The sequence below is a fragment of the Dreissena polymorpha genome, chromosome 4 (assembly GCF_020536995.1).
Source record: "Dreissena polymorpha isolate Duluth1 chromosome 4, UMN_Dpol_1.0, whole genome shotgun sequence".
NCBI lineage: Eukaryota > Metazoa > Mollusca > Bivalvia > Myida > Dreissenidae > Dreissena > Dreissena polymorpha.
Window position 1 is genome coordinate 112,113,890 of NC_068358.1, and position 72,089 is coordinate 112,185,978.

Here is a 72,089-nt window from a genome sequence, read left to right on the forward strand (position 1 = left end):
AACGACAACAACACAACTCTCCAAAATATTAAATCGTTTCGCGTTGGAACGCTTTATTATTGTTATGTTTTTATTTAAATCGTCAAAAGATTCATATAACGGATATTTTCGAGCATTGTAAATGTTTTCAATTTCTGTTTCCTCACAATTATCATAACAACAGCGAAAATTTGCGAATCTTAAACAACTTTTTTTTTATTTTGTCAATCAACCAAAACATGAAAAGGCCCCTTTAAACAGAGTGTAGACAATACATCTTAATACATATATTTGTCAATCGAATAGGTATAATGCCCCCAAGGTTTTGATATATTTTTTAATATTTTATTTAATATTTGTAATACAATGTTGACCCTGTAATGACACAATTAGTCATACAGTATTTATTCGACTTTAGTATTGGATGTATTCGATTCCGGTAGAACCGGTAGTTCTGTTTTGTGTTATTTGTTGGTATTTGAGATTCCTAATTTTAGAATTATTTAAGTATTCAGATATAAAGCTAAAATAATGATGTGATTACATTTTGTAAATGTCATAATAAGTCGAAAAGCTATATATGTGTCAAAGCTTAACTTGCAATAGATTTAGGACTCTTCTCCTCATTTTATATGTATTGTGAATATGAATTTATTTTCAAGATGCATACACAATTGATTTTTGTGGTTTGCTAAATTAACATACTGATTTAATTCATTTATTATGCGAAATGGAAAAGTAGAACACAATTTTGAAATATGTATATATCATATATTTTACCCAATTGTCATTTTCCAGTAACTCTTTAATCATGCAAATTTCCATTCACATGCCATCAAATATCGGAAGCAGTCGTGTGGATATCACGATTTATTTGATTTTTACGTTCAGCCAAGTTACCCGGATACGACTGCATAAGATGGAATCAAATTATCGTATTTAAAACCATATTGTAAGAGTCTATCCCCAGACTAGACTCAATATATCGCGAAGGAAGTCGTGTGAACACAATGATTTACGGATTCGACAGCATGGTAGCCAATTGAATATCCGTGCTTAATCCATATAAAACCCGTCATGTACAATATGGATGAGGACAAGTGCAAATATAAAAGGATGCTTACATACTTATTTTGAGCAACTAAACTCGATTTGAAACACTTATGAAAACAATTTTGACAACTAAATTTTACTGCGTTATAAAGAAGAACATAAAAGTATTCAAAAGCTTGAACTACATAATAGTGTTACTAAAATGAAAAGTTGAACAAAGTCGGTATATTTCACATATTATTAGAAATTCATTTTCCGCAACATAATGATACAAAGTTTATGCTTAAGGTTTCTTTCTCAATGTTGTCGGAAAGAGAAAGTACATTCTTCAACACTAATACAAATAGCAGGCCGTTTCTCAGTTCTATTAATTAATAATCTATGTCTGCGTGCGATTTAAGTGAGATTATACGCACAATTTAAATACACCGTTCAAAAGTACCCATGGACGCAACGGCCTGATAAATCTGCTTGCTAAAGCCGATGCCCAACGCGCACAGGACGCATGCAATGCCCACCCACCACGCAATATGCGAAAAGTGCACAAAGTAAAGCAGCTGCGATATTTGTAAGATTTATCTACCACCACCAGTGAAGAGAAGTACACATGGCTTCATGTAAACCCCCGTAAATAATCAGTAGTAATGAACGATAAACGTTTAACCGCGAGCTGGATACGCAACCCTTACTGCTCATTTTCCTTTTTCCAATTTCTTTAAATGGCAGGGGGGGGGGGGGATTTAGGACACGTGGTTCATGACCAGTGTTTAGGTTACTTCATCACCTCCTGAAACCTCTGATTATAGAGAAATATTCTAATAAGCTGATATTATTATTTTATTATTATATAGTAAACATTTAGTTTTATTTTAGCAAACGATGCAAAACAAAAGGATTATCACATTCATTTAGCAAATTAACGCAAGAAACACACACAAAAAGCACCCCGAATTCAGCAAAAATACAAACGAAAACCAACAAATCACAGCCTCATCAAACCCATACACCAAAACTGCGTACTTAAACCACAACTATTCGAATATTATATAAATCGTTACTATTATATGTTTTCGGACACTTACACATAATTAATTGTGTTCGTGTCAGGACACTTAGACACAAAAAAATATTTTATAAAAAATCCTTGTATGCGACAATTTTGAGATTTATTTTAGAGACACTCAAAATATTTCATTTACGATTAGGTACGTGTATAAACTTGTGTAGTGTCAACAAATAATAGCATGTGCTGTAAAATGCAACGCCGTTTAGTATAAATTTCTTTCATTTATATTTCACGTTAATTTACTGGGTCAAACAATTGTCTATTACCGGTATACATAGTTATTTACCGAATTACGCAAATGTAATTGTCCATCGCCTTATGACATTCGCCTGCCAGATTTTATGACCTTAATACGGTTGTAAAAACGCATGATCGAAGTGCTTTCAATAAGCGAAACCGGGCAAAATTCCAGTAAAATAGCGTTATAAAATAAACTGTCCGAACATTAAGAGTAATTTAATATGGACGAAAATACGTTTATTCGAAAATTAAGAGTCTTGAAAAATATTTTGGGGGGCAAAAAACGAGGGTGTCTGAAAACTTAGAATTATAACGGTATGCATTTGACGGAATTTTGCAAAAGCTGCATTAAACCGATACCAATATCTAATCACAACAAAACTAACAGTTATCGTCTTTTCATTTAACTAAGAATAACTTGTTACTTTAAACATTCAGTACATACCACAACAAAAAGGATAACACTTGAACAATTTTACTGTTACGGAAACATTTTAAAATTTAGATCAATATGGACTTAATAAATATAATTATCCCTAGGAATTGAGATTCTGAAAATGAATAAAACTCGCATTAAGAGCACAATATGAAGCGAAGGATTCAACTAAATAATCAAGAAAACTTTGCGGACAAAAATTAAAAATTCACTCATTTAACTTTAACAGAGAGAGAGAGTAATCACGTGATAGGCAAGATGGCGACGTCCATGCCGAGACAGTATTTTTCGCCGTTTGTTACCCTTTATCCCTTTTGTTTAATTTTTAAATGACAATAACTTTCCAACCATATAAGTAAAAAGGAGATTAGCGTTTATTTCATATTAAAATTCGCTTTAAATCTCGACTTTACTTCCCGCAAATTTACTTAATGGAGCGTAATCAGGTCAGCCCGCTAAGAAATTTCGCAGCGAGTGAAGTTGAGAGATATAACGCGAATATTAAAACGAAAGATATGCTAATACTTTTAAACCCTATAATAATGTTATTTATAACTTATGCCAATTATAATAAACCAATTTACAAACTTAAAACACATTGCTCTTATTTGAAGCTTTGTATGTATTAATGCATACTTTTAAAAGACAAATTAATGAACCAAACAATAACGAGCCTTTAACCTCAAGGCTAGGAAAATTATCTCTCGAGCTGACTGAGATTTTGTTCGGTCAATGAAGATCAGATGCATGCGTGATTCCAATTGTTAGATGTCGAAACGCCTCGAGACGTCATTTCTACCCATACGAAAACTAGACAGCTCAACCAATTAAACATCGACATCACTTCTTAAATGTACGTACGGGAACGACACTTTCCGACTAAACATGATTGTCGGTAAAGAGGAACTTCCTTGAAACTAAAAATACCATAAAAGCGGAAAGTGTCGTCTCTGATTCGCCTGTACGGACTGCACAGGCTAATATGGGACGACACTTCACGCACATGCATTATGCCCAGTTTACTCGAAACACGACTCAATTATTCATGATACATGCTTCAACTATTTTCGTTGATTTTCAGGAGTATTATCGTCATGTCCAATCATGAAAGGACTGACCGAAAGTAATGGATTTTCTCACGAACAATTCAAAATATACCTTGTGCGGGTTAAAGAGCTAGTTTCCAAATTCATTATATCATATTAACAAAAACAGTTTACATTTTTGTTTGAGAGATCAGGTTTTCTATTGTCCGTTTAAATTCTTTTTCAAAATAAGTATCTTTCAAAACTTAAGTCTGTGTATCTGGAATATTTGATGATGTTATTCGGTCGTTTCCATTTTTTCATTTATTTTTCAACAAATCTACGTTTATCTTCTGCAAGAAGTATATTAATTACGTAAGAAAATACCATATACACTTAAACACTTTTCTAACGCAACACTTTTTTAACTTGAATATATCAGTTATTAGTTACGATTTTGATTTAAAATTGTACGTGTAATCGTTTGACTTGTAACATTCTGAGCAAGCCCACGATAAAATAATTAATCCTTGACGATCGGATACTTAGCACGGTGGGTTTAATGGTTTAAAATGTCTGCACGTGAAAATGGTGAACCGCAATATTATTCTAACTTAATTCATGTTCGCTATTGACGGTGGGTTTTTACATCAAGATAACATAAAACTAATTTTAAAAATGAATGGCTCATATGAATATTTAATAGCGCGACCGCGCCTTTTTGCAAATTACAGGCTACCTGCAAGTGTATTGGAGACTTTTCATAAGCAACACTTTCAAACTTTGATGTATTTCTTATAAGCAAAGATTTATATTCAAAATTGAAGATGGCATCATTTGACAACATTTGGTGCAAGCTAACGATATAATCATTCATGCGTGACAGTAAGACGCTTTATCACGTGGGGTGGTTAGCATGCAATTTACCAAAATGCGCAGTTGCGCTTCTGAATACATTTTTGTATTCATATGAGCGATACCTTTCAAATAATATTATTATGTTTTCCCGGTATAAAAATCCACCTCAACTGATGAAATTGAAATAAATTTATAATAATATTTCGTTTCACAATTTCCGCGTGCAAAAAGACGAAACTATACAAACCCCACGTGCTAAATCGTCAACACGTCAAGTATGAATACTTGTATCGTGAGCTTGTCCATAATGTAGTCAAATGATCACATTAATTTTTTCAATCAATATCATAACTAATAACAGAGATATTCAAGTTTGAAAAGTGTTGCGTTAGAAAAGTCTAAAAGTTTGTACTGTCGCAAATTACATGTGTCGGTATATAATCAGGTATTTGTTTTCCATATTTCTAAGATAACATCATGTCTGAGAACTATAATAAGCTATACAATTGTAAATCGTATTAAATTTATGTGTAGCGTTGTTTTTTGTCTGAATAATCAAATTCGTCGAAAACGTTAAAGCGAGTTGATACGAGTTTTTTCATAAAAGATTTGACTTTGATATATAAAAACCTACAAAACAAAGTCAAAGAAGGGGTACCAGAAAATCAATTCGAAAAAGATGTACCATAAAAAAAAATCGAAGAGGGGGCATAAGAAAATCAAGTCGAAGAAGGGGCACCAGAAAATCAAGTCGAAGAGGGGGCACCAGATAATGAAGTAAAAGAAGGCGTACCAGAATATCAAAAAAGTAACTGTTGTATTCAATCGTAGAAAATGTTCTGCTGTACAGTCAAATACTCGTTTAATTAAACATCAAGTATTGGGCATCTCCACATTTCTGGGTAGATTTGTTAATTCTAAATATAGACACAGTTTTGGACATTGTTGGCATGAATGAAGTATGTTTTACTTGAAAAAACATTTTAGAAATTGAACCATTATAAGATAGATAACATAATGTATGTATCAGCCATCGCTCATGTATTGATATAAGATTAAGAAACAGTGGTTGCCAATAAAACGGATGCACTCGTTTCAACTGTCACGTAAATCAGGTGAAAACGCAAGATTTGTCCAGTTTTATCTACAGCAATCGGGATAATGTTAGATTAGGTAGTAAAAATGCTGAAACAAGAACAATTTCTATCAAGAGCTCACGAAGCACATAAAGGCCAATATTATTCACACATCATTAACAATCTTATATGTGGGCTTCTGGGCATCTATTATTCAAACATTATTTAACATCTAATATACGGACTCCACAGCCAAAGGCGGACTCGCTCGATACAATAAGGATTGCATTAGTATTTGGCGACCTTGTTGTATAATGCTGACGCTGTTTATAAACGAAATAGAGCATGGACAATTAGCAATAACGTTATCTTTAACATACCAAATATTATTTAATGTCATTACAATCGACTACTTGAGAAAATTCATAAATAGTTATGCATGGACTAACATGTTGAACACAATATTAATACCTTAATACTACGATATTGGGCGATTAAAATGTATGTTGCAATTCAATAAATGTAGTAGTTCTTTGTTCTATAAATAAATGTACATCATTTTGAGAAACAATACATAAAATGTACTTGCGAATATAAACTCTTTAATAATTGTTTTATGGAATTCATTTTTATACCATCAAATTGTCAAATTGACCCTTTGGAAAGCGTGCATCGTCTTCAAATTGTTATAAAGACTATGTAACTAATGTTTACATTGCCTTTCAAGGAAAGAGAACTGAAGAAATATAAATGACATTTTATTAAATGTGTCGCAATCTGAGAAAACTCGGCATAATGCATGAGCGTAAAGTGTCGCACCAAATTAGCCTCTGCAGTCCGCACAGGCTAATCAGGGACGACACTTTCCGCCTTTTATGACATATTTCGTTTAAATGAAGTCTCTTCTTAGCAAAAATCCAATTTAGGCGGAAAGTGTCGTCCCTAATCTGCGACGACACTGCGTTGAGCCCAGTTTTCTCAGATCGCGACTGAATATTGCCATAATTCAGTATTTCAACGTCAACTGCTATATACAAAGAGACAATAACACAACATATAATTTCTCGTATTAGGGTAACAGGTGCGCAAACATTTGATTTAAGAAAATCCATCAGATTTCGATTGTTATTGTTGTTGTTTTCTGACATATCAGCAGAACTACTACACTCACGAACACCACTGGCTGGTGACGCATTAGGTTATGGATGTACAAATCTGCAAACACCAATATTAAACTGCTGAGAAACGAACGATCAGATTTTAAGATACATTTCAAATACGATTTAACTTTTAACTACATACATACTTGTGTTTAATTGATATATGTTCTCAAATCAAGCAGGTATGTATATTAGACAAAACATACCTGAAACAAGGAACATGTTAAAAAATGAAAGGAAATAAAACTATGTATTGAAACCATCAACAAGTCATCAAATAATTCTAGGTCGTTGTGTAGCATTTATACTTTTCTACTTTAATTGCACAAACACAAAATGTGTGTGATGTAAAATAAGAAAAGTACCCCCATTTGGATCATTGGTTCTGAGTTATGGTAAAGTATTTAGGTTAGGCATAACTTTGATTGCATTTTCTATTCAAATCATAAGTTGCCATTATGAATACACGCGTTACAAAAGGGCAATATCTCTAGTGCCATGCTCATTAGATTTCCAGCTTTGGAAATGAATGCGTGACAAAGGTTACACGCTGTATCTGGTACATTAAAATATGTTTGTATATTTAGTCATGCCAATTATGAGTCAATTGACTCGATATATCTGTATGCATGTTTTGGATAAAATATTCTGAAAAAAATATGTTAATTTCAAACGAATATACTATTCGTCAAATACACAAATGACGATATCATGTCATTTGACATGTTTTAAATTGCAAATATTTAGTGTTACGTACAAACAGATGGGTCTCCCCAAATGCGCAGTAGGAATCAACACACCGTATCTGGTCAGGGATTTATTTGCATTCAACGATACTAATCCGGTTGTGTTTATTACAATCAATGATGTCCGGTTTAGTCAAATATTGAAGTGTTGCAAGACGTATATATTTGGGTGCGGAGAACAAACTTTTCATCATTTGGTCAGAAAAGCCAAAATGAAATACTTAGCAGTCGGTGGTCTTTGTGGCCTTTGCTGCTGTCGCTTCTGCGGAATATGGTAATGCTTTCTTTTACTTATTATGTATTTATGCTTTACTACAAAAAATCATTGTATGTGTGTTTTTTTTCAATCGTTGTCCTTATATTTGAAATAATAGTGTGATACAATATCATCGGAACAGAGTTTGGATGGCATATCAACATTCAACTGTAATGTTTTGTCTTATTGTTTTGAATTGTTGTTAATGTTAAGGTTGGTAAAAGTTTGAAATAATAGTCTGCAGCTGTCAATATTTGAAGAACGCTGTTGGCGCTTTATTAAAGAACAAGGATCATTTTACAAGTTGATATTAATCAGTCGGCCTTGTATCAGGTTCGATTGTAATATAATACATATCAAAGCGAAATGCTTTATCTAGCAGAGTGACACTCGTACATACAATGATGTTGAGACAATTTAAATGCACCTTACAAAAGCAAGCTGTATATTGAATTACAAAACGAATGAAGAAACTAAAAATCCATTATCTGTTAGTATGATTTGCTCTGGGCTTTCCACAGTTGTATTTGGTAAAGAAAATAATAGTTCAATAAATAACCCCAAAATCATACAGATCTTCTCTTAAAGTGGTAAGAATGTGTATTCTATACGCACAAATAATCACTTTAATATGCATCAATGTATTTTTTATGTAATAACAATATATACATTCGTCTTACATAATCATTATACAATATTATATGTGTATGTCATCGGCTGTTATAATAAGATACATTACTATTTGTAAAAAGAATTGTACATTTACCCAACAAATATGTTTGCATCAGAATCAAAATAATAGAAAACACGTTTTTGAATTTGGACAATAAGTGTAGAATCAAAAACACTGTCGTAATAAAATAATTGATAGACGACGACACCCATGTGCATAAATCACTTTTCATACGAACATTGCAGATATGTGCATGCTATGAGCTACAGAACCGTATTCCTATATTCGATGATGCATACATGGTTACCAACGGAACTATACCTTTATTGTCAGAAGTAAAAACAGTTTAACTCTTATTATTTTTCAGACGAACTTTCGGATCAAGAACTTCTCGAGGCGGTTGAACGTGCGATAGAAGAAACGGTAACAATTTAATTAGCGCAGCTCTGAAAAAAATGTGTTAAATGCATGTGCGTAAAGCAACGTCCCAGATTAATCTGTGCAGTCCGCAAATGTTAATGAAGGACGATATTTTCCGTTTAAATGGTATTTTTTAGTTCAATAAGTCTCTTCTAAGCGGATATCTAATTCGGGTGGAGAAAAAAAAATGACTCAGCAATGTACTGCTTTTAATATGTATCGAAATATTTTGTTCAACATAAAAACACTATCTCGTGCAATAACATCTGAACAAAAGAGCTTACAATCGTTTTGATTTCGTACTTTTTCACTCATTTAAAAAATCCATCAGAAGGTTTCAATAATTTCTCAATTACAAAATATAAACTATGATAGTAAATGAAACGTGTTTTGTTTCTGATAATATTAATGATCCAATTTTCAGACGAGCAACGACAAGAGGAATAACACCTGTTGGAATTCATGCTATGACACTGCTTAGGGAAATGGACAGAAATCTTTCGACGAGGCCTTTTACGACTATTGATTAAAACAGATCTGCAATGTTCAAAGGTGAGTAGAAAATTGTATATTGCGAATTTTGCAACTATGATCTCTGATCACAAAAGAATCCAACAAACGAGGATTTTTTTATTTCGTTTCATTATAAACACTAGTTAATGATAAGTGACATCCACATTGTTAACATCCGCTATAACACATAACTCAAAATGAGATCGTATTTTCCGTACGTCCATTAACTTCCGTATAGCAAAACTTGGTATTTGAATTGAATTCTCAGTCATTCAGGATGGAACGTTATATTTACAGGGGAAGTAAAGAACGTATTTCTAACGCATGTGTACAAATAAATTTGACTAATAGCCCAATATAAAAAAACATTGTTTTTTGTTTATGTATAGGTGTGACAATTTTGTTTCTTTACTGAAAACCGAAGCAAAAAGTCTCCAGTAGAGCGATATCGAGAAAGTAAAGGCTTAATTTAAGGGTTGTTTTGCATGACAATGTTGAAAACCACGCTGTTATTTGTGTGCTTATTATTATCTAACTAAAATATGCATTTTATCCAAACGTCTGAGCAACAGATATTACAAGTAGGCGCACAAGTTATTTTCATATTATTTTCAAGATTAAATAAGTTATACAGCGGAAATGTCCTATTTTACATCATTGTAATTATTACTTTGACCTTTGACTTTAAACTTTCATAAATCTTGAAGGTAACCGAATGAGTTTTTCGTGTACAACAATGTAGCGTAACAAGTTAAATATTATATTAAATATTATTATACAAAATAGTATACGCATTGGACAATTATACACGACAGAAATTAAATTGGCAAAAATTCCTACTATAAGCAATATCTTACATACAAAGAGCCCAGCTAATTAATCAATTAAGGGATACATGCTTCAGAACGATATCAGATGGCCAATACAGATAGTAATCATAAATAACATCTAACTATATGAGAAGAACACATCAAGTTAATTATTCATTGTTTAACTTACTCATTAGACATGTCGTCGGCATGCAGGGAATGTAAATTACGGACTTCCTTATTTGTCTAACGCATATCATATTAATTCTCTATATTTAAGCATGTGTTTTTGCTCAAGATCCCGTCGGAAATTGACACGTCAGAATTGGGTGTTCCAATATATATTAATACACTGTTTGTCAGTAAAGGGTAGTAGGGTAGTAGGAGATTCACGTTCACAGCCGGACGTTACGGTCACACCAGTTGTTATTGTCATGGGGCCAAAAGGCCAATTCATTTAACTTATTTATAATATATTATGAACATTGGAAAGCTTTGTGTTGAAATTAAATAAAAAAAATAAGTCGTTATGAACAATGAAAAGGACTTTGAGTAAGTTTATTATTAGTTTTAAAGACTATTTCACAAAAATACCATGACTAGATTTGAAGATTTTGAGTCAAGCACAAAATAAAAAGTGGTATATTTTCTCCATCAACATCATCCATAAAAATGCATGTTCACATGGTGAACACAATATGTAATGTAACAGTACCCATATACTTATAGATATTGCGCGGGTATGAACTTATATCCCGCACTGAGGGTTCCACCCAAACACAGAATAGATCATTATATTGAACTTACATCCCACGTGATAGTAATATAAATAGTGCGATTGTTTATTTGCACGTGTACACTTCACTGAAGAACTCGATCAGGAAGTCAGTGACGATTCCTTTGTCAGGAATGTTGGCCATCATTCCGTACACACCAGCGGTGCCCTTCTTTGCGAGGGCTTTGTTATCCTGAAAATGGAAACATTGAAAAAAAAACACTACTACCGTATGAGTTGCATTAAGCCATAAAGTTAACCAAAAGGACAAAGGAACTCTCTTCGATTAAAGTAAAAATCCATTGCTTAGAAGTGAGTTTAATAAAATTAAAATTCAACTCAAAAGTAATTTCTCTACGTAAAGGCTTTAGCAGTAATTAACACTTTAAGCATTTACACATAACAATGCAGTATGCATATGCTTATCTTGATATTGTTGAAAATAAAAACACATAGGAACAGTATAGCTAAATTACGTTTACCATCTCACAAATTATTTATTGAAAAGGGTAGACAGTAAGATATCAACATAAATGTGTTTAATGCAACCTTAATGATATTGAGGATGAATATCACTTTGTTCTTACATGTCCTTACTATTCTGATGGTAGGACAACATTAATTCCAAAGTATTACAGATGTCGCACTTAATATGTTTAAGATTATCGAACTACTTAATAGTTCAATAAAATGTGTTAAGAAAACTAGCCATGTTTTTTTTTAAAGGCTTTGAAATGCGAGAAAATGTATAATATATTCAGTATACAGTATATATCTTTCATAAAGCAACCTAGCGTACAATAATGTAATACTTGTTGCAATCATTAAACAACGTTTTTACATTATGTGGTCACTCAGTATTACCCTCTTCCATGTGACATCCTCACTTAAACATGTTGTTTTTCATTCCTTTTTGAATCGATCTTCCTTCGAAATGGTGTACGTTTTTAATTAATTGTAACGCATGCTGTTATTGTATATGTATGTTAACGACGATGAGCTGTATATATGCATGAGTCAAAGAAACTATTCTGTTCTGTTCTGTTCTGCTAATGACAATCGAGAATCTGTTTACAGTGGAGTTCTAGAAGACAAAAGTAAAAGAAACAGAGAATACGTTTTACACTTCATCAAATGTTGGCCGTACCATACAATGCTTGGTGGATGCCTCTAGATCATCCAGGAACTTGTCTGCCTTGCCGGTGTGATGGGGCAGGATTGAGCAGTGCAGGCAGTCAGGCGTCTGGCACCGCTCCATCTTCCAGCCTGTAAATACGAGATGTGTGTGACAATTTTATCTTTGTAGTTGCCATACATAACAATAGTATTTAGGAAAAGTGGTCATAAAGCGCAGTGGTATTTTCACATTTGCAATGCTTTATAATTCGCCTTTCAGCACAACCAGAATGTTACTTTCGTTTTATAAGATGACATTTGACAGTTTTACAGTATTAGTTACACATGTGATACATGTGGTTGTTATGAAGTTGAATTATATTGCATTGATTTATCCTCGAATATAATTAGTTTACACGAAATGTGAGGGATTTTACCTGAACAAACAATTATTATTTTGTTATCACAAACTCTGATTTAATAAGTTACGTAGAAACTTTTAGTACTCTCTATTTATTTACTAAAATGTTTAATTTGCCTCCGAACATTTCAATATAAAGAAGTGTAACTTCAAGCTGCTGGAGCAGTATTGAATTTTCATTAAAAACAATTAGTTGGTCCTTTATTTAAGTCAAGTGACCGATTGCCCAAACAGTACAAAACAGCACAATACAGCACAATACAAACCAACATAAACACAAAATATGAATAAAGCTGGGGTCGGGGCCTTGGAACGGTCAATGCAAAGCATTGGGGGTTTAAACCGGTTATAGAGCGCTCAACCTCACACTTGGCCCAACAATATTCATAATACATTTAAGTGTAATAAAATGTAACGTCATAGCATTGTAACTCAAATCATACAATTATAAAAGGGAATTAAAACGCATTCAATTTAATTACAATTTAATTACTCAATGGTATTGAAGGTACCAGAGAAACAGAGTTACAACTTTTTGACGAACGATAAAATGAAACTACAAACAAGTGTCAACTATATTCCTTCTTTATAGAAAAAGATTTGAAAATAAAGCGTCATTAAGTTGATATTTCAGATAATCATCGCGCAAATACAGGAAGAAGCAGCAATAATGGGTGTAAAAATTCCATATTACATTGCTTGGTGGTTTATGTGACGGCTAAAAATTAAATTAATAATAATTAAATCAAAAAAGAAACGCCTATCAGAGAGAAAATATAAATAAAATTGAACGTTATAAACCCAATGACCTATGCATGTAGCTTACAATGTACCCAGGAACAGAGAAAGAGTTACGACGTAATTGACAGGCGAAGACACAATGACATGAAAAAAAAATCCAGGGGCGGTACTGTAAAGTAATAATAAAACTATTAATGGGGGGCTTACTTCAAAATTGTACTACTAATAAAACAAGTTTAGTTGATTAAATATTAAAAATCAAATATATAAAAATAGTAATTCCATTAAAGCGACATTATTGGAATCAAACAGTATATAGATGTATTGACAACTGACGACAGAAATGATTTGATGTACGATTTGAGTCCAAAAGTAGTTTTCATGCAGATTTGTTCATACGACACAAAGATACAATTTTTGTTCAACAGTGAAAAATGCCCTAATAAAACAAGTTTAGTTCATTCAATATTATAAATCAAATATATAAAAATAGTAATTCCATTAAAGCGACATTAATGGAATCAAACATTATATAGGTGTTTTGACAACTGACGACAGAAATGATTTGATGTACGATTTGAGTCCAAATGTAGTTTTCATGCAGATTTGTTCATACGACACAAAGACACAATTTTGTTCAACAGTGAAAAATGCCTTTAATATCACTAATGATTCCAAATTTTAAGAGAAGAAAGATAAAGTGAATCGAAAACCATCAAACACGTGTTTTTAAGTACACAGGCATCGTATCCTTTTGATAAAAACAAGTTAATTAAATTGAAAAGTTTAATATAAACATTTGGTTTAACATATTTTAATTTGCGGACACGCTTCAAAACATCTCCGTAAAATGATGGACGGGAGATTCCATTATTTAAATGCCATTTTAAAGAAACATTATATTTTGAAATTAAATCACCATACTTAGAGTAAAATTTAGCAAATTTACTTCTTAGGTTATGATACAAAAAGCCTTGTTTTAGCATTTTTTGTTAATATTAGATTACGATCATTAAAATCTTTAATACATGAACATGCTCTGGCATAACGTACCAACTGCGAAATGTAAATACCATAGGAAGGTCCTTTAGGGATGTTGCCATCTAGGAACGGTAAATTCACAATTTCAAAGTTAAAATCGTCCCGTTTGTCGTATAAACTAGTTTTGATCAAATTATTATTAATAGTTAAATGTAAGTCTAAATACGCAGCGTCTGTATTGGATATACACGATCTATTTAAGACTAGTTCTTTTGGGTAGATTTTGTGAATATATTGTTCAAATAATGGATTATCTAAATTAAGTATGTCATCAATGTACCTACTAGTAAGGTTTAAACAATTAATCAAATCTACTTGCTTAGTTTTAGATAATTCTAACATAAATTCGCTTTCATAACAATATAAAAAAAGGTCAGCTATAAGTGGCGCACAATTAGTACCCATAGGAACGCCAATAATTTGTTTTAATATTTTACCATTAAATTCAACAAACAAGTTATCCAGAAGAAAAGTAAGTGCTGCACAAAAGTCAAGACCAGTCCAAATGATGTAATTATCTAATATCTGATTAGTAAAAAAAAGCTGTTTTAGTGTTTAAAGCTAGATACAAACACTTCTCTCTAGTAAAAGTTTTTTCAATCAAATAAACAAGTTTGGATTTTATTAAAGCGTGAGGAAGCGTTGTACATAGTGTAGAAAAATCATAAGTACTTACCTGTGACACCTTATATTTTTTATTTTCAATTTTATCAATAACTTCTAAGGTGTTTTTTATTGACCAAAAAAGGTTAATATTACTATTTTCATAAACTTTATTACAAATTTTAGCTATATGATATCTAATAGCACTCAATGCAGATGTAAGATACACTGATAATTGTTTGGTGGTACAAGACACTGAATTAGCGATAAAACGACTTTTATATGGCGTCTTATGTAATTTAGGTATCAAGTAAAGTGATGGCAATTTCTTGTCAGTAATATTGACTATTACATTTAATTTTATGCATTGGGCAATATGGTCGGTAATAATTTCATTAGGTTGCTTATTGTACTCACAATATGATGTAGTTTGTGAAAGTTCTTGTGAAATAGTTTGAACATAAAACACTCGTCATATTATTATAACATTATTAGCAGCCTTATCAGCAGGAACTAAGACGAATTTAGATTTTAAGTCTTCAAGCAATTTACAGAGATTTTGTTTATTAAATTTAGGTGAATGTGGTAGGGCCAAAGGATGTGTATCATAAAAACATATTTTATTCATAGCCATACTAAATATTTTTGTTTTCCAATCATCGAGTGCAGTAATTTCAGCATTTTCCTTCCTGCACCATTTAGTGCAATAATCATGAAAGGATGTTACGATATTCTTTATGCAGTCATCAAAATCAACAGGAATAGGCAGTCTGTACTTAGGGCCTCTGCGTTGAAAATTTCTAAGGTTTTTATTTTGAATGAAATTAAGGTCCCCAGTAATAACATGTCCAACTGGACCATATATATAATTAGAACTAGTACAGTCACATAATGTAGGACAATTTCTTATTACATTTATATCTGTGGAAATAGAATTATAATTAAAAACGATACTTCTTACAGGTTTACTATATTTGTAGCAAATAAGTGGTGATTCAGTATTGCGGAAATAAGGGGGAATCAACCGACGTACATTTTTATCATTGAATATTTTAGGAATGTCAATTAAATCAAGACCTTTGTTACAAAACTCAATTTTGATACGATTTCTAGTTTTGTTAAGTACATTTTCAATAAAAGGTTTAAGATAGTAGTCAGTGAAAGATTTAATAATACAAGCACATTCATATAGAGGGTCAGATTGAAGTAAAATAAGTTTACAGTCCTTATCAATAAGCGCCAACGAAGAAACAGAAAGAGAGCAAAGTGCTCTTAGTAATTTATGTTTACCCCCATTTTGTAATAATGTGTAGCAATCATTTAAAGAAAGCAGACGTTTAAATTTACGCCTTAAGTGACCATTTTTCCTAATGCCATGTGAACGTTTATTTCTTAGACGTTTACTAAACAGAGAAAATGAATTAATCGATTTATTTTTAGAAATTGTTCTAACATTTAGAATATTATCATTTAATCCAAGTGGGTAAGCTGATTGCAAACGTTTAATCCATTCAAATTCTGACATGCACCTTGCTTTTAATTGGCACTGATTTGAAGTACTATTATTAAAAATAAGTTGCTCCACAGGTTGAATTGAAATATTTGTTACGCTATGACCCGTTTTATTAAAGTGCTGGTAAATGAAGTTATACAATTGTTATTTTTAATTTTAAAAAATGTTCCCTAAAACGTGTTTTAAGTGATCTGCCCGTTTGCCCCACGTATTGCGCACCACAACAGGGTACATTTCAAGTAATAACATAAACCACATGCATAGAATTTCATGTGACATCGGATTTAATATTAACTGAAAATTTGCGGTTATTAACCGATGAAAGAATAAAAGAGGACATATTTAAAAACTTGCAACATAAACACTTCCTGGAGTTGCACTTATTTATTGTAGGATACCGATTACACGGAGCTAAATTACGCTGTGAACTAGAACCCAGCAGCATTGTACCTCCAATGAAAGATGTTCGAAGTAAACTTAATTTGACTGTAGGTTTAGAAAAAAGTAATTGTCTATAATTTTACGGCAAATGAATACTACGTGTAATCGGAATTCTCAATGGTGAGAGAACAATTTTCGGGTTTTTTGTAATCAATCTGTCCATAGGTTATTTATTTGGCGAAACCACCAATCTTATAATTACATTAATACACATTGCCAAGTCAACATACATAAAAGAGTAAGAGGCAGCTTGTCAGATAATGGTCTGTAAAAATTCAGTATAACCTGCAGAACTCTCAATTGATTAACATACACGTTTACTTTATAAGTACAGAGAATGTATAAAGTCATAAGGCCGATGTGCGTTGATTCACACTCCTTTCATCTATCCGGAAAGGAGTTCTTTATTAAAGGCCCGTAAAAATTGACGATCCGTAATTATTACCGATTTTTAAATTTTTGCATATTTTATTATAAAGGTTATCAAAAAAGACAACTTGTTTTGAGCTCAAAAAACAGTGTCCTCCAAGTCAATTGTGTTTACAAAAAATCTGTTTATTTACATCGCTGTTTACTAAATCATGCCGAGCCATGCCGAGCCGGTTTTACCCATACCGAACTCATGTTCTCTTTCTATGTTTTCGAGGATATTGTGTTGTTTGTACTACGTCATCAATATATGCGTACTTTACGAAGAAGCTGAGGAACATCGGTGAAATTGAAAGTGTACGGAAATTTCAAAGTTGTAAACATTTCTTTAAATTATGAAACGGGTATATCTTCCATTGTTGTTGACAACGTTGCACTAAAGCTGTTTTATTATCATTTTTTATACACGAGTAACTGAAATCCGGTAAAAATTAGACCAGTTTATATTCATAATACTTGGATTTGTCACCTTTACGAGCCTTTAATTGCAATTTTTGCTCTTTTTCACTCTTTACCGTTAAAAGGGTTATTTTTTGACAAACCTTTATATTAATGTTCACAAACACAGCATAAAACATGGATCTCACCTTTGGTTTCCATGACATCGGCCACAGCCTGTATGTTAAGGTTGGAATCACTGGAACCAATTGCAAACGCCGACATGCATGGTTCTCCCATCAAACACAGGCCCTGATAGAAAAAAACGCAAGTGTTTTCTGTTATGGCAGAACTATCATCTATACAACAAGTGGGGGAGTTGCTTTGGAAAAAGGAATCCCCATGGTTGAATACCAGAAAGAGCAGTGAAATATGTTTTGGCTAAATCATTTGTGTACATTTGCTCCTATCCACTGAGGTATGTAAATGGTTACTTTACCCATTACTCTGGATGCATAACGCTCTGACTGTAATGGAAGGATCAAGTGGTCATGGTCCGCTTACGCTCAATATAGATTTTACATTATACCGAACCGTTACCTTTATTTATACATGTGTGAAATTTGTACCTGCACATTTAATAATTTATAAATATACACCTTAAAGAACGAGAACTGTATCTGCATGTATATCAAAATGGTTGCAGCGTGCACCCTTAAAGGCCGGCTTGACATCATTCCTATCTGACATAAGGATATGTGATAAAACGAAAACATATTAACACAACAAAATATATAAAGTCATCAAGACCTTTTTCACAGTAGATATAAGTTCATTAACTTTTCAAAGACGTAAAACTAAAAGTGATCGTTCGTATTAGAGTTTGATGTGTGCTTTCGTGTTGTGTTAAATTGTTTGTCAATTTGAAATTGTCCAGCAATTAACGATATCGTTCTATTAACAAGATATTTATCATTCTGTACAAACTTGGGTGTTCTTTGCGTAATATATTCGTAAAGGAAGTCTTTCACAAACATCCATTATGAATGATGCTCATTATAGCATTGTGCACATAATACTTGAATACAACAAAACATACGACATTGTGTCTTTAATTTGACTAAAAGTATATTTGTTATACACTTATAGATAGTATTGGAATTATACGTTAGACTGATATATTTTATCTGTACAACAGCGAAAACCAATGATAAACTACTACAATACCGACGCCCTGGCTAATTCAAAGTGATCAATGTGTATAATTGTTTTTAATCCCTATACGGTACCTTAATACTAGTAATTCTCGCTTTCAATTTGTCCGTGATGTCCATGATTTCGCGTGCTTTGGCCATGTACCCGCTTTCACCTAGTGCTTTCATAGCCGCCCATGCCGATGCAATGTTGCCGCCTTGAAATAGAATACTAGCTTTAAGTGTTTCTCTCATCAATTTTTTTCATAGCCGTACAGGCCGCAGCTATGTTGTCTGCTTAAACCATATTGAAGCTTTTGCAATAATGCAAATGTTTGTACCAGTTCTCACCTTAATGGGAAAACCTTGAATCAAACAACTATTCTTATGTTGCAATTTTAACAAAACAAACTCTTAAATGATATCGAATTATTATGATCATTGTCAAACAATGACTTCATGGACAAGCAAAAATTGAAACGTTGAACCATCAACTTAAGTGATATTACAATGCAGCCAATTTGTTTTCGGACAATTCCGTTTTTTTCTCTAGAAATCATACATGTATTGTAAACATTAAAAATACACAATACATATCAAAATTAATATATTTTTACAAGCAAAACAGACTAAATGACACTCCAATTTACGTTAATAAAGAATACTGTTTTAGAATTCCATATTTAAAGAGTTTGTACATTTCCAAAGTGTGAAACTGTTTAATTTAAAAAGAACCTTTAACCCATTATGTTACGCATTGACTGATGTTCGGCGGTGATCCCAGCTTTTATCATTTATAAAGTGTTAAGATGTTATCTATCCTGTGGTCAGTAGTGAACAGGCAATTAGTAACTTGCCCTAAATAAACAATTTATCGTTGTTTACAAAACAATATCTCCTGATTTTGTTTCTTGGGTTTCATGTATATGATATATTTGTAAAATATCAGTCTCGTTAGCAATATGAAGAGTAAATATGTAGTATTTAAGGTTAAGTTAGCTTTCTATTAATACACATCTTTAAGTACTGCCTTTATCTTAAAAATACTTAATTTCGCAAAGGCATTTATGAATAATCATTTAGCATAAAGGTTACATAAAATGTTAGTGGCTTGGGTAAACTTTGTGATCTTAGAGTAAACAGTTCACGAGATATTGATTCACCTGGCCTGGTTCCCGCCATGCTGGGAGACCCGTAAAGACCGCCAGGCCACTCCGCGTACGCGTATATCTGGTGTTTCCGTATGTCCGCATTACGGTACAAGATCACACTGGCGCCCTGGTAACAGATGACTTGTGTGAAAAGAAAAACGTTTATTCAGCATATAAAGGGGAAAAGATTTTGTTCGTCGTTTTTATACATATTTTTATGGTTATTGATTAATGCTTATAATGAGACATATACTGTTTAGAATAAATCAGCAAAAATAGAGAAATACGTTGTATGTGCAAATTTGTTTTGTACCGAGCTGTGGCACATCTCGTAACATAAACAATAACGGTGTCATGTGGAATTGATCGTTGTATATTTGATTTAGATAATAACTGACATTCGTATTTCTTAAAAAACGTAAAATCCCTTCCGCGACTAAGGATGCTTAATGTTGTGACGTCAGTAAAAATGCAAACCTTCACGCTATAGCCATATTTATGGACATCCGCCGACATAGAGGTCACTCCGGGCACTCGGAAGTCAAATTTCGGGATTTTGTAACCCAGTTTTTCCACCCTACCATATTTAAACAATAAAATAAATATAAAACGTGAATGTGTGGTTCAACATTGTGGGACAAAAGTGAAACACTCGAATGTTCAAATAAATGTCAATAGTAAAGTTACAGTAATTAATGAAACATTAACAATTTCTACAATTTTCTTATATAAATTTGACAAGTTTTAAAACTCTCAAACTAATAGGCAAACGCATATGTACATTTGAAATGCAAATACACGCCGGGTATGCGGAGACTTGGATAACAGATGGCACTTCGATCCCAGATAACTCGACACTTTTTACCAGATATAACACACTCTATTTAGTGAATCAGAAATGCAGACTTCTCTGTGAAATACTGTTCTAGTAAGCAGGCAATACATAACAATGTATGCACTAACGTAAATTAAAAACATATTACCGAAACATGCTCATATCCCTTTGGAATATGATAGTAAAAGGGAAAGGGACGTGTAAATTGAAGTGCTTCCTATAAGTAGAGCTCAATATAAAGGGAGTTTCCCAATCTCTTTTAAAGTTTTCTGATACGCATTATTTCTTCATGATGCGATTCTAATAAGCACCAATGACAAAGGATTTTATGTGGTGTATTTGCCGCTTTAAGACCACTTGCTCCCCTTATCTAGAGTCCTGTTATAAGTTCAATTGAACACAGTCGTATTCATCCACATGATCCGTTGTATTTTCAATTCTCTTACTTAGACACTGATTTTCGGTCGTCACGTGTAATATATTACTTCAGAAATATGCATTTGAATCTTATTTAAAATTTGCACTTAAAATATTAATTATATAAATTAATAGTAATAAGAATTTTGAAAACGAACAACGCCATTGGTTATATTTTACACGTGTATGTAATTACGTTATGCATAGATTTCCAATGTGTCGGGCTTGACAATGCAAATTGATTCGTACATCAAAATGTTTGGTAAGAATAGCAATAATAATACATAAATGCATTTCAGGTAGAAGATAAAACTGGGTTATCAGAGTGCTCAATTTGTTGAAAGTCTCTGTTATCCGATGTGCCCTATATCGGGAATCAAAGTATCCGCAACCTTATGAATACCATCCATTAAAACATGCTCTATCTTCGTTTATGTTTCATTGAATACTATCAAAATTTCAGTATTTAAAGCACAGTGATTACTTTACATGCTGGAATATCAAACAATTTCTTGCAATATTTCTTAGTAGTTTTGTTTTGTTGAAATGTTTACTGTTCATCCAGTTTATGCTGTTTTCCGACCGAATTTTCTATTTTTTGGGGTAAAACGCTACCATTCTTCCGTGATTTTTTATTTTGCAATAGAAAAGGATACACCATTTATAAACTCGACCATGCGCCTTGTCTAAAAAACTAATCTTTATGATATAACTAAAAATAAAATGATGAACTTACCTCTCGCGCTTGGCGTTTGTTGTTATCTGGTATCGGAGTGCCATCTGTTATCAAAGTATCCGCATACCCAGCGTGAAATAACTTTATGCGAACCCAAAACATCAAGAATAAGAAGTACATCTTTAAAACAATGGGGGGGGGGGGCATGCGTATACGGGAGCTTACCGCGTTTAAGTGAGAAAGTTGGAACAAAACTTCAAAGATGGCGTCGTTTGTTGGGTTTTCTTGAAGGAAGTGAGGATATTTTCATCCGGTAAGCCCCTTTGTATTTATAATTATTTTAAATGAATACACCTTTTCGGTTCTCCGGTGTTTGTGCTTCCCTCTGTTTTTTATTTCAAGATCGTAGACGTCGGGATAAAAAAAGTTATTGAAGGAAAACCGTCCACAAATCTGTTGTCTCCTTACGTGACGTTCGAGAAATGGGATGTACAAATATTATTTTCTCTTATAATACACAGTATTGATGCACGTGTACGGTAAAATATAAGTAAAACCATGATTATTTCATTTTCCCGACGCCGTTTTATCTCTTATAACAAATTCATTGCAAAAAACTATTGGTTTAACCCCTCTTTTGGAACTGATTTCCTTTCAATCACATTTTGGGACATGACTTCTGTAATACACGAACATTCTGTCGTGAATGAAATTACCATTGATATGAATGTTTTAAAGAACGTTTCCTCTGTTTAAATGTATACCTCTTCATACTTTTCAAAGATACGAATCCTCAAGCTACATTACAAAAGATAAAACAACTTGTATTGTTATAAACTGCGACAGTATACGTGGGGAGCTTCACTTAAGCAGCATAGCGCCCTTTTTGGAAGTGATATTATGTTCTGATGTAATTTAATCGACTTGCCGGTTTGGAATTCATGTTAAACTAATTGGCGAGTGCACACATCAGTGGATAATATGCAGGTCAAAAATAGATTTTACATCTGGTGATGCTGATTTTGACACCCGACGCATATATCCATTTATGAATGATAGGCTTTAAAGGTGTATGTCCAGCGCGTGTGCCGGGAAAACAGGGCTTAATGTATTTTTTTGTTCAGCTCTATAATATTTATATCAAATCTGTATGAAAAAAATGTCGGTGAGCAATAATCCGGTGTTATTTTTTGAAAATATTGAGGCGTTCATTAATTATGGATCTAAAACGGAGCATTAAGCCGCAGATTAAAAAAACACACCGGGCGTATTGTATATAAGTTCGGAAACATGAAATTATTTCGTGAAAAAATCAATAAGAGGTTCAATTCTATATGAGCAAGTCTCGCTGCGCACTATGACGCTCTTACTTCTCGTATATATTTGACTCTCATGAATCTTGGCAAATACCTAGTGTTTTATGTTGCTTAATATAAATTTAGTTATGCATCTTTATGTACTTTAAGCAGCATAACATGACTTCCAAATGACCAACAGCTCTTTCATATGTGAAACAGATTGACATGAAATACCTACCCATCTAAAATAAAGTTTATATGTGTACTTCAATATTTTAGTTTTATAGCATTTAATGTGGTGAAATATAAGTGTTTTCTTAATCATTTTACTGTAGAATTATAAAAATGCTGTACACAAAACCTGCCGACCAACTGAATCAATTCACCGATTTTAAAGAAGATGGGTTGTAGGGTGGCTGCTGTACGAGATAATAGAATGTTTATCAGCCCTTTCAGTAATATTTAAATTAATTAAATGTATTTTATGACGTGTTGACCTTATTCTGATATGAAATTTTCTTTAACTATTCTTTTACTGTCTTTTTAGATGATGAAGGTAAAAGGGCGATAATAAGTGCATCTTTTGTTGCAGTATAAAATTATGTAATTGGGAATTTAAAATTAGCGGAGGACTGGGATACCATTCCCCATTCATGGACCACATGAGTTTAAATGTAGAATATGCAAGAGAGAGTCCTTCAACAGAGCCGGACTAAAACAGTAAATAAAGCAAACTAACTAAACAAAAAAATGTACAGCTGATGTATTATGTGTTTTTTTTGTTTGTTTTATTTTATAATTTCTACATAGACAAGTCTGACATATAATTGCTATGCGTGCTACTAAATTACACGTTTTGTTCCGTATATGTCATGATGCTAGTTTCTCACTTTTTATGAAAATAAACCATTTTCTGTGTTACGTAATTTTTTCCAACGATGTCTCTGCATTCATTTTCAATTGTATTCAGCACTTACATACATGATAAAAAAAAGATTTGGGTCGGAATGAAATCGTTATGCATTTGAAATATTAACATTACTTACGATTAGAAGGCAACAAACGAAATAATCTTTCTAAGTGAACCAACACTTAATTCCCTCAATGCAACAGTCTTACATAATATGTATTCACATAGGTATAAAAGAGAAAAAATACATGTATTTATTTTATGCTTTCCGGTGGTTTATAGAGAAAAATCAGTGAAATAAAACTGGTATTCCACTGTTTAAAACAGTGAAAAAAATTTTGTTTCGACAAAATGACGTCATAAATCCAGCGAAATCAAGCGAAATTATCCAGTCAAACTCATTTACAATGTCAATAAACGATGAAAAAGGCATGAAATAACAAGAATATTTGTTGGATTCGATGGAATATCGATTTTATTTCACTCGTGATCATAGAAAAAATATATTTTCACTCGTGGCGCAATCCAACGAATATCCTCTATATATTGATCACTTCTACTGAAATCATATCATGTATTGCATATGCACAAATCTTTCTATCCACTACAAATTCACTTTTTGCGATTATAATATAGTGACCAGCTCAGAACTGGTTTAAAACAAACTGACAGTTCTGGTGTGACGATGCTTTTGAAGAGGATGGATACAAAAGCATCAATTTAAGTATATCAATATCACCCCAATTGTGTATGTCGGTACGAAAAACAAATTTGGTACGAAAATCAAATTGGGTTTAAAAATTTTGGGTACGAAAAAAATTGGGTACGGCAAAAATTTGGGTACGAAACTGGGAGGCGGGTTACATTCTCGATCAAATCTAACAAGAAATATCGTTTAAAAGATAATCGGCGTGTATTTTTCTGTACTATTTTTCGTAAAAGCTTTCTATTACAATAAAATGTTTTTGGGTTATTAAAATTACGTTTCAGCAGATATATACAAAACATGACATAATCGTTAATAACACCTGTACATTATACCCTATCTTTATTTCGTTGTTTACATTCTTAATTTAATAATGTTATATGTTCGGACGTGATTTCACATGCCCATGGACAATGGTATATGCTTTTTTTCTGTTGAATATTGTTTGTTTATTTAAGTTCAATACGCATAGGCATGTTTGTTCATTTAGTATGACAATACTTTCATGATGATTCTCGAAAGTAGGTATGAGCACATAGCCGGCCCAGGTGAGCTCAATCGTAAGAGCACTTGAATACCTGAGTTCGCCCAAGAACATATGGATAAGTTAACTAACCAAAGCGATATGACCTTATATATGCTGAAATCTAACAAACGAACGGATTATCAAACATGTTATGTACACCTAGGCGGTTGTGTAATTTCTGTTAGAATATCGTATTAAATATGTACATTTAAAATGATTGTGCCCGCACGTGAGTTTGTTTTCTTTTTTAAGTCTATACGCGCCTATGCTGCACCCAGTGTGTTTATTTGTGTATCTCCAAGGTTATAAGTTACCACTGCGCCTGAGGCTGCATAATGTTGGGACCCGGAGTGTGGCCAGCACTCCTACCTAATAAGCTTAGACTGACGACAGTTGGGACGAATTACAAATGAAAGCTGCAATTTCCAGCTATTCATTGTTTTTACTGAAATACTTTTTAAATTTAGATACGGTTTTGTTCTGCGGGGGGATAGGATTTTCCGGAAAAAAAAACACCTTTCCGGTATTGTGACCTCAAAACAAACAAAAAAAACAACATTGCGCCGGGAGCGGAAATCGAGCCGTTGCCGTAGAGGTGAAAAAGCGTACGTGCTGACCACAGACCACTGCGCAAGCGGGACATACAACTACTCAAAGAAATGTTGTTTTATCTATATAAATCATAGCAGTGCAGCGTTTACAATTTGCAGGTTTGAATTTGTTCGTATTCTTAGATTTGTGATAGCGTAAAAAGTTGATTTTACATGTTTTTATTCGCAATTTATTTATAAAATAGAGAACAAATAGCAAACACAATAGAGCAAATATAAAGTTGTTTCATTGGTCCATAATGACAAAATGGATGTAAAATTACTATTTTAAAATTAACGTTTTGATACACTTATTGAATCTGTTTCCCCAGAATATGCTGTTCTATTAATATTTACCTTTATCAATGATAATCAGCGAGATATGCCGATTAGAAAAATCGAGCTATCTCAATCGGACTGGCTCGGTCTTTTACATAGGTCGCAATTAAAAAGAATGTGTTCATGGTATGATAACTTAGACGAGCTGCTTCGCAGCATCGTCAAAAAGGTCATCCAAAATTTGTCACATCAAAGTCACATATTAGTACATGTATCACTATCGTATGGTAAAACGTGTCAAATGTCATTGTATTAAATAAACAATTAATATTAGAAAAAACAACATCCACCGATATGCATCTTCTAAGAGGGTGTCAGATATTCCAAATTGCTGAATGTATTCCGAATCGCAATAATGGTAGTATTTGGTTACAGCAACCTTATACTAGTATCTTTAGTAGCTTTACTCTTTTCTGTTTTTTATTACACTTATATTGCACGTACATGTGATTGTTTGGCGTGGTACTTCGACGTTATCTTTTTGGCTTGATTGGTGGGTTTTCATGTACCTTTCGCTTTCTAGAGCGGTACACACTTCCTTACGCCGTCTTTTTTAATATTGGCATCTTCGACATATATAACTGGGGTCTTGATATCTGGAAATAGTATGCATAGTGTTCCGTTTAGAAGGCATAGTATTCCGTTTGATGCATATTCAAACATAAGTATGTCCATATGTGTTAAAATAAACAGGTAAGAATTACACTGTGTTAATAATACCGTCGAATGTCTTATGTAACACACACTAAATATTAGCGTTAAGTACGCGATAAAACAAATAATAATACAAACTAATAATATAACAATTAATAAAAAAGTTAACTCTTGATTTCCTCAAGTAAAAAATGTTTGCACAACATTCGCATCAATGCGAATTTTCATTCATTCACGAAAGTTATTTCGCATCAAACCTTCTAACATATGAAAGAGATGTTAATCATTTGGAAGTCAGGTCCCAAAATGTGCTTAAAAGGAAGTTAAGTTCCAAAAGTAGGGGTTTACCCGTTATAATTCGGCATTAAATTAATAAATAGACATAAAAACGCGTCGAGATAATAAAATAATCGTGATTTATGTTATATATTACTGTAAACATGTACAAATACTGTTTATTAAGAGAGAAAAAAATGATATTCGAGCATCCAACATCTCGAACGTCAAGAAATTAAACAACAAATTTGTCGACGGTTTTGGTTCAATAACTTTTTTATTCCGACGTCTACGGTAATGAAACAAAAACCGAGGGGAGCACAAACACCGTAGAGCCGAAAGGGCTTTTTCATTTCAAAGAAAAACTAAATATAAACTGGCTTACCGGGTGAAAATATCCGCTACTCCTTCAAGAAAAACATTAAACGACGCCATCTTGGAAGTTTTGTTCCAACTTACTCAATTAAAGCGGGTATATACGATTTTTTTATATGTGTTTAATTTTAATATATTGATAAAATATGTTACAATAACACAAAATAGGCAAAGAAAAATTATACATTGAAGCCGAATTTCATAAAATGCAGCAAAGAAAAATTCCCGCCCGAGCCGATAGTGACGTACATATTTTCCTACAATAACCGAAGCATTCGTCTTTGTATTATAAACCGTTAAACTACGAGGGGTGTTCCAGAGTTCGTGGATTTTCGCTATAACTTATTAGTTTGCTGGTAAAAGTCAATGAAATGTACATATTATACAAACCAATTATCACGGACTTTATATATAAGCTAAAAATGCATGAATTCCATAAAGCGCGTCTGAAACGCGTTGCCATAGAGACCTCAGTAACGACATGCGGCGCACGCGTGTATTTTATTATAAGTATGAGCGTTACGCGAATTTAAATTCGGTTTAAATGTCGTTGATAAACAGAATTTACGGCAAATTTCACGTTACAGTGCCTAAGTCCTCCTTACAGCCCGGATTTGGCCCTTATGGACTTCTGCGTCTTCCCGGAAGTTAAGTCACAGTTGCGCGGTATTCGCTTTGCAAGTAAACAGGAACTTACAGTTGCAGCAAAGCGAATAGTGTCGTCTTTTGACGCTGACTGGTATAGAGACACTTTTGACAAGTGGATTTCCCGACACATAAAGTGCATTCGCGTTGGAGGTGATTATGTGGAAAAGATTTGACAGTTGTTAACTTCATAACGCCATTGACTTTGAACAGAAACGTTACACGTGCGTCGGTGTGCGCATTGTGCACATGTTTAAATCTCTGTTATATATTTATTGTTTTATGTATTTCCATGATATTTGGAGGGTAGATTTGGAAAGGACGAGATATTCTTAACATGCTATTTGTTTGTCCATTTATGTTACCAAATGAAAGTTAAAGCGAAAATCGACGAACTTCTGTAACACCCCTCGTAAGTTTAGATGCACATCGTACATGTATGGTATACATGCTGGCGAATTCGGCTGTACAGCCGTTTTCAATTTCAGAATTAAATATCTGGCTTATTTCGCATTTTTCGACACATGTTCTTTTTAACTTTTATTTTAATTTATATTGAAATATATATATAATAAGTTTTTTACACAGTTTATATAAATTCATAAATATTTGACAAAATCGTATATACCCGCTTTAAACGCGGTAAGCTCCCGTATACGCATGCCCCCCCCCCCCCCCCCCCCCCCCCCCCTGTAAAACTGCATTCACACGTGCTGATAAATCCTATTATCCTTAATTAAACATGTATTTGATCGGACTCACCAAGGTAACATGAAACCCCCAAAGCAAGCGTCCACATGAAGTGGTATCCCTTTGCGAAGGGCCAGTGCCCCTATTTCTTTAATAGGGTCCATCACACTGTGACAGAACTGTGGTGCCGATGCCACAATGAGCACTGTGTCCGAATTTATAGCCTGTCCGAATTGAGACGAACATATATTTGAACTAAAACACTTCATTAACATGACAAACTATTATTAATATTTGAACTTATTGGAAACATTTTATATATATTTATTTACGATACACATAGACTGATTTTTATCTCTTTTTTCTATGTAATTAGCATCGGATAGTTATTTTAACGTTGAGTATGTTGGCATAATACAAATAAACGAACTAATAATGTTATCTGTAAATTATTAACAGATTAAGATATAAATGCAAATTTTAAAAAGAAAACAAACAAAACTAAAATAATGCTATTAAAATGATAATAATAATGATGATGATGATGATGATGATGATGATGATGATGATGATGATGATGATGATGATGATGATGATAATGATGATGATGAGAGCAGAATTATTCATTATGAAACCTGTTCGATGGCCTTGACATCTGCTTTAAAGTCCTTGTCCATGGGCGTGTGAATGACATCCATGTCGAAGTAGTGGGCAGCCTTGTCTATGGTCGGATGAACCGATATCGGGGTCACCTATGTGCATATGTTGTTTAATATAAATTCAAGAAATGTGTTCATTGATTATTGAACTGACAGTTTTTCAATATTATTACCATAGATTCAAACAAATGAATACCTCTGTACATTAGGGTGCGAAATATTATTTCTTATCGCGATAGCCTTATATAGCAACCTAAACAGCACTAAATAATGTAAAACATACTGTGCATACACACACATAGTGGGTGCTACTAGAAATAGCGAGTTTAACAATGAGTAATTCAAATGTATTTTGTAAAATGTAATATCATCTGTTGAATTTAAAACCAATGAGTTTTGTCGGTATTCCTACAGTAAGATAGAGGAACTGCCAATGATAAATATCCACTGCCCCTAATGAGACTTATCAAGATATGTTGCTCACGTTGTTTCTAGTGGTGTAGTGGATATGGTGTTCGCCTTGAGACCGGTAGATCACGGGTTCGATCCCCACATTGGAGGCGTTTTTTAGAAATCCACAATTACATAGTACTGGTTCTACCAAGCTCGAGAAAATTATCATAAACCAAATCATTTTATTTAATCGAGCTAAAATAAATAAGTTTAAACTAAGATATGCAACTCACGATATTCGGTCGCCGGATATATGGGCGTTGCGCTCGACCATAGTCCCTGAAGGTCTTCACCGCCATCAGGTTGCTCTCTGTACCACCGGAAGTGAGGAACCCAACCACCTCACGGTCACCGTTCAACATGGCGGCGGTCATACTCACCACTTCCGTTTCCATTAATCTGTAAACAGGGGCAAGTTGAATGGAAGTTTTGTTACGTGCATTTTTTACAGATGGATCAATTGTTTTGGTAGGACAGAAGTTAACATTTAATTTGAAAGTAAATAAATATTGCCTCTTATATGATCATTTTAAGGCATCAGCGGACATCATAACGCTGGCGTATCAGTTCAGTTCTAGTTTCGATTTCAATATATTAAAACCCTATATTATTGAAGTCAACGTCTTAATATAACGGCGTTCAGCTTCTCACGAAAAAAACATATTAATACGATTCGCGCAAAATATTTTGCAACTTTTTATGGACAGGTAGCTCGATCGTAAAATTTGCATTCGAACAACGAAAACAAGGTGACGTGAATCAGAACCAGAAAATAGCGTTAATGTGAAATAGCCAACACAGTTTATATACCAATGCTTGATAATTCTCGATTAAACCGCCCATTGACAATTAATATTTAGGGAAAATGCACATTTAGAAAAACATGATGCAAACCTACAATTGTGAAACACCATTCGCTAAAGCTTGTTCTAAGGCTATTGCATAAAGACATGAAACAACTCCTTCCGTAAAAGCCCATTTTCAACGAAAATATAGGCATTGTACTCTGGGAAAACGTGGTTTAATGCATGCGGGTGAAGAGCCGTCCCATATTATTCTATGCAGTCCGCGTTCAGAGTTGTCCCATATTACCTTGTGCAGTCCGCGTTAAGAGTTGTCCCAGATTGCCTTGTGCAGTCCGCGTAAAGAGTCGTCTCATATTACCCTTTGCAGTCCGCGTAAAGAGTCGTCCCACATTACCTTGTGCAGTCCGCGTTAAGAGTTGTCCCAGATTGCCTCGTGCAGTCCGCGTAAAGAGTCGTCTCATATTACCCTGTGCAGTCCGCATGTGCGTTAAGAGTCGTCCCAGATTACCTTGTACAGTCCGCATGTGCGTAAACAGTCGTCCCATATTACCTTGTGCAGTCCGCGTAAAGAGTCGTCCCATATTACCTTGTGCAGTCCGCATGTGTCTAAAGAGTCGTCCCATATTACCTTGTTCAGTCCGCGTAAAGAGTCGTCCCATATTACCTTGTGCAGTCCGCCAAAAGTGACGTCCCATATTACCTTGTGCAGTCCGAATGTGCGTAAAGATTCGTCCCATACTACATTGTGCAGTCCGCATGTGCGTAAAGAGTCGCCCCAGATTACCTTGTGCAGTCCGCTTAGATGTGCTTAAAGAGTCGTCCCAGATTACCTTGTGCAGTCCGCATGTGCTTAAAGAGTCGCCCCATATTACCTTGTGCAGTCCGCATGTGCGTAAAGAGTCGCCCAAGATTACCTTGTGCAGTCCGCTTAGATGTGCTTAAAGAGTCGTCCCAGATTACCTTGTGAAGTCCGCATGTGCTTAAAGAGTCGCCCCAGATTACCTTGTGCAGTCCGCATGTGCTTAAAGAGTCGCCCCAGATTACCTTGTGCAGTCCGCTTAGATGTGCGTAAAGAGTCGTCCCAGATTACCTTGTGCAGTCCGCTTAGATGTGCGTAAAGAGTCGTCCCAGATTACCTTGTGAAGTCCGCATGTGCGTAAAGAGTCGCCCCATATTACCTGACCAGTCCGCATACATGTGCATAAAGAGTCGTCCCATATTAGCTTGTGCAGTCCTCACAGGCTTATCACGTACGAAACTGTTCACTTTCATGGATTAAGTCTATAGGAAGTCTCTTCTTAACGAAAATCCAGTTCAGTTGCAAAGTTCCGTCCCTAATTAGCCTGTGCGGACAACACAGCCTGGGGAGAACTTAACGCGTGAAAATAAAGCCCTTATTCGCAGAGCAAGAATCAATACATATGTAAGGAAACTACCAATTCAAAGACGTTATGCAAACCTTAGAGCTGGGAAGATCATTGGGTTAAGTGCATTTTCGTGCATGAAGGCGTGGAAGAATTCCTTTACAATTTTGTCGTGCTCTGCGGAGTGACCCGTCTTCTCTGAAACGATTGATGATGTTTATAAGACATCTGTTTTGTTACAAATTGTAATTATTCTGATTAAGTTAATTCATAGATATAGATAAGTATGGATATTGAACTGGGTTCTTGAAGTTACTATGCAACACAATATGTTAACGGTATTTTGTAAAATGATTACTACTATTTCTGTATTAATGTTAACTGTATTTATGATCAACGTAAAACATCGGTATGTAGTTTTTACTGAAGTTGTCAAAACTCAATGACATTTAACTAACACATACATTAAGGCATGAACATTTTTCCCACCGTTACGATGCATATATTAGTTTCCGTTTTGAAAACGAGTAGGCTAAACTAAATGAATGAATAACCCATTAAATACCGGGTATCGTGTCATGTAGTTCGTGAACACGTGCACGTACAAATCCATGTGAGGTTATTGGGTATTTCATGAACACTTATTCCGAAATGTTCGCCTTCAAATTGTTTAACGCTTGCAAAGTGACCAGATTTGTCGTTCTTTCGCCAAGTTTTGGCGTTCTTGCGTCTCTGGTATGTCGATCGGTTGCGTTAGCAGGTTCGAACGGCGACAACACGACAAGGAGCCAAAAAGATTAAATGACCATTCTGGTTATATTATACTAAAAAATCGAGTCATGTAGTTAGCTGTACTCTCTAAAATATCATGTTTATTTCTCAATCCCTGAAGTATGATAAAATTAGAGACTCTAGCAAATAATTGCACGGAAAAAGATTACATTAAACTAGAAAACGGCCGGAAAAAAGAAGGTGCAACAACAGTCGAATTCGATTTTGTGTCAAGTTCTTTCTAGGTTTGGACATGACGTAGCTTTTTATTGCTTAAATCGATTCAGCTTATAATGCCCTTTAAGAAAGGATATGATTATGGCGGTCTCTATTTGCAAAATGTTGCATTTGTTTCAGCTTAATATTCTCTGATGTAGGCATATTCGAAAGGCGACACAACGACATGTCAACGCGAAAACGTTCAATTTTACTTGAATGGGCATCTTGACGTCATAATTATATAAAGTATTAATGACACTATAAATTTTTAACGACGAACAAAACATATGTCATATTCACTGCAACGATTGAATGGATAGTTCAAATCAGCGGTTGTATTTATTGATATCTATATCTGTTAAAAGAATTATTAGACATAAAACTTGGCATGGTAGTGGATTCGTTATTTAACGCAATTCGTGATCTGACAAAAAAACAACTCATGGGCCAATTACTCTGTCAACGGATAGCCACACATTGTAGCTGGTAACCAATATACATGTACGAAATATGGTATACTATGTGATTACGAACAGGGCGATTAAGCGCTCTATTCGTTCACAAATTTAAAGAAGGAATTTGAATTCAAACAACAATTGACCATATTTGATTCCTTTTTAGCGACCAAAATTATCATATAAATTTTATAGACAACTTTACTTATAGATTTAAAAACAATACTGCTATTCGTACATACACATGGTTTTCACAAGTTTTGACTTGGTATCGACATTTTTACGAAAACACATTTTTACATAAGCTGAAATTTATTCAATAATTCATTTTCAGTAAATATTTCAATGACTTAATAAAAATGATACTGTTTATAGTTTATTTAATTGATCATTATACATTTCTTACTTGCAGCCATGATAAAACATAAGCCAGTTGAATTTATGTTGACTACTTGTTATTTCATGCCATGTGTATTATAGCGTTTTTTTTTTGTTCCAGTTTAAGTTTACTGTGAACTACATCACACCATGCAATCGACTAACACATCGTCTGTGGTTCATCCATCGGCTGCGGTACTGTATACATGTCGGGTAAAAGCTGAGTTTATTTCCATATTCTTTATATTTTATGTATTAGATTAAGCAGATTTGCGTGTGTTCTTTGAGAGCCTAAGTAAGAATGACTTTGTGAACGTAATCCCTACCATCCTAGCTGCTTGCTTTTAAAGAAATCCGTTAGAATGTGGTAAAACATCAAACAAAATTCACCACTATCTCTGTGAAACTCTAATTACACAGGATTTAGACCAAAGATAAATATGAACAACATTTCATTGAAATATTTAATCACTTCTCCTCGGTTAATCCAAATTACAGAATCCCACATGAACGCACAACATTTTTATTAACATTTAAATTCGAGTGGGGTTGGAAAAACGGCTCAAGACAACGGCCGTGGTTACTTATTAGATGGTCATGACATCGGCTGCGAAAATACAATTATGCTCAAGCCATCGGCGGAGGCAATAAAAATTGGCATGATGAGATGTGGACGTTACTCATTGACCATATTCGATAGAACTATCAGATATTTTGATCACAAAACAGTTTTAAGATTTTCGTTCGTAGTTTGAAATAAAATGGAATGGTTGAGTGGATTTCTTTTTAATAATGCATACTTTGACATTATTGAAACAAGTCATTTACACGCAATATGTCTCCACATCATGTAGAGTACACTTGACTCTCGCTATGCCGAAGACGTATCCAGATTGGGTAAAATTTATTGTGTGTAATCCTTAATCGTTAAAACGACTGGTATTCTCACCTTGTTGCCGGTGAAGAACATACTTATATTTCTTACCCAATTGAACACGAAGCGACACACGATATTTTGCACGATACTCAAAGCGACACACGATATTTTGCGACATCCACAAAGCGACGCGCGCTAATGTACCACGAAATATTGCCATTGTGTAGGACACACGATATTGTAATATGTAAAAAGGCGATATATCGTAGTAAACATCGCGTGTCGCTCCGTGTATCGCGCAAAATATCGTGTGTTGCTTCGTGTGTCGAGCAAAATATCGTGTGTCGCTTTGAGTATCACGCTTCTTGCATCGCGTAACATGTCGTATATCGACATTGAACGCGAAACACGATATTTTGCTAGGTACTCAAAGCGACACACACTATTTTGCGCGACACACAAAGCGACACACGATATGTTGCCGTATACTCAAAGCGACACACGATATTTTGCGAAATACACGAAGCGACGCGCGAGAATGTACAACGAAATATCGCCCTTGTGTAGGTTGCCCAAAAGGCGATATATCGTGGTAAATATCGCATGTCACTTCGTGTATCGCGAAAAATATCGTGTGTCGCTTTGTGTGTCGCGCAACATTTATTGTGTCGCTTTGAGTATCGCGCATAATATCGCGAGTCGCTTCGTGTGTCGCGCAAAATATCGTGTATCGCTTCGTGTGTCGTGTGTCGCCCTTGATGAAAGAAAGGCTTGATTATAAATGGCGCTCTCCGGATTCCGTATCTGCGTGATAATTAAACCTTCAACATGTTAATTTATTTGAATGTGTGAGTTCTATACAGTTTTAACTATTTTCAGTCGTACTGCGATAAATCACATATGAATTGTCCGTGGTCCTTCCGCAACCGATATATATCGAAAGTTAGCTCGTAATAATAGTTTTGCCATAATTATCGCTTTTTAAACAAAAGGATAGAAGGAAATCATATAGTACAACGCATGCCAAACACATTTGACAATCTCCTTCGAAGTACAGTGGAATCTCTTAATGTCGAAGCTCATACACCATACAGATTATTTTGGTATAACAGATATTCGAGTAACCCGATTTATAAGACGTACATTTCTGACTAGTTATAAGTAGATACAGCTGAAAAACGATGCCGAAAGTTCTCCAGTAGGAAATTACAACATTACTGTCAACCTTCATGTAGCTGTCTTTAAGTTTGTAAATTCATGCATGCGTTTTCATTAAGAAAAACCTTGTATCTCACATTAAAGAAGGGAATGAACATATATTCGAAGTTTCCATTACTTCGATATATCCGACTTCGACATAGCGAGAGTCAAGTGTACTCTACATGATGTGGAGACATATTGCGTGTAAATGACTTGTTTCAATAATGTCAAAGTATAAATTATTTAAAACGATATCCACTCACCCATCCCATTTTATTTCAAAATACGAATGAATATCTTAAAACTGTTTTTGTGATCAAAATATCCTATAGTTCTATCGAATATTGTCAATGAGTAACGTCCACATCTCATAATGCCAATTTCTATTGCCTCAGCCGAAGGCTTGAGCATAATTTTATTTTCGAAGCCGATGTCATTATCATCTTATAAGTAACCACGGCCGTTGTCATGAGCCGTTTTTCCAGCGCCACTCGCATTTAAATGTTGATAAAAATGTTGTGTGTTCATGTGGGATGCTGTAATTTGGAATAACCGAAGAAAAATGATTACATATTTCAAAAAAATGTTGTTCATATTTATCTTTGGTCTAAATCCTGTGTAATTGGAGTTTGACAGAGATAGTGGTGAATTTTGTTTGATGTTTTACCACATTCTAACGGATTTCTTTAAAAGTAAGCAGCTAGGAAGGTAAGGATTACGTTAACAAAGTAAATCTTACTTAGGCTCTCAAAGAACATACGCAAATCTGCTTAATTCAATACGTAAAATATAAAGAATAGGGAAATACTTACACTCCGCTTTTACCCGACATGTATACAGTACCGCAGCCGATGGATGAACCACAGACGATGCGTTAGTCGATTGCACGGTGTGAACATTATAACATGTATTTCTTGAACATCTAAGCTCTTGATGCTTGTTTATCCTTAATTTGTTAAGATTGTGTAAATTATAATTATATATTTAGTTCTAAAACATTCGGTATCCAACTTAAGTTAACTCTAATTTATGTAGAAATAAACAAGACGTGTTTATAAAATACTATGTCCGCAATATATTTGACCTTTGACCTTGTCGGATGACCTTGACCTCTCACCTATCAAAATGTGCAGCTCCATGAGATACACATGCATGCCAAATATCAAGTTGCTTTCTTCAATATTGCAAAAGTTATGACCAATGTTAAAGTTGGACGCAAACAAACCAAAAAACCAACAAACAGACAGGGCAAAAATAATATGTTCCCCAGTATAGACTAGGGACATAAAAATAATTATCATGCTCGAACAAATTAATCATAGAATTACGTAATAACATATATGTAGTTTACTACTAAGCAACTATCGGATTTTCCGTGAGTCAACAATGCGCTTGTTATATTTGTATGTTTTTATGACAAAACATTCGGTTTGTTGCTAGTTACTATTCGTTTTTTTATTTAATGCCGACCTTCTCCGTTACTAGTTGCGAAAACTTGAACGATTTGTTTATCCGCGAATCAGTTTGTTTTCTTTCCAATAACCGTTTGAGCTCTGAACTCCAGTTTGAGAAATCCATAATCTTATGAACATAAATAAAGAGCATGTTTTGATACTGACCGTATTTTTTCTCGGGAATTTAGACTATCGTAATAACAGTGAATTACAACGAAATGCGACATTTGGCTTTGATGTTGTGACATTTAAATTTTAATGCGTTTTTTAGCGTAACAAATGCGTCATTAAGCGTCTTGATTTTTTCGCGACATTTATCGTCTATTGCGACATTGAGCGAAAGTTAACGTAAAGTGCGATATTTAGCCTCGATTACGAAATTTGACATTGCTATTATGGCATCGACCTTTTGTAATCGGTAATTTATTAATGTACGTCCAACTATTATAATGCCTTACCTTCAAACATGTCAAAGGCATCCTCTTGCAATTTGAAGTGTTCGTCCTTCATGGTGTACGTGTAAGCAAACACGTTACCGTCCTCCTGCGTGTTGCATTCTCGCTTCAGAAGGTTGCCCATCTGGACACGGAGGTCATCCGAGCTGAACGCTGAGGACATTCACACACGGTGTCCGTAAATACGATAGTTTGAATGATGGTTTCTATCTAGACATACATAGGTTATAAGGACAACATCGCATAAGCTCGGAAAATATACGCACCGATAATACAATTATGAAATATTTACATATTTCGTTAAGGCGTGTTTGCAGGTTTTAAGGGTGCTGAAAGAAAGGCAGGTCATAATTGTCGGTTCTGCACGTATATGTGGCGTTTGGCCCATCCATACTAGTAACACATGTAATCCTGTGACAGTAAATAAATTATTAATATGTCTACCGTATGAAAAATATTGTTTGCATAGGGATATCTAATACAGAAATTGCTTAATTTGTATGATCTAAACGTGCTTTACTGAGGAAACGTTCTTGGAAAATACCCTACCGGATCAGTCGTCTTTTACCCTCTCCGATCAGCCTTCATCTAGATAATTTAGTAATTGACATAAGCAATATCGGTAGCCTGTACGAGTCTACTGTGAGGTATATATCCTTCTTTATATATTAAGTATAATATTGAATAACGTAACGGCATTGGTCAATTCAATTCATACGCTGGTAATCTAAATACTGCGTACCTGATTTAGGAAGAACAATACGCGGCTTGCTGGCAACTACATCCTGCGCCAACGTGGACGACTTCACAAAGCTTGTGACCTCCTTCTTAAGGACATTGTCAATCAGCGTCTGCACTCCCGGTAGTTCCTTCACCGCCAGGACAATGATCTTCAGGAAGTAGCGGGGCCCCTTCCGGTAATAGACGCTGATAAGCACAGCCAGAACAAGCGTGAACACCGCGTGCTCGATGAATTGGAACATCATTTGCTTTGGATTTAAGAAAATATTAATATGCTTATGTTTTGAATAAAATATAGACCTAGGTTATGACTTAAATAAATTAATGTATTAAATAAATAGCCGTACTGAAGCTGTTTAAATCGACTAAGAAAAGAGTATATATGCAAGTGTACATTTATGCTAATAGCGTTAAGGATTGGAAGTTAAAAGATGTCGGCTTTGACGTCCTGATAATTTTTTACATTTTGAAGAATAAACCTACCATACTTTTAAACAGTACAACATCATCCGTGTTAATCGATTCAAACGTAAAGTATACAAGTATTTTTGTATGTTTTAACGTCAAAGTATAAGTTATTTTTTTCGAAAACTAAAGTTGATTGTAATTAAGTAGCCGTTTAATGCAAGTTATAATATAGATTGTCTAACACGCACGTTTATCGTAAAAGTTTACTTAAACCTGACGTTCTACATTATGACCTTTTATATTTATAAATATAACTACCGTGTTGTTCTATTTATAAACGCTTAACTTTCATTATTAAAGCGGGTATATACGATTTAGTCAAATATTTATGAATTTATATAAACTGTGTAAAAAACTTATTATATATATATTTCAATATAAATAAAAAGAAAAGTTAAGAAGAACATGTGTCGAAAAATGCGAAATAAGCCAGATATTTAATTCTGAAATTGAAAACGGCTGTACAGCCGAATTCGCCAGCATGTATACCATACATGTACGATGTGCATCTTAACTTAGTTTAACGGTTTATTTGAAATTCTGCAACGATATCTATTCATACGACACACGAACACTATCTCCGATCCTAATACAAAGACGAATGCTTCGGTTATTGTAGGAAAATATGTACGTCACTATCGGCTCGTGGCGCTAATTTGTCTTTGCTGCATTTTATGAAATTCGGCTCTAATGTATAATTTTTCTTGCCTATTTTGTGTTATTGTAACATATTTTATCAATATATTACAATTAAACACATATAAAAAATCGTATATACCCGCTTTAAATTATGTATTTTAATACATATTTTACCCAGCCTTCAGGAAAAATCTCTTAAAAATCCGTGGGATATCGTAGCCGAATTTTAATTTAGATGATGAATATTGTCAATTATTGAAACGGATATTTTAACACACATACTGAATCGAGTACTTATCAAGTGGATATTAAGTTGGGCGTTTAAATACCATGTCTGTTTTTTTTTTACTTGAAGTTAAAGTAATGCAAATACATCTGTAACAGAGTATATTTTAATTTTGATCGGTTAACTATGTATATACACATACACACACAAAAGTCTTGACATAAAAACATTAAAAACCAAGCAATGATATTAACAGCCACTTACATGTACTTGTTGGTGTATCCAAATGTCAAAGTTCAGTTAGATTAATTAATCACATGATATATATTATCGTATGAAGTATATATCACTGTTAAACAGGTTAATGTTAACTTTAAGTTTGATGCACTATAAAGCGCCCTGGTAGTAGATATCATTACCGGCTGAGTTTTAAAGGGAGAACACTCGAATATGATCTACCTACTCTTTACAGCGGTAACCTACCCTATCGGTTTACAAAAAAACATTCAGATAAATTAAATAATACAATTTAGCGCCTCTTCTTACAGTCACTAACCAAGATGTAGAAAACGTTTAAGGAATGCCTTTGGTAGACAGATGCTGTTAAATTGAGTTATTGATTACTAACATAAACACGTCAACAGCTAAAGAGTTAAACAGGACCCAAACGAAGGAAACAGTGTACTGTGATAAAATATAAAGTATTAAATACCAACTACTACGAGAGGTTTTAGCATTATATGCACACTAATTAATACTATTTTCCTCTGCCACGAAAACTATTCATTATTTCAGAAAACGGTTGTTTATATTAATTAAATGGAACACAGTGCTTTTTTTTAAACATTCAATAAAAGAGACCAAACTACGTTTCGGCTTTCTGGTCTGTGTATAATTGGGCATATACGTTAATGTAACTCTTTGGACACTTAATATCAGAAAGCACAAACATCATAAACGCAGGTCAGCCTTTGTCAAAGTGATATGAAAACAATGTGTATATCATCAGGTGTGTGCATAAAAGAAGCATAATCTCTGTCTGTCTCTGTCTTCGTCTCTGTCTTCGTCTCTGTATCTGTCTATGTCCTTCTCTCTCTCTCTCTCTCTCTCTCTCTCTTCTCTATCTCTATCTATCTATCTATATATATATCTCTCTCTCACCTCCTCTTTCGCTCTCTATCTTTCTATCTATCCGTCCGTCTGTCCGTCGCTTCTTCGCTATATTATTGTCAGATCTCTGTCTCTCGTCTATCTTGTCTTTTATGTCTCTCTGCTATCTGTATCTCTCTCTCTCTTCTATAAATGCTATCTCTCTCTATTCTATCGATAGATGAGTCGAGATCACGAGAGCGAGAGCTGAGAGCGCGGATGCGAGATCCATAGCTCTAGAGAGAGATCTCGACTCGCGCTGAGCTAGTCTAGCTCGCTCTCTCGCTCTCTCTCTCTCTCTTCTTTCTTCTCTCTCTCTTCTCTCTCTCCTCTCTCTCTCTCTCTCCCTCTCGTTCTCTCTCTGTCCCCTATCTCTCTCTCGTCTTGTCTCTAATCAACTCAAGCTTAGAAATGCAAACATTTATACATGCAAAAATCTTTGAAAAGGGCCTCAATGCGCGAGCACACGTCAACTTTTAATTAATACATATTAACATAAATGCGTTTTGGTATTCAACAGTAACACGGTATTTAAAGAACTTTATATCTTTGCACCTAGAATAAATTATTCGGTTTCAAACCAGTTTAAAAGCTACGAATTTTACACATTGATGATAGGAAATATGAACTTGAACAATTTTTGCTAGCTTTTTTTTTCAATACTTATATGAAAAATGCAAACACAAAATCTGCTAATAATAATTTATCAGTTTGTAACATATCATAAAAATGTAGTACTAGGACAAAGTGACGAATCTCTACTTCTTGTTTCTCAACACGATAATCGAACCTTTGAAAATACGAACCGCTTCATGAAATGGATGTTTTTCTTCTGTGAATAAATATATAAATATGATCACAAGAGAAAATCTTTAAAATCGTTCATAAAAAGATTCAACTGTTGTAAGGTTTTAATCCATTAAACATGACCATTTGCGCGATTCCATTGGCAGCCAGTGTTTCCGATGCATACCGGTATCGAAAGAAATCTAGGTCAAAAGACATGTAAAACAACATCACTGAAACAGCGCTCAATCCATAACTAACACACGTACGAGGATTTGTGTGTACCCTTTCAAATATTATGTTGTTAATTTATTTAAAGTTGTCATGACATGTTTTTCTTTTTTATAGGGGTATTCCACTACGACCAGATTCCCCACGAGTTGGCCCGATTTCCTATATTTTGAGGTCGGAGACATTCGAAGCTCAATCGGCGAAGGTCCTAACTCATTCGTAGCTAGTCGAGGGCCGGTCGTAAGTGATTCCTGCAACTCGTGAGCTCCCAAAAAGCGTTGCCAGATTTAAACGTGTTCAGGACCTCCAAGACTGAATTTAATCGCAGTTAACTCGTAACAGCGTCGTAGTGCGCTCTTGGGCGTCGTGATGGTATCGTAGGTAAATCGTGACTCAGTCGTGAAATCGGTGATCACATGATCTGTCTACGAATCAGCTACGACTTTGTCAAGACTCTCGCGAGTTCATCCCGAGTGAGTTGCGAGCCCGCTAAGATTCTCACGATTAAGATCAAGACTCTCACGAGTTCACCCTGATTGAGTTGCGAGCCCGCTAAGATCTTCGCGATTTAGATCAATATCAATAGCTATTGGCGCCTTATTCATGGGTGCGTTCGGTGATGTCATAGCTTAGTCGTGACCGATCTGCATCGTTCGTAGAACAGTCGCAGTAGATTCTTACACATCTTGGTGAAGTCGTTACCCTATGCGAAAGACTTCAACCGAACCCCACGATTCATCGTAACTAAATCGTACCAGTGTCGTAACTGACTCGTATATTGTCACGAGTCTTCCCGATTCAATAAATGTGATAAATCGTAGCGAATCATGGGCTTGTTTTCGTAGTAGAATAGGGCCATTACACATGAAGTTTCGGACGTTCTAATACATTTGTAATTGCATTGAAACGTTGTTAATAAATTCATAACATTTTCAACAGTAAAGTAGACAATAATAACATTCATGTCATTAAATGGTAAAATATGCAACATGTACACATATTTTTTTATCACATGTCACACCCTGTTTCCCATGTAATATAACCATTACGAATATTTTAATCTTACACATGTGTAATATACTTTAAAGCGTGTTCATTGGCTTATGTTCGTTCGAATGACCAATCGCATGTTGTTATTTTGCTGAAATGACGTTGCAGCGTCAATTGGCGTCACAAAATGTAAACAACATTCGGCATTTATCCTTATGTTTGCGTAAATATTTATTTAATTTGCTCATTTAAAAGCATGTGATATAAAGATCTGACACTCGTTGTCATATCATACCATATTATATTAAACTCGTCCAGGAAATTCGTTAGTAAGCTCGCCAAAGGCTCGCTTACTAACAACATTCCTGAACTCGTTTAATAAAATATGTATTATATCTCATGCCAGATCCTTTATATGTTGGATTAAACGCCAATTGTAAACAAAAGAGTATTTTAACATTATTTATAACTGACATTATGGTAGGACACAATTCGAAATGAACACGAGCACAGTTTCATCATTTACATTTCAAAGTAAAAGTTTTCCTGTATCGTTTTATAAGTTCTATAAAAATAAACGGTTGCACCTCCTATATACATGTTTGTTGTAAAAGTTAAAACGAATAGTAACAACTTTACATGGTTTTATGTGTTTCTTGGTTTTCCAAGCGACACACACATTTTAACTGTAATTGTCTACCTCGGCAAATGCCCTTCTTTTGCGAACTTTAAAATTCGCACAGCTTCAAGTACCGTCCTACCAAATTCTTGTTCAAAATTTTCTTTAGACAGTTCAGCTTAAAGCGCGCCGTCAATCATGTCCTCTCGAATCATCGACTCGTACTTTTCCAGCCGCAGTACTTTCAGATAACCACACACGTCGTTAATTGGCAGTTTCTTCACATCAATGCTGTCATTAACTGTTGGTACATGTTCATTTACGCGGCCAGGCTTTTCAGTCAAATCCAGATTGTGGCTATGCTGAATTGGTTTTGAAGAGGATATTTGCTTGCGTTCTATGGTTTCCTTCTGTTCTTGTCGGAAAGGAGGAATGCTAGTCCTCGGAAGGTCATTCAAGTAGATGGCCAACTTGTGTTCTGTAGATGCCAGCGTCTGCAATGGAGTCCTCGGTAGGCGCTCGGGCAAATGAGGTCTTTCCTGTGTCTTTGGAATCTCCGGTGGCGGCCGACGGGGCTTGATCCCGACAGGCGGTTGCACGCTTATGGTTGGGACAGGAGTCGGACTATTATTTAGTTGCTGCGATGCACGGGGTTCTGGCTCCGTTGATTTAAGGCGTTCACGTGCTTGCGCGAGCGACTGTGCAGTTACCGATGCTACTGGGTCTTTGTTCTGATTATGAACTTGAGATACATTAGCAGGTTTCTGTGGCTGCACTTCCAGCGCTTTGTGTGATTGTAGAGACATGTCATGGGCATCATGAATTCCAAACGTTGCCAATCTTGGCTTGTGATGATCTGCGATTTCGTGATATAATCCGGACTCGCGTTTCCTTCCAATTTCTTCGTACTTGCTATCTTCATGTTGGGCCTCATCTGTATGTATGTAGCTTGGGTTGTCGATGGGGTTCAAGCGACGATGTTGAAACACCGAAGCGATGTTTGAGTGAAGTCTTGGTTCCACGTAGGAGTAAACGGTGTCTGAATGCACCGCTGATGGGTCGTATTGGGCTATGCCTGGAGTAAAGAAAAACTCTAGTAACAACAAATTTAGATTTCTTTTCATTTCAATTAGGATTTTCTGTTGTATCAGAATAAAATAATAAATCCGTTAAAGCAACAGCGAAATGCATATCTATAAATTCACGGTGAAAACGTTGCATAGTTGTTGCTATTGGAAACGACAAGGGATATATATATATATATATATATATATATATATATATATATATATATATATATATATATATATATTGCAACTTAGCTATGTATGTACATAAATATAAAGAAGTGAAACTCCAGCTGCTGGAGTAGTATTGAATTATTATTATAAACAATTAATAGGTCCTTTATTTAAGGCAAGTGACCGATTGCCAAAACAGTACAAAACAACACAATTCAGCACAATACAAAACAACATGAACACAAATAAGAATAAAGCTGGGGTCACCGCCTTGGAACGGTCAATGCAAAGCATTGGGGGTTTAAACCGGTTTTGGAGCGCTCAACCTTACACTTGGCCCAGTAATATTCATAATACATTTTAGTGTAAATAAAATTTAACCTCATAGCATTTTAACTCAAATTAAACAATAATAAAAGGGAATTAAAACGCATTCAATTTGATTACCATTTAAAGGGATCTTTTCACGCTTTGGTAAATTGACAAAATTGGAAAAAGTTGTTTCAGATTCGCAAATTTTCGTTTTAGTTATGATATTTGTGAGGAAACAGTAATACTGAACATTTACCATGCTCTAATATAGCCATTATATGCATCTTTTGACGATTATAAAACCTAAAAATTATAAAGCGTTGCAACGCGAAACGATTGAATAATTTGGAGAGTTCTGTTTTTGTCGTTAAATTTTGTATAACTACGAGGATTGCTTATATAAAGTGTAAAATACGTCATGTATGTGTACTCGGCGGAATAGCTCAGTAGGCTAAAGCGTTTTTACTTCAGGACTCTGGCAGGACTCCAGGGGTCACTGGTTCGAAACCTGCTCCGGGCAATGTTCTTTTCCTTTTTTTAATTTTGTTCTTGATTTTTTACTGGAGCTTTTACGATCCAATGTTTACATTTATCAATATAAAGCATTTAATGAATAAGTTAAAAAATGCCAAAATCTGTGAAAAGGCCCCTTTAATTACTCAACGGTATTGAAGATACCAGAGCAACAGAGTTACAACTTTTTGAGGAACGATGGAATGAAACTATACACAAGTGTCAACTACATTCCTTCTATATAGAAAAAGATTTAAAAAATATAGCATCATAAAGTTTATATTTCAGATCATCATCGCACAAATACAGGAAGAAGCAGCAATATTGGGTGTAAAAGTTCCATATTACATTGCTTGGTTAATAAAGCATTTAGTCAAAGTAACCTGTATGAATATTATAATTATTAATTGTATTTAATGCATTACCCAAACTTGACATCTCGCTCTCTTGTAGATTCGTCTTTATTGTTTTTGATGTAACCATTTAAACATAGATTGTAAAATAGATTCTAAATGTTGTAATCCAAACAAATGTGTCCTCCTAGACCTTTTCATGTATTGATACTTTATTTAACAACTTGTGAAATTTAATACTGATCACATGTCATACCTTTATATATGTTTCTATATTTTGATCATGTATACTCATGTATACTCATGGACGGTATATATATATAGTTATTTCAAAAGATACCATGATAGTGTTTCTCTAATCTTTCAATGCAGTGCAGCCATTTTCATTAATTGTATATGATGCGGTACTGTGTGCGACGTAGTGCTTTGGTTTACTTTTTGACCTATTCGTCAATTTCTCTGATTTATATTTTATTTAAACCCAGTAAACCGTAATATACTTAATACTTCACCAAACTGCTATGTATGTCTTATATATCATATTTTTCAATTGTCAAAAGGCTTTGATTTCACAAACCTTGATTCCCGTACTCTTTGTCATAGTTCAAGTAGGAACTAAAACGCGCCAACTCCTCCAGGTAACCCCGCCATTTTAGTTGAGTTGTGTTCTTGAGGCCCGTTACGCGGGTCATGCGCCATTGAGACAGGTACAGTGGTACGTGCACTACTTCCGGTCCCATAACACCTGCGGTATTAAATATATAGTGTCTAGACCCATACGAGGGATACAGGAGATACAATATATAAAAAGAAACCGTCCCGATTTATCGTTTATTTCCTGTCAATAAAAATGATGAATAATCGGGATGCGTATGAAAATATCCAAGACGAATTTCAAAAATTGATATGCGACAGAAATAGGAACGAACTATATTAAACTATGTTTGTCTGAGGTTTTTGTCACATTTCACAAGTTTTGCTGAGTGTTGAATATCCTATCATAATGTTATAGAAAACCACTTGATTATCAAATCATTAGTTCGTTTAAGTCATGTAGATATGTTTAGATTTGAGACAGCAAACCGTCAGGATTACCGGGACCGTCAGGGACACTCAGTTATTTGCTCTCTTTCATTTACTGCACATCTAAATAAACATAAGGCCACTGTTTGCTTTTCTTATATGCAACAGGTCTCAATATGTTGATCGCAATTAAAGTGAGACTGCACGATTTTATATGTGTTAAATTGTAATATATTGATACAAATATGTTACAACAACACAAAATAGGCAAGCACAATTATACATTGAAGACGAATTTTATAAAATGCAGCAAATACAATTTAGCGCCCCGAGCCGATTGTAACGAAGATGTTTCGTACATATTTACCTTCAATAACCGAAGCATTCGGCTATTTATTACGATCGGAGTTAGTTTTCGTGGGTCTTATGAATAGATATTGTTACAGGAAATTAAAATGATCCGTAAAACTAAATTTAGAGTTACATTGTACATGCATGATATACATGCAGGCGTATTCGACTGACAGTACAGACATTTTCGATTTCACATAAGTAAATAATGCATGAGTGAATAAATGAATGAATGAACTAATTAATTAATTAATTAATTAATTCAAGAATGCATACATCAATAAATGAAAACATGAATAAATGAAAACATGAATTTATGAATAAATAAATGTATGGATGAATGAATGGATTAATGAATGAATAAATTAATTACAATATAAATAAATAAAAAGTAAATGCAAACAAAATAAATCAATTTAGGAATTAATCAATAATTTAATATAAAAATAAATGAATAGTTAAAAGAATAAATTTTAATGAAGGAAAGCAAACTACTCAAAGGGCGAAAACCAGAGCGAAATTAGAGGATACAACGCGTTCAGCTTTACCAAGCAATTGGACAAAACATATTTGCTTCTGATATAACAGGTTTACAACGTACACGTGTCATGTGGCGAATTTATCTTGACAATATCGAGGATAAAGTTACATTGATGGCTGGAGAAGTATATTTAAGGGGACAAACAATCCCAGCACTATACACAAACCATGAAAGGTTAAATAGTGAGAGCACAATCAGAGTACGAATAAAGCTGGGGTCACCACCTCCGTCGATGATGGCACCATAACAAGAACTCTAACATTAAAAGGAGTGGATGTAATATCGCTCTACCATGAATAGTAACTGATAAACAAAAAGCTGACCAACAGTGAAACAGGAGAAAGGGTGGCGATAGTATCGGCAATTTTCTTTAAAAAAAAACCTCCCCAAAACTTTGTTCTTTTGGATATTGCTAGGACGAGTGATTCAGCAAAGCGCTGAAAATAGGTCAATGAAATGCACCAAATATAAACAACAAGGGTACATTTTCTCCAAATCCACAAACGAATGGATGTGCATGAACAGTGGTAGATCGGATCTCAAAAAATCAGAATGAACGATAACCAATCACTCCTACACCGAACAATTACAATTCAAACATAATCATCGGATGACGAGTCACCGAATGATCAACCCGTCGAGTCTGCGATAACCAATGCCAACAAAAGCCCCGGCCTAGCACAAAACCAAAACACATTTCCAAAGCTAAACCACCCAAGCAAAACAAGACACACAAACATCAGGAGTCGATATTGAACTTTGTGACCCCAAATAAGCACGTTCTCTCGAGCGAATTGAAATCTGCTAACGTGGCCGAGCGCTCACCGCCGACCCCAGCGAAGAACTACACGACAAGTCAAAGGCAACCAGGAAGGTGAAAAACAAACCAAAGTAACCGACATATCATGTTGTCTATAACCAATAACCGATCGGGACGCGTATATGGACATGGAGCTAGTAAAACGAATGATTATACCTTGACTACCAAAACTAAAGTCATATTATATGACAAATCTATTTGTTTTATAATTTACACTGTTTGCATGCTATTGATAGTATTGCCTATGACTTTAAAGTGTAAGTATTATTAAGCCACATATTTTAAAATGGCAAACAAGACAGCCTACACACTAATGTCAAGACAATTGCAAAAGGTTATTACCGAAATGTTGCATGGTTATTTAACGTCTTTAGTTATAACGACCCGTGATCATAGTGAAGAACACTTATTTCATTTTTTGCAAGTAAGCATGCACGGAATAAAATATTTGGTAATACTTTTTTGTTTTTATGATACACATCCTTTGGCCCTACCACATTCACCTAAATTTAATAAACAAAATCTCTGTAAATTGCTTGAAGACTTAAAATCTAAATTCGTCTTGGTTCCTGCTGATAAGGCTGCTAATAATGTTATCATAATATGACGAGTGTTTTATGTTCAAACTATTTCACAAGAACTTTCACAAACTACATCATATTGTGAGTACAATAAGCAACCTAATGAAATTATTACCGACCATATTGCCCAATGCATAAAGTTAAATGTAATAGTCAATATTACTGACAAGAAATTGCCATCACTTTACTGGATACCTAAATTACATAAGACGCCATATAAAAGTCGTTTTATCGCTAATTCAGTGTCTTGTACCACCAAACAATTATCAGTGTATCTTACATCTGCATTGAGTGCTATTAGATATCATATAGCTAAATTTTGTAATAAAGTTTATGAAAATAGTAATATTAACCTATTTTGGTCAATAAAAAACACCTAAGAAGTTATTGATAAAATTGAAAATAAAAAATATAAGGTGTCACAGGTAAGTACTTATGATTTTTCGACACTATATACAACGCTTCTTCACGCTTTAATAAAATCCAAACTTGTTTCTTTGATTGAAAAAACTTTTGCTAGAGAGAAATGTTTGTATCTAGCTTTAAACACTAAAACAGCTTTTTTTACTAATGAGATATTAGATAATTACATCATTTGGACTGGTCTTGACTTTTGTGCAGCACTTACTTTTCTTTTGGATAACTTGTTTGTTGAATTTAATGGTAAAATATTTAAACAAATTATTGGCGTTCCTATGGGTACTAATTGTGCGCCACTTATAGCTGACCTTTTTTTATATTGTTATGAAAGCGAATTTATGTTAGAATTATCTAAAACTAAGCAAGTAGATTTGATTAATTGTTTTAACCTTACTAGTAGGTACATTGATGACATACTTAATTTAGATAATCCATTATTTGAACAATATATTCACAAAATCTACCCAAAAGAACTAGTCTTAAATAGATCGTGTATATCCAATACAGACGCTGCGTATTTAGACTTACATTTAACTATTAATAATAATTTGATCAAAACTAGTTTATACGACAAACGGGACGATTTTAACTTTGAAATTGTAAATTTTCCGTTTCTAGATGGCAACATCCCTAAAGGACCTTCCTATGGTATTTACATTTCGCAGTTGGTACGTTATGCCAGAGCATGTTCGTGTATTAAAGATTTTAATGATCGTAATCTAATATTAACTAAAAAATTGCTAAAACAAGGCTTTTTGTATCATAACCTAAGAAATAAATTTGCTAGATTTTACTCTAAGTATGGTGATTTAATTTCAAAATATAATGTTTCTTTAAAATGGCATTTAAATAATGGAATCTCCCATCCATCATTTTACGGAGATGTTTTGAAGCGTGTCCGCAAATTAAAATATGTTAAACCAAATGTTCATATTAAACTTTTCAATTTAATTACCTTGTTTTTATCAAAAGGATACGATGCTTATGTACTTAAAAACACGTGTTTGATGGTTTTCGATTCACTATATCTTTCTTCCCTTAAAATTTGGAATCATTAGTGATATTATAGGCATTTTTCACTGTTGATTAAAATTGTGTCATTGTGTCGTATGAACAAATCTGCATGAATACTACATTATAGGCATTTTTCACTGTTGAATAAAATTGTGTCATTGTGTCGTATGAACAAATCTGCATGTAAACTACATTTGGACTCAAATCGTACATCAAATCATTTCTGTCTTCAGTTGTCAAAACACCTATATACTGTCTGATTCCAATAATGTCGCTTTAATGGAATTACCATTTTTATTCATTTGCTTCTTAATATTAAATCACCTAAACTTGTTTTATTAGTAGCACAGCCCCATTAATATTTTTATTTAGTACTGCCCTTGGAATTTGTTCACGTCATTATGGATTTTTGTGACGTCATACGACCGACTTTCCCAGTTGTAATCTACATGCATAGGTCATTGGGTTTATAACGTTCCATTTTATTTATATTTTCTCTCTGATAGGCGTTTCTTGTTTGATTTAATTATTTTTAATTTGTTTAGCAGTCACATAAACAACCAAGCTATGTAATATGGACTTTTTACACCCATTATTGCTGCTTCTTCCTGTATTTGCGCGATGATTATCTGAGATATTAACTATATGATTCTATATTCTCAAATCTTTTCTATAAAGAAGGAATGTAGTTGACAATTGTTAATAATTTTATTTGATCGTTCGTCAAAAAGTTGTAATTCTGTTACTCTTGTATCTTCAATGCAATTGAGTAATTAAATAGTAATTAAATTGAATGCGTTTTAATTCCCTTTTATTATTGTTTAATTTGAGTTACAATGCTATGACGTTAAATTTTATTTACACTTAAATGTATTATGAATATTGCTGGGCCAAGTGTGAGGTTGAGCGCTCTATAACCAGGTTTAAACCCCCAATGCTTTGCATTGACCGTTCCAAGGCGGTGACCCCAGCTTAATTCATATTTTGTGTTTATGTTGGTTTGTATTGTGTTGTATTGTGCTGTTTTGTACTGTTTGGGCAATCGGTCAATTGCCTAAATAAAGGAACCACTAATTGTTTTTAATGAAAATTCAATACTGCTCCAGCAGCTGGAGTTTCACTCTTTTATATTGTATCTGTTTAGAACCAGCTTTTTAACTCCTTTCATCGCGGTTAAAAAACCGTGTACTCCCAATTGCCCCACATTTTGATTTTAGGTTAAGAAATCGATATCGGAAAATACCAGTAAGTCGCATGCCTGGGGCTAAAATTCAACTACAGTTAGATTCAAATTGTGGTTCGCGTTCTACACTACGTTACATCGTATAGTCTGTCTCGATCGAAAAGAGGTCTACTGCAGAGTTTTTCTCTTATTGTATCGTGTATTTATTTCTTATATTTATTTGTTTTAATAAACATAACATAAACAACATTCCTTTATATAAATATTTTTTTTCAATAAGATTAAATATAGCCACATTAAATTAACATATTATATTTAACAACCAATAGGTTCAACACCCATAGAAAGTCTAATATGAACGTATTAAACACTCACACAATTTCAGGCATTATTTTAAATTGTAAACATTTGAAATTCATTTGACAAAAAGATAACGTGCGTTAGCAGGTATTTCTCATTTCCATATTTACATTCGTCCGAAACAGGAAATTCACAGATGTACACAATATGAGCACGCATCGGCGTACTGAACAACAGTCGTAGTCTGATCACGAAGTAGCCCCTTCATGGCATCAAGTTGCTGGTCGATGTTTATTTTCTTGATAGGTCGGATGACTCCCGTAGAGTACTGTAGCTGTCTGATGTAGCTCAAGGATTCTATTTCCTGTAGTGTTCGGGTGATACTATACATGTTTGGGTGCGGTTGACGAATCTCAGCATACTATACCTACCTTCTGAGTTGTTTGTTGTTCTAGAACAGTGTCTGTTGAAATGATTCCATTTTTCATTCTCTCCTTCGACCCAATGTTCGGTGACATAGCGCGGTTACCTCTTCCTTGAAGATTGTTGGAACTTGTGTAGTTTCTTTTTTGCATCGCTCCCGTATCTTCTGCATCACCCTGTCGGAGGCTACCTCAAAGTTATTTCTCTAATGCATATGGTTCCGTTGTTTCTGACGAGCATTCCTTCTGCTGTAGTTGCGCATTTCCCATTTTTTTCTGATCAGGAATTTTGAAATAAGTGAAATTAGGCTGGTTTGTTACGGCACTCGCATATGTGTTTTGTACTAGCAACGGTTAATTTGTTATAACGCATGGACGCATGGATGTAGGATCAATGAATGTTTGTGATATTCGAAATTCATCAAAATAAAGCCAAGTTATGATCTCTTTAATACTTAAAACATGTGTATAGCGCCTGCATGTTTATTCAATACGTGTGGAGTCTGATTGGTAAAGCGACCTATAACTTTACTTGTCGCACCCCTCGTAAACCAACGTAATTCTTAATCTGCCATGTCATACTTCAAATTACCGCCTTAGGTGTAAACATTTATTTACGGTGGATACCTTAAACCAGATCTCATTCCAACGACCTCCACGTTTTCATGTACTTCAAAGAACTATAAACACAATTAGTCTAGCAATAATGGCTAGTCGATGTTTAATGTTATTAATGTTTAACACTATGCAGATAACATTCCAACCATTTTACATAAAGCTTTTACTTAGCCATCCTTAATGATACTTCTTTTTATTCAGGATGAAACGGAAGCTAGAACAACTATTATTTTTCTTATTATGAGCTGTTTTACCATTTTTACATATTATTTCTCTTAATGCCCAAGAGTTGAGAGATCGCTAAAAACGTGCTATAGTAAACAAATACCTACTATGCTAAACACGAACTTTGCATTTTGACAAGAGACCCATTTTAGACTTAATTTAAACTGTATAGTCGAAACCCGATGGCTCGAACTCACCGGGACCGACAAAAAAAGTTTGAGCAATCCGGAATTCGAGCCAACCGATTTCCAATGTACTTGAGTTTACTAACATGAATCTGCAATATATTTACTCTCCAGTTGAAGAGTATTCATACTGCATAATCTCCGTGCTACTTTCTTCTTTTGAAGTAATAAGAACAAAATATATTCTTCATATTTTAGTAATCAATATTTTAAAACAGTTACACATACACTCAAACAAGTATCATATAATAAATGTATATCGGCCCATTTTACGTCGCACATTTACGGACAAATGTTATAAACAGCACTAAGAAACATAACATACATAGACATTATATGCACACCGCTGAAATATTAAAAAGCACGACATGTATTTATTTATTCGTTTGTGTTTTTTTCCATATGATGAAAACATCAAACCTTTTCTATTCCATCAAGATAACATAGAACATAATTATGATGCAGCCCTTCCAGATATACAAATACAGCATATACAAAAACCGCCAGATGGTATACAAAATATCATCTTTTACTCAAATCAAACAACAATTGAGTAGATGACTTGTTTGCGCTTATGGCGAGTTTTTAATCAAGCGCTCCTAATCGATTAACAGCTTAATGCGATCCGAAGCGAGTTCGAGCCAAACGAACAAAAGAACGTATGGAATTGTGACCGGGACTGGGAAACAGTTTGAGCCATCCGATAATTCGACCCTCGCGAAATCGAGCAATCCGACAGAAATGTATATGAATGTATAGCAATACAACATCGGTGCTTCGAGACGAGTTCGAGCCAACCGGAAATTCGAGCCATCGGGTTTAGACTGTAAATGAATTGAGGATTTTTTATAATGGGACATGTATATGCTTGTTCACTTGTGTCATTCAATAAGTATATGTCATTTAAACAATTGGAAATGCATGACAGTAAATTATGGAACGAAATTCTTCATCTGCTTTCTTAAAATTCATTAATCCTCCGCAAAGCATTCCATTCTACGTTTAAACTAAGCAATTTTGTCCGCCACATCCTTCAAATACACAAGACCAATTGGGGTCGTGTTAAAAATGTACTGCGTCATGGTTTCATCTGCCAAAATTGTTTAGTGCAGTTACAGTGCATTGTGATTTAATGTAATTACCATGCGATTAAGTTTGCTTTCCAAACGAAAACATTGTTAGTTATGAAATACAGATCCTAGGGAGATGAACGATGTTGAACCAGTAAGGAACTAAATATGTTTGATTGTATTTGTTTGCGATATTTCATAAAATTACCATTGTTTGTATGTATACTTGTCGTGTTTATTAACACAAAAATGTAAAGCCAAAAGAATACACAGGTTGATATCCAATATTCTTTATAGCTCTTTTGTAATGGCAATGAATGGATTAAGATATTGTGAAATATAAGGATTCGTATTAAGATTGAAACTACTTTATTGTTATTTATACGTCAGCTATCCTAGAAGTGGCAACGATACGCAGTTTCATTTTACACATATTTTATAAAAAGATTAATACAAAAAATAACTTTAAAATAAGGTTTAAACAATCACTAAATGAGCAACTTTTCATTACAATTAAAGCCTCTTTAACGTTTGCAGGCGTTTTTAATGCAATCTCACTGTATTCACGTGGCGGTTCTCGGCGACGTCACTGCGCGTGTCTTTTACGACTCTACTTTGATTTTCATATTAAAGAATGGCGAAGTGTAATCTGAATACGCCAATATAATAAATTAATGTATTAATAATACGTCGACAACCATGCTTCCAGAGTAGTGCAGCCTGATTAACATAATTTGAAACACCTTACACTTTGCAAGATCAATTTATAAATATAAAGGTCCCAACACCGAACAAAGTAATTATCGCCCTATCACAATCCTAAACTGCCTTGGTAAATTTTACTGTCGTTACCAATAAAAAAAATTAATCATGGTCTTAATGAAAACAATTGTCTTAACGAACACAAGCCGAATTAAGAGCTCGGTATTCAACATATTAGCCTATATTTGCACTTATGTATTAACCGAAAACTAGTATGTGACTATGTCTGGAGATCTGGTCTCTGGCACAGCATTTGCATACTGGGTATGTGGGGAAAGATTGTTTATGCAATTGTTTTTGTCAAACGAAACCTAATTAGAATGTGGCGTACGACAAGGAGAAATTGTATTCCCTTTCTTGTTCTCTATGCGCGTGAAAGACCTTGACGATTGCCTCAAACAATATTGCTCTGGAGTAAATCTGAAAATACCTGTAGGCGACATTACCTACTTTTTAAAACTAAGAAACACTAATTGTGTTGCGTTATGCAGACGACACAAGTTGCTCTGGAAATATGAAAATTTGTATACTAGTGTCAATTGTTTTTATAAATTTTGCCAACAATTGAAAATGAACAAAAATGTCATGAACACTGAAGGTATGGTTTTTGGCACGATCAAACCAAGTTAATACCACTTTCACTTAAGCGACCAGCCAATTCAAACATTTGAAGAATACAAATACCTAGGAGTCATATTTACTTTCTCTAGTACTCTTGTCTACAGTGTAAAAGTCATCTGGTGGGCCAGGCCAATAAAGCCATGTGAGATCTGGGGCTATGAAAGGTTAGATGTTATTGAAAAATTCAATTCTAACTTCTTGCGCAGAATTGCCAAAACAAAACTGTTAAACCCGATATATTGCCTGCACGATAAGTGAGTTCAATAACCCTTGAAGATAGTTATTGAACAACGCATGGTTATTTTTTTTAAATAAATTGGTTTTAGAAAAATGATATAAATGATCAGGCTTTATTAATATTATGATCCAAATTTTAAATTGATGCAAGATTTTACCCACATTCTAAACGTATATTTTGTTACAACAAAACAAATTAACCACGAAAAGTAACCACTCTTATCATAATATACATTTCGTATTTGCAAATTTATACAGAACTGATGCTCACTATTATAAGCATCTTCTGAGGGTAAAATGTACTCACTGGTTAAAGATTATATTTAACGTGAAAAATATATCTGTTTACTACCGTGGTCGCTCAGACTTAGTATGTTAAACTTCCGTACCGGAAATCACCGTCTGTCTGTAGCGAACGGCTGTTTCTCGCAATCGGACATTCCGCATGAAAACCGTTATTGCATCGTCTGCAACAAACATGGCATTGATGACGAAATGCATTTATTTTCTTAAATGCCCATATTTCCAAGACAAATAGTGTAAAACAAATTTCAAGTAAATATTGGTTAACACACAATATAATTAAACAACTGATGTGCGTTAACAGTCAATTTGTACTTCAAAATACGGTACAATTCATTAACTACATAATTGACTTCTTCGAACGTACTTAGTTCTTTTAAAACACTCGAAGGAATAATAATCCAAAAACTATTTTCATAATGGTTTAGTTAGCCCTTTATATATATCTTCGTCGTAAAAAAAACAACAACAATCTTATTTCCAAATAAATATCTTGTGAATGCATACTTACCGTTTAACGATATACCAAACAATTATTGCAATCCACTCCGAACAGAATTATTTGTATCGAGAACACATAACTCAGTCAATATAAAATTATCGTTTACATTTATTCCCACGGAACTAGCCAACCAAAAGGCACTATTCTCTCAACATATCAACACGAGGGGAACTAAAAGGGTTCGCTATATGTGCCCAGTGAACAGATACAAAGCATTATCCATATTGCACTTATTTACTATTTTCCTTATTTAAGCTACACGGTTAAAATCGGAATACGTACATGAAATGGCTGAACAACTACCATTTTATTTATTTAAATTTTATGTATTGGTCACTGAAAAACGGCGAACAATTGGGTTATTTATCTTCCAAATTATAATAAACGATATGGACGAAATAAAGTTTGTTTGTTTTTAGGTTTTACAAGACTCGATTGTGGCTTAGTATTTAGGTAAAACGTGGATAACAAGTGTTATAAAAAGCACTTATTATTATTCTTATCAGATGTTAACATATTTATATGTTCGTGATAAAATCATTATATATACACAATTATCGAGTCGTAAGCAATGACACAGTCGTCTTGGCATTACCAATACCTTTGGCAAAATGTATACTGATATGCTCTAAAATTTCTTCTTCTCTAGCAAACGAGACGTTTATGTTAGATACGGAGAAATGTATAGCTGATGCGGGAAACTTACTCTGTCACATTAGAAAAAATAGGGCCCCTATCAAGACAATAAATAAGTGATAATTTTATTACATAATACGTTTGGTTTTATTACAAAAATACACATCACAATAAATTAAGATTAAACAACTTTTTTCCACCATTTGTATGCAAATTTAGTTTTATCATTATATCAACACAATTTATATATTGTATTATATATTAGTTTAGTTTAAACCTATTTATTTTAGCTCGATTGCATCGAAAGCCTAAGGCTTAAATTAACGCTCTCGAGTCCGTATTCTATATTGATATATGTGTATTGAAAGTTAAAATAACTTATTAGATCGACTCAAAGTAATTTCAAATAATAAGTATTTGTCCACGTGTATTTAAACGATGGTATACACTATAAGTTACACTGATTACTCACACAATCTAATTGTATAATATATATTTTATAAAGAGTATAATACATAATTATATGCATTTAGTTTGTCCATTAAACAAACAGAGTTTAAATATGCAGCTAACCGTCGTACGTATCGTCTTCGACGGTAATTTCGTACAACATATCCGACAGAGGCTTCCTCTTACACTAAATCAGCCCCGAACAGGGAAATGACTAGTTCGGAGCATAGAGTTTTCATATCCTTGCCGCCATTACACACAACGGGAGGAAGCTTGATTCGAAATGTATTTAATTAGTTTAATATTTGAAGTCCTTTCTGTTGTATTGACTATTTTCTCATATCAGCAATATAAAAATGTGTAATGACACAAGAAAAGACAGATTTTGATAACATGTGTGACCGTTACAAATCAGGAATCTGTCGCAATCAAGGAGGATTTCACTTCTGAATACAATATTTACAATTTAACAGGAAGTTGTACAGCACGTGGTGTTTGGTAAGACGTTGATTTATTACCAAATTGAGATCGGGTATCACGATAATACAACTCCCGTGACACGGTACAATTCCATTTGGCTCTTCCAAAGTGCATTTCTCACTGTCGTTTAATGCTGACCAAGGGGCGTTAATATAGCGGTATCATCAACTTTTTTCAAAGTGCACTATGCTTGGAATGTCTTTTTATAAGGCTGTTCTTCACCTATACATACATAATTTGATGTTTATAATGTAATCGTCCACAAAGAAACGATATAAATGATATTTCCTCCAAAACCACGTATACGAGTGTAATGTTGTGTCTTAATTAAATGAAAGGCGGTATTTGTTTTCAGAATATTATGTGAGCGATCGAATTAATGTTTATTTGTGTATTCGGGCTGTTATAGAGGAAACGCAAAATACAAACATCACTAACTTATTCATCATAATTATTAAAACTCAAAGTGTTTTTTTAAATCATCATCGATTGTTGTTGTTTCCTTTGAACAGTCTTTCACATCTTTGATTATGAGCAAGTTTATTAATAGTAAAATATGTATTTCAGTTTCGACAGCCCCATCCCCGTCCTCCTCAAAAATAAATTTACAACTTTATTAAATACACGAACTGTTGTTTTATATACATATATCAAGTAGTGTATATTGAATATTTAAGATTTGATAGACAGAATCATCCGTTTAAAATATAAAGAAGCCTAATTCTGGAGAAAACAACCTGTGATTAGTGCACGAGGGTCCAGATTCGTCGAAGATTGTCCACCTTTACTGGATTGTTGCTAAGAAGAGACTTATGGCAACGAAAAATTAAATTTAAGCGGAACGTTTCATCCTTGTTTATCTTGTGCGTAGTGACTGGCTCATCTGCGACGACACTTTTCTGATATACACCAGGCTCAGTTTTGTTTCACAGAGCCATACTATATTAATCCGGGATACGATGTTATTAATGATAGGTTATCAGCATTCCATCTTTCTCTGGACGACATTCGCTACCTACGTGGCCCCCAATTTGCGAACTTCGATCACGTCTTTAAAAGATAAATCAGCTTTCGTGTGATAATAAGATATACTAATTAAATGTTTCAACTGAAGATCTAGTTGTGTAGCTTTTATATGATACAATTCTACAAACATGATATTTATTAAGTTAAGTAAACTATTTGTCTGTATTAGAAGTCGTAGGAGCGTTTTGGTATCGAGAAGTATCGGTTACCACGGACATTGAGCAAGATTAGTTTGGTTATACTATGAGATGGAGGCCGTATTAGAAAGGCCCTTTATAATACTAAATAAAAACATTCATTAACATAGATTATACACGTGGAAGTTTAACTAGTTTAAGTTTTCAGCGGATAAGCGAAAACTGTTAAACATTTAATAAAAGGTAATACAAACAAAACCTTGGATAATATTATGCCCTGAAGTATTGTATTTCAAAATGGATACCAAATACTAAAATCATATTTTAGAACTTCGGTCTTGTCAAATAAATTTATAAATAATAAATTTAATTATAGAATCATTTTAGCGCCTTGGATTATCTTATTATTTATTTTTTCCAAGGAAAACCAGAGATTAGACGGGAGTGAAATACACTTTAATTGCATATTCATAAAAACGTTTAACAAATACTTGTAATTATAATATTCTTCTACAGAATTCATTGTTTATCTACCCATAATAATTGCAATAACAACTCATTGTGCAACTGTGACAGATGCACTGTTTTAGAAAAAACATGTATTTGCTGAGAATAATTAAAAAAATAGTCTTTCTGATAAAAAGCCAGGATTTTGACTCAAATTCCTGGTGCATCACGCATTAAGTTATAAACGCAACTAAAATACACTAAAACGTAATTGATTATATCAAAATAAATGTGTACATTAACACATATAGCAAAAAACACATCCACTGTTAAAACTATATAACGTGTAAAAAGAAAGTGTGTCATCCATTATCAATACTTAATCCAATGTGCATGTTGCCAAAAACGGGTAATGTTTGCTTCAAAGTCAAATTGAAGACTATTTCAAATTGAAGCTCTATGTTCTCAATGAGGTAAATAATTTTGATTATAACATAGAAACATCGGCTTAACCAACTTATTGTTTATCGGGCGACAACTGGACCTTCAGTATTTATATTGTGTTAATGCTGGTTTTTCCATAAAACTTCTGCATCCATAATTCGTTATTGATTTTACAAACCGGTCCCTCATATTCATTTTTAAACCTTTTTAATGTAACTTACTAAATAGTGAACTTCTATCTGTCAACATTAACTGTAAAATTATTGATATTCCATCGACATGTCCATCACGCAGTGTTATTGTTGAGCGACTTCATTGCAGTCTTTAATCGCATGTGACCCACCACTCCTGCCATCCTATTGTGCAGGTGGAAATCGCCTTGATAAAAAATATGTTTAATATTGTTTTACATTATATTCTTGGCGTGTTAATTGAGTTTAAACTGCAATCCCTCGAAGTGCACGTGGAGGTCGTCGGCGAAGTCACTACTGGTGCGACAGGGTGGTTATTAGAACGTCATAGAAGAACACTAGGATCGTAACAGATAACCCTGCTGTCTATAAACCAATTATCTGCTTTACGTCAAGCTTGCGTGCTTTGCGAATCTATTGCAATGATTCTGCGTTTATTGCGTTATCAGTTTTAGCGAGACCGTCATTAGAACGAATAACCTATGCGTTGTTTTAGACATGTCCAACGAAGTCACCGTTAGGTCGCAATCTGTACCGTTCTGAGTGTTTAGACGCCATCTGCATGCGTTCTCACGCTAACATCACGGCGACCTTGGCGATTCTGGGACGCCACAAGAACATATTAAGAGCGTCAGTCCGGGGCGACGGGGTATAACATACAACACTAAGTTTTTAAAATCTGTAATGTGCTTGCAGACGAATATTTATTTGATGAATTGCAGGACAAAATTGTAATACAGTATTGTCTTACAATTCTCATAAAATGTCTAATAACAGTTCTATATGTAAAAATAAAATTGATCATATACTTACATGTAATTCGTCGAGATTGATTGACATTAACACGGTTCTCCCCATGAATAAATACGGAAAATCAAACCAAACAATATAATTTTGAGGCGTAATTGACATATCTGGTGTCCAGTTAACGGGAAAGTTTGTAATTACAGCTGGTAAAAACTGCATCAAAATTACAAATTGAGAATAATTAATGTCTGATACATACTTATAAGGTGGGGATTCACAGTTCGATAGTTATGAGTGTTCTTTGAACATAAAACCATTTACACATAAACAAGTCTGTCACATTTATATGCAAGACGTGCCGCGTGAATTCAAGTAAAACATTATTGATTTAGTAATGCTCGACCAATCCAATTGTTTAAGCTATTCGGTTCAAATTAATAACTCATAGATACATGCAATGGCTGAGCAACTACGATTTTATTTTGTGTTTTTTACATGTGTTTTTCGATGAAATTTTGAAAAATATAGTATTTTGTTTTAAAGATTGTTTCACATGTATTGCACTGTTGTTTAGTTTTTAGCTAAAAATGGGATCACAAATATCTTTAAACGTACTTAAACGACTTAAATCTTAACACATTTTAACGTTTTAAAATTTAAGCGATGAAAGGTATACATACATATATAAGAAACATATGACAAAAATGTTTTTTAAAAGAGTGTACATTATTTATTATAAACTAACAATACAAATTGGTTGAAAGGAATGTTTCAGATTTTATGTATAAAGTTTATTTATGACAATCAAGTAAACGTTTTGACCTTCCCTCGACACAGCGTGCTCGTGATGAGGATTGAGGATTAAATTTGTCTGTCGTTCGTTTTCTGTCGTACGTTACACTTAACGTACGAAGCAAGCTCAAACTATTTGTTATAATGATACAGCGGCACGCAAAAATGTATTTTAAACAATAATATCCGTTTGGGTAAGGTCCTGATCTGCCTATAGTTTAACGAAAATTTGTTAACATGCACCATCATACCACCATCATAAAACATGGGTATATCACCGCCTAGGGTCATACATGATTCACACAGATTGAAAAATTATGGCGTTTTTGTATAGGTGTGTATTGGAACCTTTTGAAAACTGGCTGTTAACATCATATAAGTTTTTCATCGAGTCCATTTTATACCAAAGATTAACAAACATAACAACATTATATCTATTGATATTACCTACATTATCGCTTCATACCAAAACAAAGTGACACATATAGGTCATCAGAGCTTTTGTAACGTTTCAATAACAGTCTGATGAAAACAGATTAAAAAGACGTTTCACATGACCGATCAGCTTTAAAATATATGCAAGTACAATCAGGCTAAAATAACTTACACGCGTTAAATAGGCATTATTTCATTCATGTTCAGGCAAAAATGAAATCAATTTGTATTTTATTTTAATTATTCGTGTTAACACTGTTGTATTAAACACCCTTGTGTATTTCCTAATGAATTAGCAAAGGCTTACCAAAATGCTTTACAAGGCATTCAATGCATGAACGACATTGTAATTAATTAATTAACAAAATGAAAAGGAAACAATTTAAACGATAGATGATAAAAATTAAAAGTTACAAAGTAAAAAGGCAAAGCAACTTTGCAAATAATGTAAAATAAAAGAAACTTCTGTTGAATATGAGTACCGCTTAGATGTATTGCCCAAGAGCTTCCGTGTGTTCTTTGTTAAATTAAGGGCTTCAGCCCGCCCGATGAGAATTCAGACCGGAAAATACTCACGCAAAAGTATCCCTCGTGCAGACTTTTAGTGCCTATGTTGGATTCAACAAGACATAGCAAATGAACTCAATTTTATTTCTGTGTGTTCGTGCTACCTTTTACTACGACAAAGCAGCATTAAACGTGTTTATTACCTGATTCCATATTTTGTAAAGCTTCATAGTTTATTAACATCAACATGTAAAAAATGGATAATGTTAATATATATAAATAGGTGAATTAAATTACACACAATTCTATCATAAATGCCATTTAAAGGAAATTAATAGTTTTCTGAAATGTCTTTGAAAATACTCTATGTACATATGTTTGTCATTCATGTCAATTTAATTATCTCCTTTTAATTTTTATAAATTAAAATATATACTATATACTTCAGTTAATGACAAGTAAAAATGTATCTTCACATCCTCAAAAATGTGTATGTTTCTCCTCCAAAGCGTTGTGGTTTTATGTAATTTGGTTTTGAAAGTATATGCAATTCACACAAATACACAAACAATCATAAAATATTTATTTATTTATTATTATTTTTTATCTTATTTTTATTTTATTTTATTTATTTATTTATTTCACTTATGTATTTTATTTATTTTATTTATTCTATTATTATCAATGTTTTATTTATTTTTATTAATTTAGTTTTGTATATATTTTATATTAATTTAATTGTTATTAAATATAATTTATGTACATATTTATTTAATTCATCTAATTTATTTAATTTATTTTATTTATTTAATATCTAATATTTCTTAACTTTTTTAAATTTCTTAAATTTCTTAAATTTCTTAAATTTCTTGAATTTATTTTATTTATTTTATTTATTTTATTTACTTGTATTTACTTTTATTTACTTTTATTTTGCTTTTCTTTATTTTATTAAATGTATTGTATTTGGATTTCATTAACTTTATCTACTTTTTTAATCGTTTTTATTTTCATTTAGTTTATTTATTTAAAAATGTACACATACGAGCCGATGTACATAGGCTTAGGTTGTTACTTCTGATCTGTTCTATTCTTCAATTAAAATTGTTTTTCCCTCTTTCTGTTATTGCACGCGTTTGGTATTTTTATGTCCTAACAATCTCCAATATAACGCCCAGAGATATAAACTGAAATTATATAAGTGCACATCGTTAATTACTGGCGTCAAATCGTATTATAAACATATATATAAAGCAAGAGCCCTATAAACTCATCATAAATACATAATTATCGATTCGCAGGCTTGGCCAAATCGTCCTTACTTTTACATTTATCAGTCTGTGCTTGTTAGAATACCAATACCCTTGGGAATATTTATTGTTGTCTGCGCTGTTAATCACTTCAAAACATCACTCAGTAGCTTGAAAGCGTGAATGAAAAAGATCGGCAAACCAATCAAGGCAGGAAAATATTAGTCAAGTGCGCCCTTATATATCCAGGAAATAGACGCTTACGATAAATTCAAAGAAATGTAGAGCGGATATGGAGTACATAAACTGTCAGTCTGAAAAAATAGGGCCCCTACAGAGACATCATATATATTATCGTTTGCTTTCAAAATACACATGACAGTTTATTTATATTCAACAACCTCTCTCCGCTGTTTGTCGGCAAATTTAGCTTTATCATTATATAAACTTAATGTATATATTACATTTATGTTAAAATATGTATTGAAAGTAAAAACAAAAGTACAATTGTGATATCGTTTTTAAGTAATTTCAAATGATATAAATGTATTCAGTATTATGTACAATTGCTTAGGCACACAATCATTTTATATATTTTTTAAAACTAAAAAGAAATTATTAAATATGTCCATTAAACATACGGTTTTTAAAACAACAGTGACCCTGATACGTTGCGTTTTACTGTTTATGCGTATAACATAGGGTACATATGGCAAGGTATATACCCCTGTCGCATTACACACCAAGTGTCGATGGTCAAATCAAATAGTATTTATTTTATAATAGAAACGTTTTATTCATTGTTTATTGTAAAATAAAGACACAATTATACAGCAAATACGAAGGATTTGCAAAATATAATTGAATATTACAACCATGAAATCCATCCAAATCCTGAAAGATTGAACTTGTGATTGCAGTGCCTAACTTTTAGCAGAAAGTATAACTGAACCTTTATCTTGGAAAGGCGTTAACTTATTATCAATGCGTCTGCACGTATCAGGATGAAAAACGCCATCTTGCGCATCAAAATTTGCGTACTCCAATCACGTCTTTAATTACCGACATACGTTATATAAAAGGAAAGGTCATATATTGAGAGATAATAAGAACAGTTCAAAATTTATCTTAAGATCGCTTTGTTTATGGTTTCTTGGTTTCCGTCAATTAGAGCTAAAGAGGATATGAATTGACAAGTTTTCCAAATTATTTGTTTTCATTAGAATCCCTTTGAGCTTTTTGGTAAAACATAATGTTGGGATATTGCTGTCTTGCTTGAAGGCCCATAACCGAATCATATAAAAAAAATCAGCCATGCTTTTATATTTCCCTATACTTGATAGTTTAACTAGTTGAAATTACAAACAGATAGCGAATACGTGTTAATATCTTATAAAGGGGAACAACAGCACAAACTTCAAGCAGATTATTTCAATAGTATATAATTCCAAAACAGACTCTTGAAACTTACAGCATATGTTGTTATAGATTTTTTAAAGGCTCTATACACAAACAGAAGTATTTTATCTTTAAGCGCCTCGTATTCTCTTCGGGAAACACCGATCTGTAATCGGACCTTAATTATACTTCCTTGAAAATGTCTGTATTGTGTTGCCACAATAGTTGATGACAGAGGTTAAGTTTTATAAAGATAATCATGTGGGCTTTGTTTAAGTAGCCCCTACTATTCCAGCCAGTGTATTTGTAGACCAAGTACCAGCACCTAAGACAAAACATGTTTTTTGAAAGGTCTTGAAAATCAAACACGCTACATAATTAATGAACAGGTTTCTGCACATTCATAAACCGTTTAAGCAAATACAATATTTGTAAATATATAATTATCTATCAAGGCTACTTTTAATCAACTAATTTTATTTTCAATACCACCTGAATATCTATCTACGAGAGCTGCTGTAATGCGTGTGAAAGCACATAACGGTTGATAAATCCTTAACGATGTTCAATACACATTACAGACTCATGGCATCTACCATCCACTCTGTAACGAGATTTTGAACTAAGAATTATATGGCCTCACTCATGTTCTTCAAAACATGAGTGAATATTTTATAACAACCAAGAATATCGCAAGTTAACCACTTTATAGCGAGTATCCACAACATGTTCCTTCCACTTTTATATTGTCAATTTGTTAATTTGTCAAACTATAAGCAAATGCAACGCTTTTAGCCTCAACGTTAAATTAAACCATGTTTTAAATTGATGTTACTTTTGTGTTTATGTTGGTTTGTATTGTGCTGTATTGTGCTGTTTTGTACTGTTTGGGCAATCGGTCACTTGCCTTAAATAAAGGACCAACTAATTGTTTTTAATGAAAATTCAATACTGCTCCAGCAGCTGGAGTTTCACTTCTTTATATTGTACACAATGAGGTCAGTGATTTCACTTTGAATTCAAACGATCGGTTTTAAAATGCCATGCTAGCCGCCAACTATAATATAACAATATTTGCATAAAGTAAATGACGGTATTCATATACTTGTTCGTATTTCTATTTCTTTTGACAGTTCGGAGTCGTAGTGATTAGATTTATTCTGAGTGTGAACTATTTCAGCTAACCTTACAATTGTTTCTTCAACAATCCTGGCAAACAATTAAGTTGTATGCGTGCATGTATCAATCGCGTCTTGAGAGCGTGCATGATTGGCATGCACTACTACACTTTCCCTATACCTAAACGCGAGTGCGTCTTTGAGACGGGTTAACCACAAGTCGTAAATTATGTATTCATGGTAATCTCTAAGGCTTACATCAGTCTGAAACAAAGACATGTTTGAATTTCTGATTGATCCTTCAGCAAAGTTGTTTTATTGAAGTGCTTTGTACGACGAGATAAGATCTCTTTTGATCCCTTTTACGTGTGACTTGACAAACGTTAACCAATTCATCTACGAAAGTAAGGCAAGCGGTGTTTCACAAACAAATGTTGGTTTGAATGTTCTCCAAAAAATGCAATACATGCATTATTTGAGTGATAACGATTTATATTCAAATGACATTATCTCGGAGAGAAAACATCACACCCAAGCATACTTACATTTATTGCACTAATTGCTTTTAAGTTTGTTTAGCAAGTAACAAAAACGATTGTTAGTGCTAAAACGACCTGGTCACATATTTATATTTGTGTTTCATTTCATAATTGTTTAATTACAAAATAAAGGGTAGTAGGAATAATATAAATGACAACTTTCATTAAGAAAAAGGATTAAACAATATTCGAAGAGCTTCCTAAAGCATATCTTATTTTTTCTGACATACTTGTATTTACCATAATAGACAATTGTTATCAGCTTGGTTACATGACGATTTTCAAAGTGAATACCATGAATTTTATAATGACTACATATATTATAAAATATTTTGCACATTATAAATCCTTTGTAGCGCTTATCCTCGGCCATTTAAACAACTTATTGGATAACTAAATTGGCGTTTAAAATTTGGTAATATATATTAAAGCCAGCGTCACGCAGTGGTTTTGCACTATCTATTGCTTCCAAAATGTCCAAATGCGAATCCCGGGAAGGAAAAATGTGTTATTCCATTTTGTCTTTCAGCTATAAAAAACGAAGGAGGGGTAATTTGGAAAGCAATGTATTAAGATTTACAAAGGGATTACCAAATGCAGCAGTAAGAAGGCTTGGGCTCTACGACATAATACCATCAATACAACAGGGAAATCTTTGAGTTAAAAGAGGCCAAGGATAAGAGGTTTGAAGCAATATATCAACATTGACAACCAAATTACTAAATGCATATTTAAGATGGACTACATAATCCTCAAAACCCTCACGACGACCCGTTAGCGCAATATCAGTGTTATAACAGAGGGTGACTGAAACCTACAGACGGATAAAGCCGCTGTCCTGAACAGTTAATTCGAATACTGCAGCGACCTTTATACCTACCCGCATCATCCACACCAGTATAATTCAGACTAAGCCAAGACCAGATGCCGAACACGAAGGTCAGTTCATACCAAAGAAAAAGATGGATGAGGCAGTGCACAGGAAAGAACATATCCGGTATTGGGCAACGTTCGTCCGAGCTTATTAAGCATAGACGACAGGCAACGACTGCAGCAACGATTACAGTATGCCAGAAGATCAGGGGGAGAAGAAGGTGTTCATCCGGTATCTGGCAATCTCCCTACGATAAAATCGAGAATGGTTTAGCTGTAAGAGAAAAGTCGCAACCCTTTTCAGCCTCTCCAGGAAAATCATGCTATGCAACATTTTCAATCTATTGAAAAACAAGACCAAGGCCGAAGAGCAGTCTTGATTCAGATCTGCACGGAGGACAGTATAACACTTCTTCAACTGTAGAGTCAAGATTACGAGACACTTGCTACAGTAATGTGAGTTCTTCCATATCTTCATCGACATTAACAAAGCTTTCGACCCTGTGTTGCATGATGGTCGATGGTAGATCCTTACATTAAACATTAATGCAGGGCTGGTGCTAGATACTCCATAACTCGACCTTATCGCCATAAACGCAGATTGTCTAAATTTACATATGCGTGACTTCTTTAGTAGATCGGTGGGTGTCCGACTATCATGTCTGCTCTCTCGTTCCAGTTTAGAATTTCTTGAAAAATAGAACTCACAAGACCACTCAAGACCATCGCACGGCGTTCTTTATCACTGGCAGACCAATGTCACACACGAGAGTCAATAATGACCTCATGGGAAGCATCAGTAATTGAATCACTGACAAACTCTACAGACTCTACCATGGAGAAGTCGAATATCAAGGTGAAACGCAAGAACAACACGAGCGCAGAAATCACTAATGAACGTGAGAAGCTGGAAGAAGTGAACAGCTACCAGTTCTCAGGAGCTACCCTCCAAAGATTGTATTAGTACCACTAATAAGAATTATCATGGCGATCGCATCGCTTGCAAGACTGAGACGGTTTGAGGCAGGAAGCACCATCATCTTCATAACAAAGCACATATTCTACAGATTTGTCTCGTGGTCTCCATCCTACTGTAACTTTGCAAACCCTGGACACAAAGATGGTGATGATGATGATGATGATGATGATGATGATAATGATGATGATGATGATGATGATGATGATGATGATGATGATGATGATGATGATGATGATGATGATGATGATGATGATGATGATGGTTGCAATATTAACTGTCGACTGTACATGACGCAACAGATAAGTTTCACTGATATAAAGTTCGTATCATCATAAATGTATTTCAAATACCGTTCTTAAGGACATATTGGCGGAGTGAACGAGCATATTGCGCGTAATCACGGTCTATGTTTGTAATGTTGTCCACCGCATATGTCAATAAAAACCAGCTCCTGTCGTGAGATTCTCGAAACAGGCGAATGTACAGGATTAATATGACATATAAAAAAAGATCTAGCACCTGTTTATGGAAGAATAAATGCGACCCCATGATGTGTTTTCTACGTTTAACTTACAACTATCATTGTTTATTACCATGACAAGGATGTAACAAATCAGTTCAGATGGAGTTCAGAGACAAAACAGATGGTCTGTTTACTCATGTGTTACTTGAAATCATTACTAAATCCTTACACATTTGTTCACGTGGTAATTAACATTCGTTTACTTTCGTGTTTGTTAAGGAATGTTGTTAGATTCCTTAGATGCAAATAAAAAATAAATCGATCCTAATAAGTATATTCTAATATTTACTTTCTTAGTACCATTTTAAGTAATACCTCATAATTGACAAACAAAAATATTTTTTTTAATTTTGAAGTTGTTTAGTGAAAAACATCTGTATATGTAATTCTGTTTGTTATTCTTGTAACCCGAGCAAGCCGAGTTTATTTAACGTTAAGTTTGATGAACTACTCGTTGTTGCTTGTTTAACTTTTCTCTCTATCCATTTTACCAAATCTCAATGCAAACTGTCTTTAACTTTGTCTGGAATTTAACCATTTTTCAAGAAGTAAGTTACTGTTTGTTTTAAGTACTTGGTGCTTGCACATATGCTGTTCATAAATAGTTTCTATCCAGCACCCAAGCTTTACTTACAAACTCATTGCGTCCTATGGTTACACAGCCAAGAGACATGGAGGGGCGGGTTTGTCAATACGAATATACATATATATATATATATATATATATATATATATATATATACATAATCGGTTATCTTTGATCAAAGACATATGCCCAATTGTATTTACTTTTTCGGACAATACATTGAACGGTTACACAAACATAATAGGGTTCACCGCCTTGGCACCGTCAAACGAAATTGCATTTCAGTTAAATTTCATTACATAGATGAAATATTTGAATATTGTTTTTATTAAATTTACCTTACTTGAAACATATGGGGGTACATGATAATGCCCTTGGCGGGGTACGGGAGGTCGTCTGGTTTGGGACACCATCTCCGGTGCGCAGTATCGTAGCACTCCACGCTCCTCAACATGTGGCCACTGGGCTCGGACCTCCCGCCAATCATGTAAATGCGACTTCCTGAAAATGGGTTACACCGTTATACATTATTAAAACACTGTTAAAATGTCATTCATTTAATATAATGACAATGTATATACTAAAATGTATACTTTAATTGACAAATAAGTATAATTTAACAGTCCGCTTTTTAAACGTGAAAAACGTGAAAATAGGGATTAACTGCTTGTATTTTCAATTAATAAAACAATTATCTTGCAAAACTACATCGAGTTCACACTTGAACTTGTTAAATGATTTACTATAATTGCACCAGATACAATCACAATTATATAGAGGATATTTGTTCATGTCAGTGTAAGATCGTTTGTTATTTCACGAATGATCATAGAAAATATATTTTAACGAGTGGCGCAGCAACGATTGAAAATATTATTTTTCTATGTTCGCGAGTCAACTGACATGAACACATTTTCTGTTTCTGTTATGCCCCTTTTTCAAGAA

The 72,089-nt window shown here is 33.9% G+C and overlaps 1 protein-coding gene across 3 annotated transcripts; it reads right to left on the reverse strand.

Annotated features, from left to right (window-relative positions):
• Window positions 1-9,605: 9,605 nt before the first annotated feature.
• LOC127876593 (uncharacterized) lies at window positions 9,606-40,622 on the reverse strand. 3 transcript variants are annotated; one of them, XM_052421921.1, is made up of 13 exons: window positions 40,479-40,622; window positions 38,883-39,129; window positions 38,144-38,293; window positions 32,427-32,529; window positions 30,395-30,560; window positions 29,685-29,801; window positions 29,122-29,273; window positions 20,590-20,689; window positions 20,125-20,239; window positions 19,058-19,179; window positions 17,978-18,080; window positions 12,233-12,351; window positions 9,606-11,278 (listed from the first exon to the last, which is right to left on the reverse strand). In XM_052421921.1, exons 2-13 carry the CDS (start codon window positions 39,124-39,126, stop codon window positions 11,153-11,155), a joined length of 1,617 nt encoding a protein of 538 aa, XP_052277881.1. In that variant the 5' UTR covers window positions 39,127-39,129; window positions 40,479-40,622; the 3' UTR covers window positions 9,606-11,152. The 3 variants fall into 3 exon arrangements, with proteins under 3 accessions (XP_052277881.1, XP_052277883.1, XP_052277882.1); XM_052421923.1 differs by having other exon boundaries at window positions 38,883-39,067; window positions 40,479-40,618; XM_052421922.1 differs by lacking the exons at window positions 38,144-38,293; window positions 40,479-40,622.
• Between the last annotated feature and the right edge of the window lie 31,467 nt (window positions 40,623-72,089).

Bases quoted from the DNA above. Each gene is read 5' to 3' on its own strand.
- LOC127876593 (XM_052421921.1), bottom strand. From the start codon at position 39,126: ATGATGTTCCAATTCATCGAGCACGCGGTGTTCACGCTTGTTCTGGCT. The intron at 29,802-30,394 runs GTGAGTTGCATA...ATATGCACATAG, and splicing joins ATATCCGGCGACCGAATATC to GTGACCCCGATATCGGTTCA. The intron at 20,690-29,121 runs GTGAGTCCGATC...TAAATATGGTAG, and splicing joins GGGGGTTTCATGTTACCTTG to GGTGGAAAAACTGGGTTACA.